The following is a 60,948-nucleotide window of genomic DNA, read 5'->3' on the forward strand; positions in this document are numbered from 1 at the left end:
TTCTCGACGACTAGGTTTTCTTCTCCGGCGAGGGTATCTGGCGGCTAGGATTAGAGTTTGGTGTGAATATAGTTATTTATATCCATCCTCATTTAATCTGAGCTGTCCATTGCATTTGATTTGGATCGTCCGATCACGATTAAATAGGGAGTGAATTTGGACCGTTCATCGCGATCTAATCTGGACCTTTGATCACGATCTAATCTGGACCGTCCGATCGTATTTGGGGAGAGAACGCATCCAAGCCGTCCATGCGCACTGGAACGAATCTAGGTCGTTCGATCGCGGGCATGTGGATCGCCCGCATGACCTCCCACATGCACCGCATCAGCGTTTGTTGCCACACAACGCGTTCTGATTCACCAGGACCACTGATCGGGTATCCTATGTGGCACAAGTTTTCTAAATTACATTTTGATCTCCGTTTTTCGATTTTTCTTTCAAAAATAACCTAAAATTTCATCCATTTTCTCCAAAATCGTTTTCAATTTCATATTTCATCAAATTTCCTTCATTTTTATACTAAATTAAAATTTAAAAAATTAAAAAATTGCATAAATTAATTTAATTTACATTAAATTGAAATTAGGCATTACAATCTCATGTGCTCTTCTTGCGGATCTACATACTTCAAAGATAGACCTATATCTCACAAAACTAAAAGGTTTTTTTTTTTTTTTTTTAAGTTTCTATTCTTCTTTGAGATATAACAATCCTCCACATAGCCGTAATAGCTTAAGAAAGGCCTAAGTGATGCTGATAAAATGGTGGGCGAACATTGTGGATGAAAATTGAGTATAAGGACACTCCATTCTCTTATCTTGCTCATAAACTCATCTCTAGTGTCAGCCCTCATGATTTTTAACTCCCTAACTCATTCCAGTTGAGGATGGCGTTAACTTCTTGAATATGAAGACAAAACAGATGTTGCTTTCATCATGGCACTCATTTGAAAGGAGATTGGGAAAGATTCTTAGTGAGGTGGGGCAGGAATTTTCAATCACAACTTTGTAATTTGAGTGGCACTTCAAAATAGTCATTTTTATGTTGACTAGGGATCGTAATGGATCGAATTCGAAGCGGATTTCATAAAACTTAAGCCCAATCCATTTACAAATGACAAAAATTTCGAACCCACCTTGGATCTATTGTGAGTTAATAGAAAAGACATTTTATTTGAACTACTCAGATTTCAGGTTAAGCATGCCCTACACTGCTCTGCCCTGCCTTTCTTTCCCCCACTATCTTTTTTTTCTCTAAAATAGAGACACATAAAAATATCAGCATATATATATATATATAACTTACCTTATACAAGTAATGTTAGACTATACATACATTATATACACACACAACACTTCAAATGATTATCAAACAATAAAAAAGAAAATAAAAACACTGTTGTTATACATCTCAAAATTAAGGAATATTTCAGTACTTGTTAGTTGAATTAGTGCCCTTATGTTAATAAGCAAAAATTGTTAACTAAGTGAAAATGGCAACTGGGTGGCAGATAAATTGTTCTCTAACGCCGAGCAAGAAAGACAAAATAGCAACATTAATTGATCCCTCCCAAAAACACAGGAGAAGTATGGGAAGGCAGCAGGGTGCAATTAAGTTCCTAGGTTTCAGCATGCATGCAAAGCCCATCAAATATTATATACATATACATATATATAATGCGCATGGAGCCAGTTGTTCATGGTCCCAACCTTCCCTTCAATCAACACAACCAAAAGCAAAAGCAACGAATTTGTTTCCAAGAAGAGCATTAATGCATGGCTGATTCAAACAGCTTATTATTAATTACATGTGTTTTTGTTTGCTTGCTTTTTCTTTTTCTTTTTTTTTCTTCTTTAAAAATAGAAGAAGAAACTACCTCTTCTTATTGTATTAATTATGTGAATGATAATCATTCGTCAATATGTATGTAATTGAAATTTCAATTTGCTAACTTTTAGTTAATTTCTTGGATATTCTAATAACCAATTCAGTACCTTCAGCTGGACATATAAATATGATTTGGTTTTTTAATCATGCAGTTTATATGTTAACAATCATGTCACAAAGATTCACTAGAAGAAAATAACATACACATTTTTATATATATATATATAGAGAGAGAGAGAGAGAGAGGGGGGGGGGGGGGAGAGTATAAAAAGCTAATCACACAAACCAACAATTCTGTGATATGGTTTTCCCTAAATTATCAAATCCAACCTAGAGATATCATGAGTTTGTCATTTTAGATTTAGACAAGTAACACCTTCTCACCCTTTGTCAAACCTACGTATCTTTTGAGAATTTCCTTCACTACCTGCATTTCAGATTCTTGACATCACTGTAGATCTTCCCTCTTCATTACTGCAGATACACATATACGTGTATTTATATTCACAAAAAGAAAAAAGCAAACATAAATTTTGTTTATTAGATTTAATTTTGGCTCTTTCAAAACCAAGGCTAGCTAGATGCCAATCTTTTCAATTACCATTTTACCCTGCTCGGTATGTACCATGCAAGAATCAACAGTGGAGGATAGCACCATTTTCGTAAATGGCGACATGCAAAGGACTCTCTTTTTTTTTTTTTTTCACTTGTCTGCATATAGTCAACAAAGTACTGGAGAACCAATTCACCAGTTGGCATTGATTGCTAGTAACTAAATTTTTTTAAAAGAAGAAAAATTTGAAATTTGTGGTTTAATTCATGTTTGTGAATATGAAACGACAGAGAGGTTTGTTTAGAAAGTACATGAACATCTACATACATCCATTGCAGAGGTAGGAAACTTTGTTTTCAATCTTAACCGGCGTTACAGAGTTGGCAGGGAAGAAATTGACAGGAGAATGGAGTAAGTGCAGGAATAATTCAAGATGGGAAATGATTAAAATTTAAAACTTCAACAGTGAAATATTTTTAACTTGTGTGGATTGATGGGTTAATTTGTTTTTGTATTTATTGAAGTGGGTTTTGTTGTAGTAAAGAAATTATTGATTTTTGAGAATGACTTACTGATGGGGTTAGTTGAGAGAGAGAGAGAGGAGGTGTAGGTAATAGGTAGAAAATTGTAAGGCTGTTCACGGGAGTGTCAGATGCAGAGGACCCTGAGGTATCTTTCTTTTTTAGGACACGTCCCTCCACAAAGTAATCGTCTTTTCACTCTTACCCTTCTTCTTTTCTTTTTTTTTTTCTCAGTTTCTTATTGGATGAGCCACTCTTTTCTTTCTTTTTCCCACTTTAAGTTACTTTTCTATTCAGAATCTGATTCTACCAAGCAATTATCATTTAGTAAAATAGCATGTTTTTGTCACGTAATGCAGTTTTTCAAGAATAAATTACCGTTTAAAAATTTGAAATGGTAAGTGGAATGAAGAGTTACTTCTCTCTCTTTCTTAATTATTATTATTATAATTTTGCTTTTCCTTTTCCATTTGAAGATTTCCTTACTTTTTAAACTCTGAATCTCCACTTTTCACAACAAGAGTATATGAGCTGTAATGTAAAAAGCCTTCTAATGCAAATGGGTATTTTTAGATTTCACTTTTAAGGCCCTTTTTCCCCCATTACTCTTCTCTCTCTCTTTTCATTCTCTGTAGTTCTTCCACTCTGCAAGTACAGTTAAAGAAGATGGGAAGAGCAACGAGGTGGCTAAAAAGCCTGTTTGGGATAAAGACCACCGACCGCCGAGACAAGAACCGCTCTACTATCGTTGGCCAGTCCGCCAGAGGAGGAGATATCGCCGGCTTGTGTCACAACCCTTCAACCATACCACCCAACTTGTCAGCCGCCGAGGCTGCTTGGCTAAGATCTTACTACAACGATACACACAAGGAACAGAATAAGCACGCCATTGCGGTAGCCGCCGCAACTGCAGCAGCGGCTGATGCGGCTGTTGCAGCGGCACAGGCCGCTGTCGCCGTTGTTCGACTCACCAGCCATGGCAGAGGTACTATGTTTGGCGGAGGAAGTGAGAAATGGGCTGCTGTCAAGATCCAAACTGTGTTCAGAGGTTACTTGGTAAGCGGATGAATCAGATTATTATCATTTTTTTTTTTGGTCTGGAAATTTGTGGGGTAATTTTGAATTTGATGAACAGGCAAGAAAAGCACTGAGAGCATTAAAAGCACTGGTGAAGTTACAGGCACTGGTCCGGGGCTATTTGGTGCGGAAACAAGCAGCTGCTACACTTCACAGTATGCAAGCACTGATACGAGCTCAAACCAGTGTTAGGTCTCACAGAGCTCGTCGCTTCATTAACAGTGAAGCTACCAACAGATTTGAAATTCGAGCACGAAAATCCACGGTAAAAACATCCTCTCTGCATTTATTATAAATTCTACGTCTCCAGTTTTCCGGATCTATGTTTTGTTGTCTGCCACTTTGTGAATTGTTGTAATAAATGGGGGGTTGCAGGAGAGATTTGATGAAACAAGAAGTGACCACACAGTCTCTATCCATAGCCGAAGACTATCTGCATCTCTTGACTCTGCATTCAACCCTAACGAAGAAACCCCCAAAATCGTGGAGGTCGACACAGGCAGGCCTAAATCAAGATCTCGCAGAACTAACACCTCTGTTTCAGATTTCAGTGACGACCCATATTATCAAACAATTTCTTCTCCTCTCCCATCTCGAATTCCAGCCCGTTTATCCATACCCGATACCCGATATTTTCAAGACTATTCCTACTCCGAATGGGGCCTAACCGGAGACGAATGCAGGTTCTCCACAGCACAGAGCACGCCCAGATTTATCAATTCTTGTGGGTGTAATCCCCCGCTCACACCCGCAAAGAGCGTCTGTGCTGATAATTTGGGGAATTATCCAAATTACATGGCTAACACACAGTCATTCAAAGCGAAATTGAGATCGCACAGTGCCCCTAAACAGAGGCCAGAACCAGGTCCCAAGAAGCGACTGTCGCTAAACGAAATGATGGAGTCGAGGAGTAGTCTTAGTGGGGTGAGGATGCAGAGATCGTGTTCGCAGGTTCAAGAAGCTATCAATTTCAAGAATGCAGTCTTGGGGAAGCTAGAAAGGTCCACAAATTTTAGTAGAGAACCAGAGAGGTACTCCATACAGAGGAAATTTTGATTTATCATCTGCTTCTTCTTTATTGCTACCATTACTTGTTTCATCCCTAACCCAGCAAAGCATAGAACAGATAGCACAGGATACAAGTAAACCCCCATCTGGTTCAACTCCTTGTTCTTTCTTTGATCTTAAATTTCTCAGAAAACCCTAATCAAACCCAATTGTGAAAGTAAATAGTTTGTTTGTCCTAGTTTTAGTTACTTGTATCAATCTCTCTCTCTCTCTCCCTGCCTGTCATGATGGTATATAATTAAGACGACTTTCACCAAATTTCTAATGATTTCCTTTCTATTTTTCTTTCTTTTTGAACTTTTTACGAGTCACTGAAGTAATTAGTTGAAGGTTAAGAGGTTAAACTTTCTTTACAACTCTCTAATCTTGACTATTACTCTCAATTAGATTAAAAAGTTCAATTAATTAAATCTCTCGAACTGATTAAACATCAACTCGTGCACAAACACCCAAGAAAAATATTATTTATGATAAAATTGTGATGACGCCATGATTAATTTGTGTGCATATTATATAATATCGTAAGTTAAAAAGATAAAACAAGTGATAATTTACCATTAACCAAACACCGATATTCGTGCACATGTTTTATATATATATATATATATATATATATATATATATAATGGGTTAATTTCAAATGGGAGAATAATTGAAAGATGGCCGTTGAATGGGCAGACTGATTATTTTCTCATGGCGTGTTCCCTCCAATTTTTTGATTTGAGAGTTGATGCGGGAGCACGGTAGTTTTAGTGGATAGAATCGCATCTGATAGTTTCAATTTAATCCGTGTGGGCCCCACTTGAAATTAATATTTGGAATTTTCTTTTATTTGTCCTTAAACTCATACCACACGTACGGACTCCTTAACAATTTGATTAGATCGCATGATAACAACATCTCTCACAAACAATCAGTTTATCAATTTAAATTTCTAAATTAACTCATAATAATTAAATTATTAAGAATTTGTGTTTTAAATGTCTAATTGTTGTATACACAATAAACATTTTTGAACCAATTAAATCGATGTATATAGTCTCAAAAAAATGACACGATACATCTTTAAACCTCGTCATATTTTTCAAGTAATGATTTATGCTTGTGTGCCTAGTAATTTTTCTTATTGTAAAAATAAAATTTTGCCCGTGGATCAATTTATAAGTACACACAGTTTATGATTCACCGACAAAGTATTGAATGAATTGGAAACTATAGGTGTAGTCATCATTGACATGCTTCCAAGCCCTTTGAGATAATTTTGGAAAAATTGTAGGCCACTATTTAATATGCAAGTGATAAGATGTATCTTACAATTTCATATCAAGTTTTGTATAGAATTATAATACTGTTTTTTTTATAATTTTATTATTTTTTTTCGTATAAACAAAGATAACTTTAAACTACAACTAAAATAATATATTTAAATTCAATAAAGCAAGATGTATTGTATATATATTGGGTGGCAACATTTTCAGGTTAATTAAATATGAATTTATATAATCAATTTGTAACAGCTAAAGAAGATTGTTTTGGGTTGGGGGGGCCAAAGGACAGATGTAGAATCATAGCTTTTGGCGAATGAAAAATGAAATGAACTTTCAGGAGATTCTTATATGATTACACATGTTAAATGTTTCACTTTCCCAAAGAGATTTCCAGCTACGCTAATTTCATATACTAATAATCATTACGATTTGACACATATAATACGAATCTAAATTATTATTATTATTATAAATTGCAGCAGCCAGTTTGAATTTGAAAGGGGAAGCAGAATAATAATTATTGTTTCTGAGTGGAATATTTCGTAGTCCGTGTTGATGCAAATTAGGCAGGCAGGTGTTTGTTTTGTAGAGCCCTAATTTCCTCTATCCCATTTTGCATGCTATATTATACAAACATATATTTTTATAAATATACTACTCTATACACACACACACACACATACTATTTGAATTTCAAATTCAATCCCCCCAATACGTTAATAATAACCATATATTTTTGACAAAACTATATATAGTAAATTAATTGTTCGGGGGGAGCTCGAATTATGTTAATGTTTATTATATGTATGTATATAAAGATAGAGCATATTAATGATTGTACAAAGCTTTGGGATCTCCTAATGCTATGCTTGGTACTTGATATCTCTCAATAAAAGTAGTTTGGACTTCACAAAGCCTACAATGTTTATTTAGTATCTTTTAAAATAAACCAAGAGGTTTCTGCCAACAAACAAATTGAAAGTCTTGTGTGTGTATATGATTAATAGATATATACATAAAATAAAATGTAGACGTCATTTGTGAAGGTAAGTGCGTGCAACACAATTGGGTTATGTATGTAAGAGTCTCCCTCCTGCAAACTGCAACGAGTCTCTCTTTCGCTTATTTTAATCTGACAAGTTGGGCTGAAAGCCATATTGGAGTCATGTCCCAATTCGGAAAATATACTTGCATTATATATATATATATATATATATATGTACACACACATGTATATAGGCAGCTGACGTGGGGTTTAGGATGGGGCCCATCATCATTCGACGGGCCTCTAGTCTTAGTTCCAATAAAAAATGGGCCCAAATGCACATGCAATTTGAATGGCCACCTTCTTTTGCAGCCATACGATGCGGCTCAAGGAATCTAATAATGAATGAATTCAAACCGGGTGTAAGAGTTGGCAAAAAGAAAAGGTTCAATCATTAAGTTAATTAATGCCATTTGCAATTAATCTTTTTGTTTCTTCCATACGAATAATCTGTTCAAATAAATCACTCTGTAATTATTATTTATGACGTGACTGCTCATATGGGTACGTAACTCAATATCGATATATGTATATGTGTTTATACATAATAAAAAGTACTGAAGAAAAAGAGAGATTAAAAAGAATTTGAGTGAAGAAATTCAAGGACAGCAAAAGAGAAAGAGAGGACCAAGAACAGTGGAGACATAAAACAAGTGAGGAAGAAATTAAGAGAGTTCACTGTTTGGCAAGGAGGAAAGTAAGAGAAAATGAGGACAAATTTTATTAAATAAATATGAGATATAATAACATTTAAATATTACTTATACATTGAAAAATGTCACATGACATTTTCTTAATTTTTTGAAACATAATTTCCTTATTAGTTATGATTATATACATTGTATAGAGATAAAATTTCAAATCTCATTTACTCATAATTTAAAATAAAAAATAAAAAATGATGTGATAATGTATCTAATAACTAATTATTTTAAAAAACTAAAATATAAAAATACAATTTGATTTTTAGTTCACTACGAAATGATATACTACATAAATTTTAAATATTAAAATTATTTTACTAATAAAAATAATAATTATATATTTAAAAAATTTAACTAAAAAATTAGAATTTAATGTTTAATTAGCTTTAATGTAGATGCCACCGCGTAAACTTGCACCTATGCTCATAAATATTTTGTTTATAAACAAAATATTGAATTATGTCGTTACATCAGTAGCCATGTGACATGAATACGTACAATGTTGAATACTTTTAAAGAAGAGAGTCCGATTTGGAGAGGTTTTGAAAGTACAAGACTGATTTTTTTAAAAAAGTTATAAATATTATTTAAATATTTTCAAAATAATACAAAGATGAATCATGTGTTTATATTTTTATTATTATTCAAAGTTTTAAAAAAATATTAAACGGATCATGATGAAAGCAACTAAATATTTATAAACATCAACAATTTATTCAACTGATAAATTAATTCATTGAAATCCGTCCAAATGTTGAAATAAGAGAGCTACGAAGATTTTTTATTAGATGATAAATTAAACCCTTTTATTAAGAAGAATCATATATGATCTCGAAATGTGATGAGTACCTAAACTTATATATGGAAGTACAAACTCATAGCAATTAGAACCTCATTTATTAGTGGAGTATCCTTTACTCAACTTAACCGAGGACGAATATACATTCATTTTGAAAGTTAATTTAGATATCGTTTTAATTTGCCCAATTATTTGAAAAATATGTATCTTCTAATTTTGATGAATATAATCGAAGATTTATTATAATAATTTAATTAAATGAAAAATTAATAGAACACATTGTTTATCTTATATTCTATTTAACTATGTTCAATTTTGTTTAATATAGACTTTTAGATATTGGGCTGTCCATAATGTTTAAAAATATAAACACAAAATAAGATTCGTGTATTCTCATTCCGATTATGTATTAAATATAATTATCCTATTGATATTACAATAGCAAAACTTAATTGTTATACACAAAAATATATATATATATATCTTACTAATACAGATTATTAATAGAAAATACTAGATTTTTATATAATCTATAAAAGGTATTTATTAGAATTTATAAATATCTATGCATAAAGTTAAATAAAAGACTAATTGAAATTATTAAATTTTAAATTTCTGCATGTTCATGTACTAGGATTACAAAATTGAATAACTTGAATGTGTACATTAATGGGCATCTAATTTCTTAAGTTATAAACTTTTTTTTTTAAAAAAAAAAAAAAAAAAGATGGCTTCTTCTCTAAGAAAAAAAAAAAAAGGATATGATCATATAAATATTCATGTACCAAAATAGTATGGGCAAAACTTTCTAATGATGACTTCTGCAACATGTGTTATGATCTATCTTATGGGCTGAAAATATACCACCATGACCTAACTATGTAATATCTATGATATTTTATATTATATATAATGATAGATATTTTGAAAACTAATTATATATAATTAAGAGGAAAAAAATAGATTGGCACATCTCATATTTTGTTTAAGAAAATATTATTTTTATTTGAACAATCTTTATATGTGTTTTTTTGGTCTCTTTACTTATTCAGGATGATTTAATTTTCGTTTGATTCATAAATTTATAAAAAAATATTTTAGTAACCGTGTGTGTATATATATATATATATGCGAATTTTTTTAAAAGAAAAAACAGTAGAGGTAGATCATTAAATTAAATTATTATTATTATAATTTGATCCATTCAGAGCCATCAATGAAGCTAAGAGAAATGAAAGGTTTAGCTTCTTCATCAGTGAGTTCTCTACACCAAGACACCCTCCCTGCAAAGCTTGCTCCTGGTCCTGTGCACTTATATTGCCCATAAAACACCGTCCTGCAAAACAACAATAACATCTATACAATTAATTATATATAATTAATAAACTCACCCACAAACTTTTACCATAAGTTTTGTTTGAGTTTAAAAAAAGGGAATCATGCAATGTAGGAGTAGGTGGGCTTTTGTGGTGCACTACACGTAGACTTCGCAGTTGGAGAAACAGCCATGACATATACGTACATATACACAAATGTATATAATATACATTAACTTTAGCGGCCTCCCCTGTTGCAAGGTTAGGTAAGCCTGGGTTTGGGAAGTCTGGACCTTGCCAGAAGCCTAATAGTTTTCTGATCATGTGACAAAAGTACCCTTTCTACCGCAAAAAAAAAAACCAAGATATCATTTATTGATTGAATTATTAGTACTTTTATTTTACTCTACAAAAATGTAAGTTTAAATCTTGTAATGTTATTGGGATAAACATTATGTAAGTAATGAAACATATGAATTTTGTTAAAAATGAAAAAAATGTAAAAGAAGAAAGTGGGTGGTAGATTCATTTTGGTGGAGATGAAAGAGGTGTTGTATATGATAGCATGCATAAGGAAAAAGGCTATGAGACAAGAACATAATGCCACTGTCATTTAGAGTAGCAGCAAGTGAAAGGTGACGGCACCGCCTCTCTCCACTATAGCCCAAATATGCACCACAAAAATTAAATCACCCCCACAACCCTTCTTTTCACTTTAACCATCCAATACTAACAACAAATTTGGTAACTAATAAGTTTCTAATCAGTTCTTTTAATAGAGATTTATATATTTCGTAATTACGTATTAATTATAATACAATTTTCTAACGAAAACATAAGATAACGTATAATTTGACTTAAAATTCAACCAAATAACGAAAGAATAAAGAAAAATAGTAAAAAGAACGTACATTTCACGGCTGGGGTCACCCCAGTTATACCAGCCCTTGGGCAGAATAATGTTGTCCATGTAAGTATAAGCAAAGACAACCCTTGAGAAGGGACCCCAAGCCCTGCCCAAGTACAGAGCTCCTGAACCTGTCACTTTACAATTCACAAAGGAGAACCCAGTGTCTTCTAGTATGCTGCTTCTTCCTTGTGCTGTTAGTGCCCCTGCATTCTGTGCTATTGCATGCACGTGACATCCCTGTACAGTTTTTCTTGTACCCTTAATTTTTCCTTATATATGCATATATGTAGTACATAAATGATGATGACGATGAGAATGATGTAATTATGTATCTAACCTCAAACAGAGAGAGGCCATTGCCAAAGACGAAATCAACAGAGCCTTCAATGTAACAATCCTTGTAATAGTGTCTACCCAGATGATCATACAGAGTGTCCTGTGCTCCTAAAAATTTACAACCCAATAATGTTGCTGTGTCGCCTGATATCCTAAACGCCACTGCTTGTTTCCCTACAGCTCCTGGAGCGGGAACTGGCGTTGTGTTCTGTTTCAACCATTGTTTTCTTTCTATTAATATATATATATATATATAAATATATGTAGACAATTTCATCATGTGAAAATATGTATGATAATTTACCTTGAATGTGATGTTTTTGGCTATAAAATAAAGGGAATTGACAGCAAAAGTAGCAGAATTGTAGGTGCCCATAGGTTGGCCTCTTGCTCCTGGAGTTTGAGCTGTGTCTCCCCATTGAATTATTGTTTTATCTGCTCCTGCTCCTTCTATGGTTATGAACGATTTTAATGGAGGTATATTCACCTTCTCCCTGCAAAAACCATCTCCATTTTTCAATACAGTAACTTTTTGCCACTCCTTGCTTCATCATCATAAACACATTCATTTTCTACACTTCAGAAAAAAACAAACCAAATAGGAATCAACTTCCTGTTTCACACTGAACAAGAAATAACGTGACAACTAATATCCATGTATACCTATGAATAATAAATAGAATTCATGGCTGCCAAACTAAATCCAAAACATACCAGGACAAAAAGACACAAATTTTAAAGAAACTCACGTGTAAACTCCTGGTTTGACCTTGATGACCACCCTCACAAGATTGATAAAAGGAAGAGAATCAATGGCGTCTTGAATTTTGGTAAAGTCTCCAGCAGATGGGTTCTTGGCAACAGTGATTGTATAAGAAGGGAAGAGCTTATTCTTTGCAGCCTTGAACAGAGAGTGTTTCAGACTGCCAACAAACTTGACCCACTTCATGAATTGCTGCTCTGAGAACTCTGTTCGACTCATGTTGGCCGTTCTCTGCCGCCTTAGAGAGTTTCTTGGTCTCAGTCCTTTAGTATGGCATTGTGTAGGCGTTGAACTTACAAGAATAACAAGAAGGATAACCCAGAAAATGAATTGAACTCTCAACATTTTGAGAAGACGAAGATGAAGGAATAATTGCTATTGTTTTGAGATGTACCTATGTATGGTTTATGTGTGTGCGGGTATATATATAGAGAGGAGTTGGTTAGTAGTTTTGCTTTAGGTGGAAAGTGATGTTGAATAAGAGAATCAATTGACAGAGAGTTAGAGGTCACGGGCGCTTCTACAGACAATAATCCATGTAGAGAGAGAGAGAGAGAGAGGCGAAGGCAGAGACAATCAATTTAGGCCACAAAGACAGACACCTTACACTTTTCGCTTATATAAAACAAGGGGTTTTTTTTTTTTCTTTTCTTTGCGCTTTTTCTTCTTGTTGTTTGGTACTGCCCGTGAGTGTCTCTCCTCATGTTCCTGTGTGAAGGTGAATATATTCGTGGTGATAACATGTTTTCCTAAATTCAATAATTTGATACCCAAACTTTTTGTTTCCAATGACCTAACTTCCAATCATAGCCGTCCAAAAAGCAGGATACTTAATTTGATTAAACTATTGGGTTCATCAAATTGTAGGGTTCGGATCATCTAGGCTGCAATATTAATATACACACAAATTAATGCCATATATGTGAGAAACACACATGAGGGATAAGCCATTTTGTCATTTGCCATTTGCCATTTACCATTTACCATACACTTTTGTGCATGAAGAATTTTTATGATCTGGGACAAGTTAAGGTTAAACTGAATCAATAGAGAAAGGAACAAGTCTTTGGTTTTGTTTTCTAAATTACTGCCATGAGGATGAGCTGCTTATTTTCGAGGTGAATCCGTTGTCTAGGTTAGAGACGAACCAAGTTATTATACAAAATTGATCATTCTACTACCAATGAACACTTAGTCTTCAAAGACTGTTTAGCTAGTTTGAATTTGTTTAAGTCTATTACAAGTTTCTATAGTGCTTGTAAGTTTAAATGGGGTTCATAAAGTGTATTCTTATTTTAATAATTTTAATGAATTTGAAATCAATAGAAACCAAGATAATATTTTTCAAACATCCTTAAGTTGTCAATGTAACTTGAACAATCAAAATAAACGATGATTTTTAGATTATTTTTAAGAATACTCTATTATTTAAAGTCAATAAAATTTTCTCAAAGGAAAAAGAAATTAATTAACAAGAGCTTCAGAAAATAAAGTACATAATATTAACTTAATCTTGATTTTTCTCTATTGAGTTATTTGTTAGAGTTTATCAAAAGAAAAACTATTATAATAATAGATACTACTTATATTATTAATAGTACTTGGAGTGTGAAATTATTTTGAATAATAAGATATAATAGAAAACTATGTGTAACATCAAATCCCTCTAAAGCTATTAGTGATCAGATTTATAAGTAAACATTTTTTTGAAAACTATACGTAACATTAAATCCCTACTCTCTTGTTTAGAAATGTCTTTAATGCATGATCTCCATTGGAGAAGCTTATACATTTTATCATCAACCTCATGAATTAATTTCAGATATACTAACTTATAAATCTTATTATACTAGAGTTCACCAAAAAATACTTAGCATTATGATCATCCTGATAACAATACCTAATGTAATAACCCGACCCGAGAGGAACAAACCCAATCCATCTGCTTCTTAGAAACAGAAAATGTCAAAACGACGACGTTTTGATATTAAGGAAGGAAAAATAGAAACAGGTGAAACGATGCCGTTTTGAGACCATAAAAAACAAACCCAATCCATCTGCTTCTTAGAAGCAGAAAAAGCCAAAACGACGACGTTTTGATATTAAGGAAGGAAAAATAGACACAGGTGAAACGATGTCGTTTTGAGAGCATCAAAATGACGTCGTTTTGGTGACAGAAAAAAGAAAAAAAAAATTGGGGCTACCAGAGGCATATACACCTCTGGCTGTCGAAGAAGACGCGGAGGAGGTGGAAACTTGCACACCGAAGAAGAGGCGTACAGGGCTCTCCATCCTTCCGTCTATTAAAGAAAAAAAATGAGAAATCAGAAAGGAGGGAGAGAGTGGATCACGGAAAGAGAAAAAACAACTTAAGAGATAGAGAGAGAGAGAAAGAGAGAAGGAGAGAGAGAAAGAGAAGGAGAAAAAAAAAGGAGAAGAAAGAGAGAGAGAGAGATAAGGTGTGTTTGGTGCATGCGATGACCGGATCCGTGTAGCCGACGGCTGCGTGAATCCAAAAGGACGAAGGAACCTAGTGTGCGACCAAGAAAGAAGGAGAGCCGCAACGTCTTGCAACCGGAGAAGAAGGAGATCTGCAATGGTTGGTCGCGCAATTCCGCATGTTCCTGGCTCTTTCCGGTGCGATTTCACCATGTACGTGCCAGATTTGCATGTGCAGCTCATTCTGTGATGGGTTCCAGCCGAAACATAGTGGCGCGTGGGTGGTTCTAGTGGAGCGTGCTGGTTCTAGCGACGATGCATGTAGTGGTTGTGCCACTCCGGCAGCGGCACATGGTGAACCAAGGACACGCGTATGGTGACGTGTGGTGGTTCCGGTGATTAGGATCACGCTACGGTAAAACTCGATCCTCTTTTTATATTCTAATTATTTTTACAAGTGTCTGTCATTAACCCACATGTTTTCTGTTTGTAAACAAGAAAATTATCTGAATAATACTGGATTTAAAGGAGAGCGTAGACCCGAATCGACAAGGATTTCGATACTTTTCAATTAGACTATAGGTAAGGGATTGGGTTAGTCTCATTCAGAAGCCCCCATATTTTTATGAAATCTAGTTTTCCGTTGAAATGATTTGTTTACAGAATTTACAAACTATTCATGTTTTCCACCACGAGTTCTGCGAACTCATCATATTCGCGTGTGTGCAATTGCATATGATTCGAAACCTATATGATGTTGTGCATGACATATAATTATGTATTCATATTGTTACTTGCATATATATGTAGATTTTATGCATGCTAGTTATCGAGTCATAGGTGTGTGTGACACATATATATGTATAATTGTAGGTTGTGCAACATGTGTATGTATGAGTGAACAACCTGTATGTGTCTGCTTATAGAATACATATATGCCTTGTGTAAATATACAAGTATATTCACATTGTATGTGTTGCATATTTATATATACTTAATTGAGTCGATAACTATGCATATAAAAGGTATATATTGTGCTTATTGTGTAGGCTTGTTGATGTAAAATATATATATAATATATAAGTAGGTGCATATCTGAGTAAGTCATCTAGTGGCGAACCTGATCAGTAAAAGAATAATATAAGAATCTTTAAAAGATGAAAAAATTCGTTCAACCGATATCACCGAGAGGTGGGTGTGTGTGTAATCTTTTGGCATATAACTGTGGTGAACCCTAACCGTGGATACGACTTTAGTCAGACATGGTGAACCGATAAGAACTGAGAACTGAATACTGTGTACTACAAACTGTAAACTGTAGACTAAATTGTAACGTATTTACGTGGTAGAGGGGATTCTTACTGCTCTCGTTGATACCGGCAGAAACTGCATCGCACGGTAAAACTATTTTTAATAAGATATAAACTGATAGAAATGAATATAACGGCGATGTTAAAATACTGAACTAATATTTACTAAATTGCTTACTGCTTAAATTGTGATACTGAATACTGAATTGTATTATTTATAAAATTGTTGATACCCTTAGTTATAATATTGAAATAAAAAATTCTAAATGTTTACTAAATAAACTGATTTAGAAGATTTGGTGATTGAATATGTGCATGTTTTTGTTGTGGACACTGCTCCTTTTTCTTACTGAGTCCGTGAAACTCACCCTAATTCACACCCCCAATGTTGATTAATCCAGATCAAAAGTAAGTTTAAGCTCGAAAGAAGATTTTGAATAACCTTTAATAACAGTAAGAGTTCGTCTTGTAAAATCCGTTTAATTATATTATAGTGACATAATGTGAATAATTTTATAAGGCTCATAACTTGTAATTCCATATAGGGGATGATTGAATCTTATGTTTTCATTCACTGTTGCGTAAATTTATCATATTATGTGTGTAGAGTAGCGTTCATTTCTCAACAGAAAAAGCAGGGCATTACATTTGAATTTTGTAAGGCTCATTTCTCAACGGAATGACTCCTTATGAAGCTCTGTATGGTCGACCCTGTAGGTCACCGGTGTGTTAGAGCAAAGTGGAGAAAGACAGTTTTTGGGGCCAGAAATGGTAGAGGAAACTACGGCTAAGGTGCGGGTGATACGGCAGAATTTACAAGCTGCTTAAAGTAGACAAAAGGGGTAGCAGACAATTGCATGAGAGATTTGAGCTTTGAAGTAGGGGATCATGTGTTCCTGAAAGTATCTCTCATGAAGAGTTTATTGAGATTTGGGAAGAAAGGGAAGTTAAGTCTCCGTTTCATAGGGCCGTTTGAGATTTTAGAGAAGGTGGGGGTGGTTGCGTACAGGGTAGCGCTCCCTCCTCGATATAGTGGGGTTTACAATGTGTTTCACATATCCCTACTATGGAAATATCACCCGGATCCGAATCACATTCTAATGTATGAATCATTACCATTGAAGAAGGACTTGTCTTATGAAGAGGAGCCAATCCTGGTTCTCGAGCGACAAGAAAGGAAGTTAAGAAGCAGAGTGATACCTATGGTGAAGATACAATGGAGACATCATGCGATGGAGGAGGCAACATGAGAACGGGAGGACGAGATGAGACGAAATTATCCGAGACTGTTTGGAGGTAAGATAATAAAATTTGAGGGACCAAATTTTTTTAGGGGGGAGTATATGTAATGACCGAAAAAAAAAGTGGAGGAAACGACGCTGTTTTGAAGAGGAAAAAACGACATCGTTTTGAGGAAGCTGGTGGGATATAAATAGGGGTCGGGAAAGGAAAGAAATAGGGAAGAGAAGAAAAAAAAAAGAAAAGAGAAAAACAGAGAATGAAGAGAGCGGGAATGAGAAATGAAGAGAGAAAAGAAGGTTCCAGAAAGAGAGAGAAGGGAGTCGGAGCGGAGAGGAGCGAGAATGGAGAGAGAAGAAGACCGTAGACGGTGACAGTGTGATCGACAGGAGGAAGAAAGATGGAAATGGGTGGTACGGTAAAAATTTTGGTTGTGTAGGTGCTGTGTGATTTTGAAATATCGGTTGTAGGTTGAGGAAGCCAGGTAGTTAGTATATAGTGTAGTGGAACTGAGAAGTGGAGGTAGGCGGTGGAGAGTATGGCTTGAATGGCGGAGACGTTCACGGAGAAGACCGTGGGAAGGGAGAGGATGGCGATGTTGGGGCGTACGAGAGATCTGTGGGAGAGAGTGGAGGTTGTGTGAGGTGAGTGTGATCACATAGGGAAGGTCACTGGGAGAAAGAGTGAGTGAGGAAGTTGGCGTGTGTGGGAGATCCGAGTTGACGAAGAGAGTTTGTTTGTGTGAGCGGGGGTGCAGAGGGAGTCGCGGGAGGAGAGAGAAGGAAGAATGTCTTCAGTTAGTGTCCCGTGAGAGGGAGAAGTGTTGGTGATGGTGACGGTGTGAGTCGGGATGTTCCGAACAGGCCTTGGGAGGCAGAAGAATAAGAGAAGCGGGGCGTGAGGGCTGTGAGGGAGAGGAGAGTTCCAGACCATGCGATAGAGTGGACTGTGAAATAGGAGATCGGTGTGTATGAAGAGATTCGGGTGAGGGAAGAGGCGTATTATGGCTATAGGGAGAGGTAGGTCTAGAGAGGGAGGAGAGTGTAGCTGCTAGAGATTGGGATGGCACATGAGGGGATTGTAAGGTGTGGTTTAAGGTGGGAGGGTAGGGGCGTGTTGGTAGTTGTGTAGTGTGAGTGTGTGGAGGGAATATAGGTTGGTATAGGTGTTGTAAATTTAAATGTTGGTGAGGGAACATCGCCGGCGTATGCGTGAAATATTGGTGTGTGTCGTACGGGGGAGGGGGAGGACGCCGATATTGGTGTCACTATTTAGAAAGAGTAGGTTGATCACCGATAGTGGTGATGGTCGAGAGACCCCGACGGGTAAGGGATTGAATCGCCGATGTTGGTGACGTGAGATAATGGTACATGTGTGTGTGTGTGTGGCCTAATAGTGTCGAGAGGTAGAGGAGTGAGTATGGGTCGCCGATGTTGGTGACGTGAGATAATGGTACATGTGTGTGTGTGTGTGGCCTAATAGTGTCGAGAGATAGAGGAGTGAGTATGGGTCGCCGATGTTGGTGACGTGAGATAATGATATTTGTGTGTGTGTGGCCTAATAGGGTCGAGAGGTAGAGGAGTGAGTATGGGTCGCCGATGTTGGTGACGTGAGATAATGGTACCTACGTGTGTGTTTGGCCTAATCGGGTCGAGAAATAGAGGAGTGAGTATGGATCGTCGATGTTGGTGACATGAGATAATGGTATTTGTGTGTGTGTGTGTGGCCTAATAGGGTCGAGAGGTAAAGGAGTGAGTATAGGTCGCCGATGTTGGTGACGTGAGATAATGGTATTTGTTTGTGTGTGTATGACCTATTAGGGTCGAGAGGTGGAGGAGTGAGTATGAGTCGCCGATGTTGGTGATGTAAGATAATGGTATTTGTGTATGTGTGTGGCTTATTAGGGTCGAGAGGTAGAGAATTGAGTATGGGTCACCGATGTTGGTGACATGAGATAATGGTACCTATGTGTGTGTGTGGCCTAATAGGGTTGAGAGATAGAGGAGTGAGTATGGATCGCCGATGTTGGTGACGTGAGATAATGGTATTTGTGTGTGTGTGTGGCCTAATAGGGTCGAGAGGTAAAGGAGTGAGTATAGATCGTCGATGTTGGTGATGTGAGATAATGGTATTTGTGTGTGTGTGTGTGTGACCTATTAGGGTCAAGAGGTAGAGAAGTGAGTATGAGTCATTGATGTTGGTGACGTGAGATAATGGTATTTGTGTGTGTGTATGGCTTATTAGGGTCGAGAGGTAGAGAACTGAGTATGGGTCGCCGATGTTGGTGACGTGAGATAATGGTACCTATGTGTGTGTGTGGCCTAATAGGGTCGAGAGATAGAAGAGTGAGTATGGGTTGCCGATGTTGGTGACGTGAGATAATGGTATTTGTGTGTGTGTGTGTGGCCTAATAAGGTCGAGAGGTAAAGGAGTGAGTATGGGTCGCCGATGTTGGTGACGTGAGATAATGGTATTTTTATGTGTGTGTGACCTATTAGGGTCGAGAGATGGAGGAGTGAGTATGAGTCGTCGATGTTGGTGACGTGAGATAATGGTATTTGTGTGTGTGTGTGGCTTATTAGGGTCGAGAGGTAGAGAATTGAGTATGGGTCGCCAATATTGGTGATGAATGTGAACAGGGGTGCTCAGGGTGTGACTTCGGCAGGGGGCCACGTTTGATATGCAATGTGAATAGTCTACTGAGAAAAGTGGGGCTGGTGTTGTACTAGGGTAGTGTTAAGACAGGATGTAGATGGTATAGATAGGGTACTTATGGGGGTACTGGATTTGCTATTGTTGTATGTGTTATTGATAACCATAACTGGTTTTCTGGGGTAGGTTAACAATGGCTAGTTGTAAGGTGGTTCTAAAGTATGACTTGGGTTGTGTAGGAGAAATGCATATAGACATACTGAATTTCTTGTCATTGCATATTATACCTGCAACTTGATTTTTATCGTATTGAGTTATGTGAACTCACTTCTTATCACTAACAGATGAACTAGGGATGGAGCTGGGATCTGAGTTGCTGGGTGCTGAGCCTAATCTTTAGCGCCATAGAGCAAGGGTTTCCTTTGTGGCGGGTTATAGTGTGTAAAAGTTTATATTAGTATGGATATTGTTTGCTGGAGATGTACGATATGGTTTTATGATTTGATGTATATGTAGAATTGTAAGTTTATATTGGGTTTGAACAATAAAATATGGACAAGTTTTCTTTATGCGTGATTAAATTGGTCATGGGCTTACGCCATTGAAAGAAAAAAAAAAAAAAAAAATAGGGCGTTACAGTAATAGATGATCAGGATAACATATCAATTCATGTCATAAAAGATCTGGGCCCTACATTTACTTAGTCATTGATTGAATTTCCAATATACTGCATGTTTGTTACAAATCAACAAGATTGCTTTTGTTTATATATGTACATACACAATATATTATGCACACACGCATATGCCTGTAGAGACCAAAATTTTTACACTTGTTGTTTGATTAGTCAAATAAAAAATATTTGACTAGTTAAAGATAAAAAAAAATAGAAGGCAAATATTTATTATTTGGTTGGGCGTAACACAAATTTAAACGAAATTGAATTAAATTAGAAGATAGACTCAATTGTTTTAGTAAATTTAATCTTATCTTGTATGGACTTGCAGATATATGTAGGCACCACATTTGTTATGGTCCATTCATCAAAATTTGAGAATGATTGCAAAATGTTTCCAAAGCGAGAGACGTCTCCAAAGAGCAAGAGTTTTTCTCCTCTCAGGAATATTCGCCTTAAAGCCTCAAAGAGCAAGTCTTCTCCTTTTTTTTAATAACCAAGATTTCTTACGAGGGATACAACACATTCAATAAGCAAGATTTCGTACTTACAGCTGGTGGCCATACGAGATAGGAAATCTTCAAGAGTAAAGACTTGTCTTTACCCTAATAAAATTAAACCAATAAGATCAAGCCCGACTGGAGTCCCACTATTATTCCTCAATTGAAAAAAGGAAAGGTTCAAAATGCTTGTTAATCACAGCAGTATCCTGTCTTCTTAAACGTATGTAACTCTTAACTACACTTTCTTCAGCGAAAGAAAAAAAAAAATCTCTAATCACGCTTGAGATTACATCAAATGATTAGGCAGGCACTGGACGTATTTAAAAGATATAATTGGTAAATATAACAGAATTGAATGGAGTAGATTATTTACAAAATAAAACATTACCACGACAGGTTGACACGTTCGGTGGACATTTCTTTTATAATTTCCAGCTGATACGGTCAACTTGGATAAAAGAATCTAAAGCTTACAGAAATAGTCCCAATCTAGAAACAACGAAAGAAACAATACAATGACGTAGAACGCATATCACCCAGAAAAATAAAACAAATAAAACTGCCTCCAATGAGCCATTTAAGTGATGCTTTCTTAATTCAATAATTATCCAATACTTCATATGACATACGGTAAGCACACATCATCTCCTACGAGGTGTCCCTAACTTACCCAGTTTCCCCTTCTTCGACGTTTAATGTTTCCAACGCCAGACCCACCCATCACTTCTGATCTCCCTAAAGAATTTTATGATGGCGACCCCTAAGCTCATGCGGCAGACCGGGTTCTACCCACACTCCATGGATATGCTAAGTCTGGTGCTGTAACTGGACCTGTGGTTTGTGTCAACTATGGCCGCAAGGAAGACTACATGACACTGAAAGAAGAGGTGGGTGCTAATGTGTCAGGTTATTTTGTATTAGCAAGGTACGGAGAGACTTTTAGAGGAGACATTGTGCAGAATGCGGTTGAGGCCGGTGCTGTTGGGGCGTTGGTGCATACAGATAGGAAAGACTGTGACGGCAGAGGAGGTGACAGGAGGTAGTTTCCAGATGACAGGGTGGATGCCGCCAAGCGGAGTCCAGGTGGTAACGGTTTACGATTGATCTGGTGATCGGACTACTCCTGGTTGGCCTAGTACTAGAGGATGTAAAAGGCTATCTGATGATTAGGTAGAGAAGGGTGGGGATATTCCATTGATACCTTCACTGCCAATATCAGCAGCAGATGGTGAAATCATTTTGAGATCAGTTGGTGGACAAGTTGCGAAAGAAGATTGGTAGGGAAGCAGCGATGCTCCTACTTACTTACATTGTGAGCACTTGAACACAGCTTGTAACTCAGACTGTGCCTAAAATGGCTTTCTGCATGAGAATTGCAGGGAAAGCAAGTCATATCAACAATTCAAAATGTCATTGGAGTTATAGAAGGAGAGGAGGAGCCTGACCAGTAAGTTTGGAGAACTTCCTGGAAGAACCACGAAATTATGATACCATATCTAGCTGAATTCAAATTTTGCATCTTAAAGCGTTTATCACTATTTCAGTAAGTAAACTAAAAGAAAAGAAAGCATAGCATCCATGACAAGGGAATAATAAGAAATTTCCAACTGTTACAAATCTCACCAACCAAATAATTGCATCATTTTCAGATTTCTCATTCTGGGTAATCAACGAGATGCATGGAAATTTGGAGCAGTTGATCCCAACAGTGAGACTGCTGCACTTATCGAGGTAATCATCCCTTCTCAAGTACCTTCCGAAGTGAAAATAAATATCATATGCAGTAACTAGGCCCCCATCTGAACTGTTTAAATTTGAACAGTTACATAAATTGCTCGAAGACTGTAGAAACAGCAGAAAATAGCACAGAGACCTAGAAGAACAATGTTATTGTGCAATTGGGATGCAAGGAGTATAGGCTGGTCTCTCTCCTACTCTCTCTATCCATCTCCTACATGTTTTTTCTATATTCATACAACCAAACTTCTATTTCCAGATCGGATCAACTGAATGGGTAGAAGAAAACAGGGAAATGCTTGCTTCAGGGGTTGTTGCCCACTTGAATGCTGATTGTGCGGTATCTGGAGAAGGATTCCATGCCTCTGCAACTCCACAGCTTGATGAACTGATCAAACAAGCTACTCAAAAGGTATCTAAAAGATAGTGATAAAACTACTAAAGGTATTAGTCAAAAGTAGATATCACCTAGCCAAGAACAAGTAACCGTTGAAAGATGGAGAATAAGATCTCATGTCATAGCTGCAAATTCAACCATACAACTAAAGAATAGTAATCAAAGCTTCTAAACTTCATTTGATTATTCTAAACTCCTTTTCTGCTCTCAAAGATGAATTTTCATTTAACTGGCTCTTGAAGGTTCAAGATCCCAATAATTCAATATACAATCTACGAATTGTGGATTGGATCAAGTAACTCTCATGTGATAAGCGCAAGGCAATAGCTTTCCTTCACCTGCTTCATATGATCTATCGTAGAACATTTCAAGAACAAGGTTAGCAGCAATATTCTAGGACTCAAACCACCAGCAATCAGCAATTTGAAATATTGCAGACCAAGTTGGGCATGAGAGTTATTCTCATAGATTAAGCCTTAAAGCTCATTTACATTATTTGAACTTCTAATTATAATTAATCTGTTTGTACATGGAACATGGGAGATTAGCAGGGGGAGGATCAGATTATGCACCTTTTATGCAAAATATCAGGGTTCCAGCAGCTGACATGTTTTTTGAAGGAGGTAACAAACACACTGCTATCTCGTGTTTTCATTTATCTGATTTTTTTTTTTTTAAATAAAAGTATGAAGCTGTATTAATGTAAGGTGCTAAGGGAGCACCGCTCGTATACAAAATTTACTGTTTTCATTTATCTGATAACCTGAATATAGATGGAAAACAGAAAAACAACAGGGATCTTGCACTCGTTGTCATTATCACTTTTGGTTCTGAAGTGAGAACCAATTGAAGACGTTCTCTCTTACCAAAAAGGAAAATAATAATAAAATAGACCAACATAAGGTCATGGTATAGCATAAGGATGCAGCAATATCTAACTGAAAAATTTAAATTGATCTAACAAAGGACTATAGGAGCAAAATTAAACATTTTTATTAAATTCTTCTCATGCAAACAACAACAATGATAAAGAATTAAAGACTAATCCTTCAGCGTTGGAAAAGAATTCTTCTTTCATTTAAACACAGTTACCATATTATTTACTTTATGCTTGTAAGATGATAGTGGTGAAGGAATGAATATATTGGCTTATGATTTACCATGACCATATATTTTCCATTACTATAAAAGTCATAAACATGCCTTTCACCACTGTTTTGAAAGGCATGTTTCTTACAATTGCACAAGCATCCTTCAAGTTATATAAAACATCCTCAATATTTTGTTAGTTTATTTCAATACTTACCATGCCTTAGCCATGGTATTTGTCAATCACAGGATATCCAGTATATCACTCAATGTATGATGACTCAACTTGGATGAAAAAGTTTGGCAATCCAATATTCCAGAGACATATTGCAGGTTTGAGAAAAACAATATCTAAACAATATAGTAATATATCCCTTTTGATTGTACAAATACTCTCTTTCTGTCTATAGCGGCAAGAGTTCGGGATTTAGTGGTTCTTCAGTTTGCCCGCTCAAGAGTTCTTACCATTTGACTCTCACCCTATGCATATGAGGTCCAGGTATGTTGTGTTCTGTGGCTGTACAACCATCAAATGCACTTGTATGTACTTCAGAACAATAACATCAATGCTTAGGGGCAAGGTTAAATCTAATGTACGAACTCAATGATAACAGAAAAATGCAAAGGATTTGGAAGAAGAGATCTTGGACAAGAACATAAATATTTCCCCCCATTTTAAAGTCCATTGAGACCTATTAGAAGCAGCCACCAAAATAAATAACCAGAAAAAAGGTATATTTGATTTTACGTAGATGAATATTGTCAAAAACAATTCATTTCAGTTGTCATAGGAAAGTATAATTCTCCAGGCAATAATAGAAGCGAAAGACTGGAAATCAATATGGAAACCTTATCATTTAAAAGATAGAGAGTTGAATGACAAACTAATGATGGCAGAGAGAGCATTCACAGACAGAGATAGACTCCATGGAAGACCATGTATAAGCATCTGGTATGTTTTTTATAAAATTTGACATCTGAAATTTCATTGACCTTTTGGTATTTTCTATTCTTCCTACTCATTCAAACAGCTTCTACATGAAAGCCCAAAAACAAGAAACTGAAATGGATAATGCAGCATAATGATTATGGTTCCAAATCCTTTCCTGGAATAGAAATGCAATCGAAAAGGTGAAGCATATGAATACTCCAGAATCATGGAATCCTGTTCAACATGAAGTGTGGAGAGTCTCCAGAGCTATTTGACATGTTGCGCTAGTGTCAATGGTCAACTAACATGATAGTGGCACTGGGTAATCACCCTTTAAGAGTTTAGATCACTTCAGGGTCCATTTACCAAATATTTCCTGTAAAGTATATCTATAGGGTGAAGGAAACATGCTCATTCGCTTGCAAATTATATCTATAGAGTGACATCACAAGATCATCAGCCACAGAGGATCTCCGGATCTCCTACATCACCAGTGAACGAAACTATAGGGGACATGAAATTCCAAAATTAAAAAAAAAAATGATAAACCTTATGCACATCTCCAAAGTAAAAAATATGTTAAACAAAAATTCTCTTATCATGTTCTAATTCTCAGATACAAGCTCAAATCTAAGTTTTGTTCCCTCGTGGGAGGCCTCCTATGCGTCTGATCATTTCAACTCCTTGCTCTTTTATAGACAGCTGATGACTTAATTAATCAAACGACTAGAAAAGCAAATTAATGCAAGAAGTAACCATAAGAAATGCATTCGATGTGCCCAGTAAGTAGGCTGTGGAGACAGTTTCAGAAAATTGACAATCAACCGGAAGCATAAATTTTATCCACTTTGAATAGTCAAAATATACTATATCATTTCTTAGTTTACTCCATTAATTTCTTCCTTGAAAGTTGCACTGCAAAGAATTGTTTCTTTGCTGAAGTATAAAGGGTAGTCTTCTATACATTCACGTGAATGAATCACTTGACATTCTCATAGAAGTTGGATTTAAAAATGGGCAAACAAAATAGGAACAGAGTATTTGTTTAGAGAAAGATAGCTTATACAAAGATCTACCAGTATTGCCCTCTAAAGAAGACTTTTATAAGATTAAAAATTCTAATATCAACTGCGATAAATCTTATATAATAATAAATTTCCTTTCTTTTTTCTTTAAAAATGGGCAAACAAAATAGGAACAGAGAATATTTGTTTAGAGAAAGATAGTTTATACAAAGATCTACCGGTATTGCCCTCCAAAGAGGACTTTTATAAGATAAAAAATTCTAGTATCAACTGTGATAAAGCTTGTATAATAATAAATTCCATTTCTTTTTTCTTTTGCATTTTTAAAAAGGAAACTCGAACATATATTCCAATTTATAACCTGAAAGAAATTTCCAAAAGAAAAAGTACGTGAAATGACAAATAAGTAGACCAATCAATTCCTGATGATCATGGCTCATATCCCACCAAGCATCTAGTAGGAGCTAGTAGATACCGTAGGCTCTTCCAATCCCTTAAAGATATCTGTAACCCATTGATTTGACACCATTCCTAGTCCATGTGGTACTAAACAATCAGGTCAACACCCTCTCAGAAGTTCTCAACATTTTACACACAACTAAATTCATCTCTTTGAATTTGGTCCAGGTGTGTGATCTTTCACATCTGATGAGAATATGAATAGACCAAATACATCTAACAATAAGATGATTTTGATATTTAGTTCCCTTTCTGGATTTAAGATTACAGAATTACAAATGTAATTAATCCCAATATGCTTCCCAAGGGACCTAGAAAAAGTACCTATAAAGTTGTACTAATTACAAGTTATCAATTTACCACCAACCTTGATTGCTCAAATCCATCAAGACATCTAATAAGATCTTGTAGACAGCGACCAAATTTAATTCATGGAAGATGTAAACAGCAATCCATGTTTAGGATCTTCGATGGGCAATAGTCCACTAGCCAATCGTTTTTCTCGTTTTTTCAAATATTCCTCAAGTCACAATGCCCCTATTTCCTAGTTTGGTTGTCACACGAACAGGAACATACCCTGAAACACACGAGTACATCTCTAACAAGATCTCTACCAACTTTCACTTTTTCAGAAGCCTTGGCAATCGGAACACCATTGACATGTTAACTTTGTTAAACTTGTTAGAGATCTTTCATTACTCATGTCAATCTGATAGCAGGATCTCAACCGTAGATTCCTTGGAATTGTACACATGTCAATCCTTCTTTGACCACGTTAATTAGAATCTTAATTACTACCATACTCCTTTTACTAATGTGTTCTAGAAAGCAAAAGTCCCTTCTAAGATTAAAGTATTTGCTCATACCACTATTCTTTTTTTTTAAATATGAAAAAGAATATATTCAAGAGCACCAATTGGGTGCAACTTATGTATAACAATTAGATATCAATCAAAAGATCAATAAGATCTCCAAAATCTTCATTAAAATAATGCGGATGAACCTTGATAAAAAAAGGTTAGACCCCTTATTTTAACAGGGTCATTACCAATGAATTTTTGCAAATTTCCAGGCCTAAACATACTCTTTCACCAGATTGTTATGTTATATTCCTCAGGAAGGGGGAGACCCAGAACCATTTATTCCTTCAGTATGACATGGCTTGGAAGCTGTGTACGGAGGACATCTGATTTGTTTAAATTGATGGGATTCGTTCCTTCTGTGGATTACTTCATGAGTTTGAATCTATATGGAGAGGGGATAAGAAAAGACGTAAAATACTAAAGAGGCATGCTTTGTTTGCAGGACTGTGGACACTACACATGGAATAGAACAACATAATTTTTGAAGATAGTACCTTCCCTACTCAAGTTCTCTGGGAACATGGGACATTCATGGCCTTCTTATAGGCTAAGGCCGATTGGCAATTTACTGATACATTACATTTCTGTGTTACATAGGAACTGGGGACGACAATAAACTGATATTTGTTGGGTTTCCTGTAACTTATTCTGGCATTCTTGTACTAAAAGACTCTAGGAAGATATATTATCCTCCGGTATTGTACTTTATCTTTTCTTGTCCTGACTGATATTTCTTTTCTTATCAAAAAAAAAATATGGAAGATGTCACTAAAACAGCAAGGTCATGTCAACAATTTTAACAACACAGTCATTGTTCACGTGCTACTAAACCACAAGGTTTAAGAACATCTCAATTCAGGTGTTTACATGAGCAACTAATCTTTAAGACAAATATTGACATAAAGGTATTCTACAAGTCACCAGTCTTTCAGAAGCAAAACATTTTTCTTTGATATTCAACAAAGAACTCTATGGTCCAGAAACTCAGAGATTATGAAGTATGAAAGGACCCAAAAAGAAAAAAATATAAGACTTTGGTTTGAACATAAAAAGAATTTGTTGACAAAAACCACACTTGAGTCATACAAAGATGTATGTTAATAAAACAAGAAGTTCGTGTCGATGAATTCTTTAACACAGCTATTGTTCATGAGTTACTGAATGGCAAGTCTTAAGAACATCTCCAGATCAGCGTATTTGTGTCAGCATACGAATCCTAAAAATATTTTACAGCCTTTCAAAAACAATGGCGGATAGTTGGGGTTGGAGGGGGTGCAGACTGTTGGGGCTGCCACAACGTGCTTACACAACATATTAATCTCATTAATATATTTAATCAATTAGATACATACATATAAATAAATACAAATCTATAATCACATACATGGGTACTACATATGTAATGGAACATGCATCACATATAATATAATATAACTTTAATAAACATACTAAAGCTTTGTTGGGTATTAGGTCCTTGATTTGAATAAAGCTTTGTTGGGGAAGTGGTTATGGAGGAGTCAGACGGAGAAAGGTTTGTTTTGATGTAGGGTCATTAATGAGAGGTGGGGGAAGGAACGGCAGGGGGTTTGTTAGGCCTCGCAGTTCGGTTCTGTAGAAGTGTGCATGGAGGGGGGGGGGGGGGGGGGAGAGAAGTTTTTGGAAGGGGTTCAGTGAAAGATTGGGAAGGGTAACGTCATTCAGTTTTGGGAGGATGAGTGGTTAGGGAGGGGTAGTCTCAAAAGGTAATTCCCAAGAGTCTATAGCTTAGCGACGAGGAAGAATGCAGAGGTAGGGAACGTGTTTAGGGGGAGGGATGGGAGCTATGGGTGGGATATTGACTTGGTTAGAAATTTGAATGATTGGATGATCGATGAGTTTACAAGGTTTCAACAAGATCTCGGAGATGTTCACATGGATTCGAACAACGATAAGGTTACTTGGAAATTCAAGAAAGATGACATTTTCATTGTGAAATCATTCTATGACTTTTTGACATCTAAAGAGGATAATGGTAAGCAATTCCCAATTCAACAGATATGAAAAGTAAATATGCCACCGAGGATCGCTTTTTTTACATAGGAAGCGTGCTGGGAATGCTGACAAGTTGATGAAAAAGGGTCACATTATGGCCAACGGGTGCTATCTTTGCATGAATGTTGTGGAATCTTGCAACCATCTTCTTCTTTGGTACCCGGTGACTTGTAGTTTATGGTCTATGGTTTATAGTCTATTGGGTATAAATTGGGTGATTGGGGGTTTGGTGAAAGATGAATTGTGGGCATGGAGTGGAATTAGAAGGAGTACTAAGTTTGTTAAAATGATTTCTTTCTTTACTTTTTGGGTTGTATGAAAAGAGATAAACAATAGAGGTTTCAATGGGTGTGTAAGAGATATTGGTAAAATTTGAGATAGATGACTTCATACTTTCGGGATTCTAATTCTGAGTCATGACATGTTTGGGTGGGATGATTTTGGGAGGGTTATTGATGCAGTAACTAATTTGTAAATTCTTTTATATAGGGGCGACACTCCATTAGTGTCATATACGTAATTTACATTTTTTATTTCAAGAAAATAAATAAACAATAAACATATTAAATAAGTTAGTTCAAGTTAATTTAAATAGTTATAATTTCAAAAAAATAAATAGTTAATTTGTTTGACATTTTATGATAAATATATCAAGTGGGACTAAACAAATTTGCTCCTTTATAAATAGGTCATGTATGAGTTTAGAGGTTATGACCCGTCTAGTCAACAAGTCGTATACAGGATGATAAAAGTCATCTATATTATGTATTGAGACAAATCCGAGACACTACCCTCCTGCTTTGTCACCCCTAGGGGCAATTAAGGTTCATTAAGAAATACAGTAAGTATAAAGCGGACCCCAAAAGAAAAAATAGACAGCTTTTTTTCCTAAGATAGGAATTCATTTCCCAGATTTTATATATGTTTTTGCATAAAAGCATGTACGATGTTGTGCATATATGTAGTCAATTATAAATGAAACCAGTTTTCTGAAATTCATTAAAAACTCTATTTACTCTTTTCATATTTATGCAACATTTAGAATTACCAATTCGTAAATATTGTTTGTATTTTCAACTATATCAAAAATGTTTTTATGTATGAACATTTACAAGTGAAACTGAAAACTAAAAAATGTTTTCATGTACCAAACAAGCCTAAGTGATGTAAAACAAAGAGAACTTGAAAACAAAGACTAATTTCATTAAGAACAAAAAACTTGAAGATCTTGAATCTCAATAATCAAAGTAATATCTCTATATATTTGAATAATTATCATAAATACTTTTCTTAATAATTAAGTGAAAGTACGTTATTTGTAGGCACCAAAATACATCAAAAATAGAAAAATTAGAAAAACAAGCAAATGAGATAATAAATCAAATAGAAATAATTAGAAAAATAGGAAATCTAAGCAATAGGAAAATAAATATTCCTATTCTCTTTCTTGTAAAACTTCTTAAAATTTGGAAAAAGAAATTAAATCTTCTTATTCCTATTAGTTAACTTCCCAAAACATTTATGTCCTTCAATTAGTTGTACCTCATATCTTCTATTACTGAAATATGTCTACTTTAGAAGTTTCCTATTTTGCACTGCTAAGTCTTCTCTTTCAAAAAAATAAAAAACCTAAGCCACTCAACTCCAATCGCACCAAGCTTCCTCAGGAGCTTAGCATCCTGGCTTAAACCCTTTAAGTAACGTGCTATTTGAATAAGTAAAAGATAAATATGTACTAGATAGGTATGTAATCCAGATGGTTCACAAATTCGAAAATTGAGAAAGACAATTGGATAAATGTTAAGAGAAAAACACCATTACATCGAACATTGCAGTCAAAATACTACATGAATTTTCTTCATGATAAAGTCTTTTAACATCACTAGTACCAGATAATTTTTAAACTGATAAATTGATTGCTAAAATAGAACAGCATAAAACTAGATAAATTCCTATGTATTTCTACAAGCTAACTTGCGGTATAAATCAAGCATCAGCACAGCCAGGATTATGATATATACCTAAACAAAAGGTTGACCTTCTAGTCTTAACATGCTATATACAATTTCAACAACCAATAGCACTAATATGTACCGTAGAGCAGTTGTATGCTTAACTCATTTACTTCCAAACCTTAATAGCCCCATCTCTACTGCTAGATATCAACAGCCTCTGGTTCAATTTGACAGAAGCCAATGAGAGGATGGAATCACGGTGGCAACCAGCAGAATCAGTTACAGCTGCTGCTAGAACAGCTTTTGCCGATAATTTAGTTGTCAGAGGTCGCCTCTTTGTCTCCTGTGCCCAGGAAAATTATTCAGTTATAGCATATTATGAAATGGAATCATTTTTATTTCAAAAAAGAAAAATTATGAAATGGAATCATAATAAAATTTCCACTTGCTTGGTTTAAATATCTGGATCCAGCAAAGAATTCTGAAAACCCCATACAGTTGCGAGTCGACTAAAGGTAGATTACAGAATGATACATACAACTTAAAAATGAAATGAGTAATCAAGTAGCTAAACCTACAAAAGACCACTGTATTCTACTTAATTGTCCCACGTACAAATTGTAAAAATACCTCATTATACTTCCCAAGAAGGAGGTGCCATTAATAGAGAACAAGAAGACTCAAAATTAGAAGCATTTTTTTTTTTTTTGAGATAACTCAAAATTAGAAGCAACTAGGGCCAATAAATATTTAGGTAACAATTATATAATTCTAATATCTTTTCCATTTAATTAGGACTATTCAGAATATTTAGAAAATTCAAGTGCAATTAGGATTTTATTTAGTTTCCAATTTGGATTTTATTTTATCTCATATGTAGGATTTGGTTACTCATCAGCTTTTATTTTGTTTCATATTTCATTGGATTTAGTTTCCTCTTTAAGATGTATACTTTGGTACTCATAACAGCATGTTTCTTTGAATATTTTTAGATATATTATGACAATTGAATAAAAAACTTTATTTGAGTTACATGACATCTCCTAGTCTCTCCCTCTTCTTGATAATTAATTCGTATTTTCTGCTCTTTTCTATTCCCAATTCTTCTTTGTGCTGTCCCTAATTTTTTTTGTTTCCTATGTCTTTTCTTCCCTTAAATCCTTGATGTCCTCTGTTCTCTCTCTTTAGATCAATTAGTATTAGCACCAAGGTGACCTATCTCAGCATTATGATCACTTAAAAATGAGGCTTAGATGTGAAACCTTCTAAATTATTTAAGATACCTGCACAACTTGCACCCCAAAATTAGATCTTGTTTCATAGAAATCGTCATTCCCAACTCCCTTTAAGTTCGGCCCACAGAGACAGTAACTTTTTTCAGGGCTGTAACATGAAAAAACAGTCAGTCACATGAGTCACAAACCCGGTAAACCTGTTATAAGATGAGCAAGCCGACAAAAGTTGAGATTAAATTAGAACCTGTAATGGTCCCATCGACGAATCTTCAAATCAGTACCCCCCGTCAGTAGATCACCCCCAGGTAAAGGAAGTAATGAACGGATGCCGGGCAGACGTGACGGAGGTTCATTCAGCTCATCAACTCTGTACCTTGAATTTATATTCCGCCTCAAATCTGCTTTAGAACTTGACTTACCAGATGGCCTTGCCAAGGACCATGGCAAATCAGAAATTTCAGCATCATTTTCATAGTTCGCTACCCGTAGTACCTGGAAATAGAAGTTAAAACTTGTTTCCATAAGCATAAATATACATGGTAAGAAATACTTGGTGAAGTCTAATCACGATCATAACAAGAGTACCATTGTTAGAATATAGAGAATCCACGCTCATCAGAACTCTATGCAACAATTAAAAAAAATGAATATTACTCCAGCTCTATGGAGCTATTGTACAATGTTTTTTATCTCTAAAGACAAGAAAAACTCATAGCTTTCTGAAACTTGATGGCATGCTATATGACTACAAAACACTTCATGTAGCTCTTAAATAGAGAAGACAAGACACCTAATTTTCATCTATATTTTCCCCTTCATATTTATTTCCAAAAAGAAAATATTTTGCCCTTCATATTAACATAAGCACCTCAAATTCATTACAAACTAAACCAAGATGGTTTCTAATCCACGTGAAAGGTTAGTAATTGGAAAACATCAACATTTTAAGTTTTATATTTATAACAAATCCAAGCTTCTCCTGCTATTCACTTTTTGAACAAAAGAATTTTATTTTGGTTATTGAAGGCTCATATATTTTGCATCAATTTGTATATGTTGACATCTAATCGACATTTTAGCTTCCTCCTAGTAAACAAGACATCTTTGTTATCCAAAAGAACTTTGATATTTTCCCTTCTTTTTTTCCTTATCTGGTTAGGTTCAAAATTTGATTACTGATTTTTTGGTAAAAAATTTGAGATACATCTAAACAAGATTGACAATGTCACCTGATGACAGCTCCCGTTCTCCGCATTCCAAAGTGAAACTTCATTGCAACCAGCAGCAACAAAAATAAGAGGCCTTGCCACCGTCGATATGGTGCCATTTAAAGAAGGAACAAAGAGGCACATCTTCTCTATAGGACAAACAATAGAATATTGCCAGGACTTTACAGGGACAAGGAACCTCATATCCCAAAGAGTAAGCACACCTCTAGATGATCCTGAGACAAACCAATTCCCACAAGGACCAATCACCAAGGAAGATACATAGCCTTCCTCAGGAACTGCTTGTAATTTCCATGCATCAGAATTTGACCTGATGTCCCAAAGATGGATTCCACAGTTTTGGGTACTATACATTACCATCTGACTGGAGCAATTCTCAGTAGGATAATTTAAGAGGGTAAGTATTGCACCCTCTCCGATATCCTTCTTTTTAATATCTGCAATACCTGAATACTTCTCAACAATGTTCCCTAGACCTTTGGAGATATAATCAACAGAAAATGTATGAATCATGCCATCACAAGCTCCAATAACCACTTGAGCAGAATTCCGAAGCATTGTAGCACATAGTGCTCGACTTCCCTCCAAGTGATAAGTTAGCCTTGATCTAAATGATATGTCCTTTTCCAACTTCCTTGAATCCCACACCTTCACTGTTGAATCATCAGAGGCACTCACAAAAAAGCTATGATCATTTGAAACTGCAATATCATTAACAGAAGAACGGTGCTCTTGGAGGTGTGCAACTAACACTCCACGAGGCCTCCAGCCTGAATCTGGCACCGACAATGTGCGTGCAAAAGATGGCACTCCTGTAAGTTCTATTGGAGCAGAAATATCTTCCCCAGTTACGGAATTTCCTCTTATTGTTCCAGATACTGCCATATCTTGAAATTTACCATTAATAGAGGCCATCTCACCTTCCCTTCCATCAGGTTCGTGAACCACTCTATGGAACTGTTTAGAACCAGTACCTACAGTGAATGAGCCAGAAATAAGCTTGGGAGCTGGAACTGAGCTAGCCAAACTAAATGATTTGTTTAGTGGATCCATCCATGGCATGGATAATGAACCAATTCCTAGGGAATTCATCAGCAATGAAGACTCAGAAGCTACAGGAGGAATTCCCACTGTCCTTTTGTCAAGGCTAAAAGAGTACAAAGGAATGCCTTCGGATGATTTATCACATAACAAACTATTTACACCGGTAACCTGTGGAGACATGAAGCATGAAAACTGTAATTTCTCCGAACACAGGGGATCATTAAGGTCAAGTGCAGTAGAAGCTTTGCATATAAGGCTTCCCATTGGTCTTAGCTTATTTGTATTCTCACCAGATTCAGTTAAATCTTGCTCTAATGCACTCCCAGGAGGTCCTCGATCCTCAAGGCTTGGTTGCTTATCAGACCAGCTTGTCGCTGAGCTTAGTTCCCCTGGCTCCTTCTTTAGTAAATCCATAGTTTCCCATTGTTTTGATTGTGCCGATGAATTATACCATATTTTTCTCTGTCTTTCTAACATGTCTGAACTCCTGACATTTTCCAAGACTTGGTAAAATACTTGTCTTGAAACTGGAGGTTTTAAACATGAAAAGAGAGTCTTTTCAGAGGCAAGAGATGCAGGTTGTCTGCGAAGGAAAGGGCGTATAACTGGGGCAAGAAAAACATATGAATCAACTGCACCTAAGCTCTCACTGCTAGCAGCAATGAAAGTGACAGCTGACCTTCTTACCCATTGACTTGGATAACATAACAAAGGAAAAGCACGTTCTATCATCTCAAGGAGTATTCGTTTCCGCAAGAAACCACTCGTGCACAGAATGGCCAAACAATCCAATGCATTAGCAATTACAGCCTCTGTTATATCACTTAAAGCCTGCTCAATATAAGGTAAAAGATATTCTTCCACACTTCTTTGGCCCACAAAAAAGCAAACATACACAATTTTCTCAAAGAATACAGCCCTTAGCTGTTCATCTCGATCATTCAAGAAAGCGGGAAGTATGGGTAAAAGAAAGTCATTACTCTGTCTCTGACCAAAGAAGCAGCACAGATTACCAATGTCCTGAAGGAGTGCTCTCCTGATATTTGGAGTTTGCTTTGGTCCCATCACAAGTTCTTGAACAACCTCAGCTATGGATTTTCGCAGCTGAGCAAGCTGCGCATCACCATTTAATCTCTGCAGTTGTCCATTTTTTCCATTAGATGAAGCCAAGGACTCCCGTGGCAAACTCAATTCATCAAGAACCCCTGCCTTACTCAAGTGTATCGAGTGAATCAAAAATCCATAAGCAGTTAAAGCAAGCTTAGCAATGTTGCTTGCATAACAAATTCTGACACTCTCCTCTGGATCATCAGGAAGCATAGAAAGCATTGGAAGAATATACTCTGGGAAAATTTTAGCATCACTGGGAGGAAAATCTCGGACCAAAGGCAGAATGTCACACAAAGTCTCCAAGGCAGCACAACGCACAATTGCTGCTGGGTCAGAAAGCATAGCAATAACATATGGAAGCACACGTTGCAAACGGTCTTCATCATCAATGTATAAGGAACAAGATTTTAATAGAAGTATAACCCCCCTCCTCAGATGAGGCAACTTGACATTGCGTACGCAGGAACACAGTAAAGATGCAATCAGAACCATCCCTTCACACCTCATATTAACTTCAGGTAATGGTAGGAAAGGCATGCCAAAGGTGTCTGATTGGCTGTCATACTCAGACATCAATTTACTAAGATTATTCATTGTAATCTTTTTCAGAAAAGGATGGTCATTCCTCCTAAATGCATCAGAAATACTTTGAAGAAGCTCACCAGGAGACTTTATATCACATCTGGTAACTGAAGATTTAGACACATCCCCCGGAATCGGCCTCGCATCAGTTAAATGATTGCTTTGTTTGACATCACCAAGCAATGTACTAATATCACCAAGAAGTTTGAATCGTTCCTGAGGTGAAACTTTCTCCATGTTTTCTCCTTTTCTTAACAAGTCATCAGTCAAGTTCAACTTGCAGTTTGCAACTGTTTCATGTGACTCTGTAATGCTTATGGTACCACCACCAGTCTGCTTACTTGACCTATCACCAATCATCTGCTTAAGTATCTCATGGAAAATGCCCTGGCAAACTGCAACCTACAGTACATATTAAGAGCATGAAGTTGTAAGTTGTAAGAAGTAATCAAATCTAAATACAATATTACAAAGATATTTACCCTCATATCAGAATGAAGAGGATTGCAACAGCAGTACAGATTGTGCAAAAATGGAGAGAAATATGTTGGAAAAACAACTTCCATGTAACTCTGCAGATAACTTTCAGCAGAAAGACGTGACTCTGGTTCCAACTGAATCATATGAAGTATCATCTTGCGTATTCCAGAATCTGGGATCTACATGCACGGAAAGCAATTGCCCAAAAGACCTCAGACACAAATAGGAGAGAACATGAGAACAATAAAGAAAGAGTTAAATAGAAACTTGCTGCAATTTAAGTCATAATCAAACACATACCTCAAGTTCCCTAGAAGTATAATAAAATAAGAGACTGAAGAAGATTAAGTCTACAAAGAAGCATGCAAGCATAGTTTTGCCTAGAGAACAGAGGAAGTGTGCATAGAGACATATAGCTCAATCTTGAAATTCTTATTTAAAAATTAAATTTTACATTTCCGCATGTAAATGAAAGGCTAAAGAATCAAAATGAAAAGAAACCATGAAGCATAAAATATAAAATAGAAAAGGGAGAGAAAGAGAAGTTTGCCTTTTCAAGATGTTGGCTAGGATCATATTGTCCTCGGCGATAAGCTAGAAGCTGAGAGAGTTCAAAAAGTGGCTGACCCTCAAGGAAAAGCTCCGCTATTACACACCTGGTGGATCAAAATGGCACTATTACATAACCTTCCAAAAAAAAGGTGACACAACTACATAGTCAGAAGATGATAATACAGCCTTGAACAAAGTAAAGGATAGAAATTTGAATGCTTTACCTCTAAGATATTTTTAAAAACTATAACATGATACAATACAGGTGGTAAAAGACATATATATCATGAACATCGAAATTTTAGAATACATAAAAAACGAAAAAGAATCAGATAACTCAAAACCAGCTTCAAATTAGCTCCGAGATTATTCAGAATCTGATAATTGAACATGCTCACCCAACTGCAAATATGTCCATTGATGGTTTCAAAGGAGCATCTTGTGCTACTTGCATCTCTCCTCCATGCTCATAAAATCTCTGTGGGTCGATAAACAAGTTATTTACAATCTAAAATTTTAAAAATTGCACAAGTAACAGAATAAATAGAAGGAAAACTAGGTATTTAATTAAGTCATTTTAGAGGGAAAAAAGACTGAAATAAACTATTATGTTTCGTCAAAAACAATCAAGCAATTTTAACAATTGACTCAGGGGGCAGGAGACAAAAGAAATCTTCTCAGCTAAAGCATTGGCATACGACAGCCAGCCACACAGGAATCTCATCACTAAGATGCCTGTAATTAACAAAATCAAAATGGAAATAACCTATATCAGTCATAATAAGGCATATTTTGCAGTCTCACAAACACATCAACAATGATTCAGAAGTACCCATCATCTAAACTCCAAAGTTTGTGATACCCTGTTGTCTCAATTACTCAATAGTATTTACTGTTCTAGAATTCATATTAGAAAATAAAGAACCTGAATGTGAAAAAAAATAAAAGAAAAAACTTGAATAAGGATATATAAAGTTTAAACCACACAACATCAGTAAATCGTTAATTATATAATTGTTAAGCCACAAGGATGAGCTCAGATTAAGGATTCCTCCAGTCAGTAAGCCAAAAAATAGAAGTAGAAAACTAAAGCTTTAAAGTAAAACAACATTAAAGAAGAAATAAAGTTAACCTCTGGAGCTAGATAACACAGTCTTCTTCCTCCTGTGTCAAAGAAGAATGAGAAATCTGAGGGATCATCATAGGGAATATATGTGGGTTTGAATGAGGCAAAATCAGCAAGGTATAGCCAATTCCACGAAGTGACCAGCACATTCTCACACTTAATATCACCTGTAAAGTTCCAAATTAGCATAAGGTGATAACATGAGAATGCTCCAGTAAACAAACACAACTCACCATGGCAGATATTTTGTTCATGGCACTGCTTCACAGCAAGAAGTAACTGCACAACGAACCAGAAGAGAAACATGAAACTTGACTCTTCGGGTTCACAATGAAAATGAGGAAGCGGGGGGAGTAATATCGGAGGAAGAAAGCTAAAGAGAGAGACCTGAAACGCGAGCCATTTTTTCTCCACAAGACTAAGGAAAGGCCGAGTACTCAATCGATCGTGTAAATTATTGAAAAAGTATTGTCTCAATAAATAAGCTGCTTTATCTGTTTCTTGCCAAAACTGCAAAACGCATGAGAAATTCCAACGGTAAAGCTCTGCTTAAGAGCCTGTTAAACACCCATAAAAAAGACAAGAAAATAAAACTTCCAACAAAATCAGCAGCAATGCCGCAACATAGAGCTACAAATCCACAATTAAATAAAAACAAAACAAAAGCTATGGGAATTTCAAAGTTAATTAAGCAGCTCTGTAATTCTCTCCTTCCTGGTAATCAAAACAGTTACTCGAAGGCTCCAGTATCTTCTCCATTAGCCAGTTCGGCACACGTCAGTCATCTAAGATCCCACTATTCAAAACCCCAGCGACGCAAAAGTTTCCATATCTTCCTCAGCCACAAACACCAATACACATTAAAAAGAATCCAATAACGAAGGGGAAAAGAAAGGTCGGAATTGAATTCGACCTGAAAGGGCCAGACATGTGGATTTTCAACGGCGAAGAAGGTATCCTTGATCTTGGCGAGACGACGCTCATACTCCCTGAGATCGATGAAGTCGCCGCGCTTGAAGTAGACCTTAACCAGCACCAACCCCTCGTCGTGCTTGCAGAGGATCGACTTGAAGAATCGGCTTCGACCGAGCACCTCCTTCAGCACCAGATTGTAGGAAGAAGGCAGGTCGTGCAGGTAGTACTCGGAGGCCGACACCTGTGTGGTTCTGGCGATTTTGTTCCCCATTATTTCCTCCTTTCTCCCTCTCAGGTGGTTTTCCGATAAATTATGTAATCTACTTCAATTGTGCCACATTTTTTGTTTGCCTCCTCTCCCTTTTTCTGAGTTTTCTTGTTAATTTTTTGGTAGTTTTAATTCCAGAGAAGCAAGCGAAGAGCGGGATGGAGGAGAAGGGAGTGATTGGGTTGATTTCGGTTTTCTTGACTTGGCTGGTTCAGCAGTTTGGAGTTGTACAGATGGCTTCCAGTAACGGGCTGCTCTCATGATATTGAGTCTCCTCCGTTGGCCGACGAATTCGCTTCAGGTTGATAATTCAGATCCTCAAGAATTCTTTAAAACAGCAGATAAGTAAATGATAAATTTAACGATAATATTTATTTTTTAAGTATAAATGATAAGACTTACTTTTTTAATAATATATTCTCCACTATTAACTTTTAAATTTTTTACTTAATTATAAAAAAAATATTTTTGTTTATCCCGCTATATTATTTTCAGTCCGTTATATAACTAAAAATTTTATAAAAATAAAAAGATTTTTAATGAAAATATAGAATAATTATTACACTTTAATTTTTGGTAAAATATTTACGTGATAAATAAGATGTTTTATAGTCAAATAAAATTTTTATATTTACAAAAATTAAATAGATAATTATTATGAATAATATCATTTTAATTTTTTTATCCATTACATGTATATATCAATTAAACTAAAATAATTACTGTATATATTTAGATTAGGATATATACATAGAGTTAATTTTTTTAATCAACTAAATTAAAATTTTATTTTAAAATATATATTAATATTAATTTTATTTTAAAGATATTTTAAAAGTTTAAAATTATATTATTTTAATATTTATCTATATAAATATTATATTATCTGGCTTCAAAAACTAATAATTCGTTAGAAAGCTTTATCCATTAATTTTTAAATTTTAGTTTAATTAAGATCTTTATCTTTTTCATTTCAATTTTAGTTTATCTCAAACTACATACTTTGAGATTTATTCTTTAATTTTGTGATTTAAATCGTGTTAATATTTCACATTTTTTATTTAAATATTTATATGCACTATAAATTATCATTTTTATATTTTATATACGTAGTTCACAAATTATTTCTCTTTCCTTAAAGTGCAGTTCTTCCTCCAACAAACACCTGCATTCTTTTTTTAAATTAAAAAAGAAGATTTGACTGAAATTAATCTTTAATACATACACTTAAGCATCATCGGCGAATTAATACAGCAGATCATAAGTACCACTGCGGATTCTTATTTAAATAAGGACCAGATGATGATCCATTACACGAGATATTTACAAATCTACTGTTAACATTACCGCAAATTATAAAACGAAAACCATCGCCATCTTCAATTAGCAGTCTCCTCGATCTCCTCTGGATCTTCAAAGTTAGGATCCTTAGCGTCCATAGCCTCTCTCTCTCGCCCGATCTCAGCTCGCGAGTACCCATCGCCGGACCACGTGAACTTACCGCCATGTCCGCCTTTCTTCGGCGATCCACTCATTCCCGTCGCAGATCTCCTGTCTTTCCTCGCATCAGACTTACCCGTACTGCTCTTTTGGCTTTTCCCACTGTTCTTCATCTTCCGATCTCAAATTCTCTCTGCTTAGTGTGACGCGTGGTGGAAGTAGGCGTGAGAGGGTGTATTTATATGAGCCGAGGAAAACAGTAGCAGCTTGATTCTATGGGTAGGCCAGTGTGTGGGCTTGGAATCCAGGGCCACGAAATGGATAAAAACGAACAAATCAAAAATAATTATTTACGAGATGAGGTGCCATGGACAGTCTGTTTAAGTATTAGATTATTTATTTGGTTTAGATAATAAGATTACTTGCCGCCGTACACATGGCACAATGATCACAAATAATAATTTGAAATTTTTTCTCTAATCAGAGTGTTTTTTTCTTTTTCTCTTTTTTTTTTTTTTTTTTTCTTCTTCTCTCTAATAAGCTTGAGGTGGTTTACTTGCATATATAAAATCGTGGTGTGCCCTCCAAGCATAAATATAGTATACACCAAAGTCAATAAATTGAATCCATAAAAACTTCAAAGATTCCAAGACTTGACCGTTGAAATATTGTTTGTATAAACTTAGAATTAAAAAATAAATGGATGTAATATGTATTGTTTATTTAGTTGGTAAATAAATAAATAAATTTATATGGTTTATATTTATAAACAAAAAATAACATATTTCATATCTATTGGGTATAATGAAGTCAAGTGGGTATCAACAATATTTAATGACAGTTTATTTTAAAAATCAATGGTTCTTAATTTCAATAAACTTTAATAGTAACCTTTGCAATTTCCAAAATACTTTTCACCTACATCAGTATGCTTTGTTTTACATTATAAAAATTTCAAGTATTCTTATGGTTAAAAAAAGTTAACAACTACTACATTAAAAAAAAAAAACAAAAGTTGATAACTACATATATTTTCAGCATTTATGGACAATTTCATTATTAAATTAAAATAAATTAAACCATGATAAATACTAATAATTTTTTATTTAAATATTTAATTAACTTTTTTATAATAATTTATTATTTTAACGTACAGTATCATTTAAATAATGAGTCTTAGTGAAATTATGTTCAAATATTTTCAATATTTTATTCTTATTTACCAAATTGATTATCTTTTAATCACTTATTTATCTCTATATATAATTTATGCAGTTATAACTAATAATATTTTAATATTGTATTTGTTTATTTATCTAAATACATAATAAAAATATACTTTTATTATTATTTTTTAAGTTAACTAATTCAAAATTTGGTGTTTATTTTATGATAATATGGTATTACGTGGTTTAATTTTTTTTGTTACTCTTTTATGAAATATTTTTAGAGAATATTTAAAAATACATATTTCGATTTTTAAATATAAATATTTAAAAATCTAAACTAAATAAATTACAATAAAAAATAATAACTTGAAGAAACTAATAATTTTAAATTAAATAATAAAGTCAGAAATAAATCACAAATACTAAACACAATAGACTATAATGTATTCAATAAATTACTAAATTAGTTTATGATGTTTGATATTTATTATAATTTAATTTTAAATTTTTAATTGATTATAAGTTTGTCCATAAAATTTTTTATTTGTTAAATGATTAGATGATGTTTTAATACTTTAAAAATTAACTATAATTAATTAATAATTTTGATTTATTTTGTTAAAAATAAAAATAAAAAGAGTAATTGAAATAGATTTAAAAAATATCAAAAATTATTTAATTATAATAAAAAAATATTAAAATTAAAATTATAAATTAATTTAATAATTTATTCTATTAATATATATAATTTAAATCACAAAAGACTTGGTTATATTTAATATATACATATATATAATGTTAGATTGTTAAGGAAAAAAACATTAAATTTTGGTTAGTGGTTCACGGCAACAATCGTCTCTTACTTGTCAACATTTCATTGGCGAACCAAAATAACTGTACTCTATCCAAAGCAGGGAAGCCCAGTAAAGAAATGGCTTTCTCCAAGCCCTAAAGTTGAATGCAAGCAGAGACAGAAACTATCAAAACCTTTGAGCGTGTAAGAGAAGGCAAGTGATGCTGTGAGGGTCTTTTTGCGCAGACAATTCTTTTAAAGGAAATTAAAAAACAAGGAAATTATAAAGGGGGCTAATACTTAACTGCTATGTTTACATCCTTTACCATTTTCCTCTCGCCTGTTTCTCCTTCTCATTTCCTATCCTTCAATCGTCTTCCTCCCTCTCTGCCTCCTTCTGGTGAGACCTCAAAATCATCTCTCTCTATATGTACACGCGTATGTATCCATTTGTCGTTTTCTGTTCCTCTCTATTCACTTGCTGCTTTACTTCGAGTCTTGTTTCTGACCTTACTTTATGCTGCTGTCTTCGTGGCCACTTTGAACTCGCATTACGTTTAAGCTCGTGTTATTAGCACAGTTTCTTTATATTTCCATGTGGTTAGACTTTTTATGTTTACGTTGAAGATTCAAGAATCAGTAGCCTTATGCGGCTGGCGAATCTAGTTTTTGCTATATCTATATGTTTTTGATATATATGTATGTGCGTGTATACCGTGGGAGAAAATTATTTCAGCGTTATTTGGTTGGTTGGCTTGATTTCTAAGCCAGGGATTGACAGATTGGGTACATGTTGTGATTCCATTTAGTTGCTCATTTGACTTGCCAATTTTATTAGGTTTTGCGGTAAAGTAAAATTAGTGAAAACAGTAACTCCAAATCTTAATTTCTCTTTAGCGACTTCAGTTCCTGAATTAAAATGTAATATTTATTTATAGGTATTTACCAACGGATTCTCTGATCTGATCATGTTCAGTCTCACATTTTATTTTCCCTTCTCTCTCTCTTTTTTTTTTTTTTGGTTCGAGACAGTAATTGCAATCAATTTATTGTTCTTTTATCTGTTCATTATCCTTCATTCATTCTAGCAAAATAGAACGGAGGCTGAATTTAAACTTTAAATCCTTACTATATTCAGAATGTCTTGTCACATTACATTAAGGAAGTTGTTAATTTGGAGAAGTTTCTATCATGTAATATACAGAAGATTTTTTTGCGTGCAGTTCTTTGTTACTTCTTGTTTATTTTTTAATTCTTTATTATGTTGAAGCAAATCCTTATAGTTATTTATGTGGTGACTATGAAACTAGACAGACCTTTTGAGGACAACATCAAGAAGACTTATTTCGGCAACTAAAACACAGTCAATATCAACCATGGCAACTGTAAGTTGATCGAATGCAAACCAAAAAAGTTGTTTAAGCGTTTCTATCCGTATATGTCATTGTTGAATAGTGGAAATCAATGTAGCTGTAATTACCCAGTTGAGATACTTTCACAAGTTAAACTATGGCAAAGATGTTTATCTTGGGTATTGATTTTGAATGTTGTGCACAGGATGAAGAGAATATTGGCAATTTAAAGCGACAATTGGCTAAACTCTTTGAAGAGTCCCTTAAATTAACAGTTCCTGATGAATCTAATGTTGAGCCGTTAGTTGCTGCATGCACTGCAAAATTTGGCGATTACCAATGGTATGACTTAAGTTGGTTCCATGAGTCATTTGTTGCATGCTAAATCAGATTTTTTTTTTCTTTAATGTGTTTCTCTACATGCAGTAATAATGCCATGGACCTCTGGTCCAAAATCAAAGGAAAGGGCAGTGGATTCAGGGGTCCTCCATCAGTCGGACAGGTATTAGCATTGACATTATAGATGTTTCCAGTCTTGTTTCAGACATTTACTTGTTAGCTTTGTATGATAATCGTCATTTTTATTTGCTTTTACATTTTTAACAGGCCATCATGAAAAATCTTCCACCATCCAAAATGATAGAATCATGCTCTGTAGCTGGACCTGGATTTGTAAATGTTGTATTATCCAAAAATTGGATGGCTGAGGTGTTCTCCTTGTTCTTATACTCGTTTGCTCATTTCATTAGTTTTTTGAGTTATGTTATCCATTTTTGAAGGTGCTTTTCTTATCATATTCCTTCCATTGACCTTAAAAGAATCACATGTACTTCATCTGCAGAACATTCAAAAGATGCTTATTGATGGAGTTGAAACATGGGCACCTAGTATTTCTGTCAAAAGAGCTGTGGTTGACTTTTCATCACCCAATATTGCCAAAGAAATGCATGTTGGTCACTTACGATCTACTATTATTGGTGACACGTTAGCTCGTTTGCTTGAGTTCTCAAAGGTTGACGTTCTACGACGAAACCATGTTGGTGATTGGGGGACACAGGTAGATGCTTCTATCTTTTCTAAGAGCTTGTCTTTTTTCTATTTTTATTTTGTTGTCTACTCTTTTCTTGAGAATAATGAAAATCAGTTTTTTGCTTTCAAATTTACTGCACCAACATTTGGCATTTAAAATCCAACAAATTTATTATGGTGTCAAATAGATTTATATGCTATTCTCTGCTGGTGCAAAGTCGACTATAATTTCTCTGCCAATTTTTGTTTTTGAAATAAACAAGTGAGGTATATATTAACATGGTACCAAAAATAGGAGGTACTACCCATGGACAATTTACATAAGTGTTAGGGAAACCATGACATTTCCAAAATTCTCATCACTAATAATGTCATATACTAACAAAATAACCTCTAAAAAATGAATCTACCTATCCCTTATTTTGTACATACTACTCTCAACACCCTCAAAAGTTTTAGAATTCCTTTCTTTTCAAATAGTTAAGAAATCAGTCAAAAAAATTAAGTTAGCAGTATTGCCTTTTACATATACACCATCCCAAACCCAAATGTCCATACTAACCGACACTGCCACCACCCACGCAATCCCTAAAAGCCCATTCACTATACACCATAGATTGTAAGTTATAGGACACCACAACAAAAGATGAATGCACGTCTCCTCCGTTTGAAGACAGCCATAGCACCTATTAACCAAATACATTCCCCTTCTGATTTTATCAATTGTTAAGATCTTCTCTAAAGATGCTTCCCAAGCCAAAAAAGCAATACGTGGAAGAGCCTTGGTTTTCCATATTTGCACAGTCGGGAAAACAGAACTGCTATTACTCTCCCAAGAACACAGAAATCTGTAATAAGTCGAAACAGAAAACTCTCCTCTCTTTTCCCATTTCCAAACAGCCTGATCACTGTCTACATTTAACTGTTTTGCCTCAAGAGTCTTCAGTAACTCTTGATCCTCACCAATCTCCCAATCATTCAAGTTTCTGGAGACCTCAACCACCCAAACAGTTACCCAATTGATAATACGGTAAGCTTCCTCAACTGTCATGTTTTTTCTTTGAGCAATAGAGTATATTCTGGGGTACCGTCCCATGAGGTTCCCATCACCTATCCAAACATCCAACCAAACTTTATTTTGTTACCTCTACCAAAATCCCACTTTAGGCATTGCTGGAAATTAGGCCACTGCATTAGTATATTCCTCGATAATCCTCTTCCGTGGGGATTGTTTGTCTATTATATCGTTTTGTTTGTGCATTATATCTCATTTCTTGCTGTTTATTACTGAATGAGAAGCTTCAAATGGGTTTTGAAATGCTTCCATTCATTATCAGCAGTGACTATTTTAAGTTTTTTTCCCCTCTTGTTTTGCCATTTTGAATGTGCTATTTTTAAGTTTTGGTTCATTACTTCAATCAGTTATAAATTTGTTCAAGTTTCTTCTTGCCTGATCTGACAAGCTAATTTTTGTATTTTCTATAATTTTTTTTGTTTTGCAGTTTGGAATGCTAATTGAATTCCTGTTTGAAAAATTCCCCAACTCTGAAGATGTCAATGAAACGGCAATTGGAGATCTACAGGTAAATGAAAACGTGCAATTATTTTGGCTCTTCATCCTTTGTCGTCGGCTTCTTTTCTTTTCAATTTTGTTTGAATATTACAGTGGTGATACCATTACTAGCTAGTTAGTTGAATCCCAAACCATGTTTTTAATACAGTATAGTGAATTTCATAAGCTATGAAACTGTTTATTCTTTTTAGTATAAAAACAAAAAAAAAAGGTCATCGTTTTAATTGAGAGTCTACCAGATGTTAAGCCATATTTGAGACCATGCACGAGTTTTCATATCTTGTTGCAAAGAATCCTTTTGCTTATGACATCATATTTTGTCAAAATCTAAGTAATCTCTTTATAATATCTTTTTGGTCCATGTATGTCCCTACAAAATGTGAATTCAAGTCTAGGTGTTAATAGTTTAACAGGAAATTCTCTCTGGGCAACTCTGATCCATTATTACCATACAGTTATTGCTATTCCAATTTGTATAGACCATTACCGGCACTAAAAGTGTTAGATTTCAATATAAAATATTTTCTTATGAAGTTAGTTAATCTAGTGATCGTGTCAAATTTCTAATTTGTGGGGTGCCTCTGGTAGGCATTTTATAAAGCATCAAAAAAGAGATTCGATGAAGATCCTGCTTTTAAGGAGAGGGCACAACAGGCTGTGGTTCGCCTTCAGGTAAACAGTTTTCCTTCTTATTTTGGGGATTTGTATAAATGATTCATCTTTTGCTCCTTTTTTTTTAATTATCCTAGTGATTTATGATTTAAGTTTCATCATGGATGAATTTAATATTGGTTATTTATTTAACCCAACTCATTTGCAGGGTGGGGAGTCCAAGTACCGCAAAGCATGGGCACAAATATGTGAAATCAGCCGCAATGAGTTTGATAAAGTTTATAAACGCCTTGGAGTTCAGCTAGAAGAGAAGGTAAATTATTAGTTTTCCATTCCATTAAATCATTATGTCACTAATTTTAGCTTTCTATAGGCACCTATAAGATCTTTTTGTCTCATGGTTGGTCTTCTTTTTAATGGAATGAGAGTGGGTTGATTTACTAATTTCAGTTAGTTTTGTTATAGCAACCAGGTGAGCTTTTACGGAGTGAATCTCATAGCTTGCTGGTTCTTTATTTTCTGTAGGCATCAATATTTATATTCTGAATTTTTACTCTCTATTTGGATCATGTTAAATGGTAGAATTTTAATGTATGGTATTTTACGGGCGTGAGAAAACCATGTTTGTTTCAACTTTCAAGGGTAACAAATGATATTTGACTGACAGATTTTGGAGTAAATTTTTAAACCACCAAATTGGTAGTATTTAGTGGGCATTCTATTTGTTTCCCATTATACCCCCATCTAATTTAATTAATTTCATATATGTTCTGAAAATTAAAAATTTATTAAATTAATGTGATAATATTAATAATTATTATTTATTTTATTAAATATAAAATTTTAATTTGATTATGTACAATAATTATTTATTTAAATACGAATATAATTATATTAATAAATAATTTTTTTTCCTTACACACTTTTTTTATACCATTTACTATTACATATAATATGTAAGGGTAAATTAATAATTTAGTTAAAAATACAATCATACCATTCAATCATTCAAACAAAAATATGGTATTAACATATATTAATAAATCATCATCCAAACGTAAAAAAATTTTACCATTACAATCCTGTGTTATTATCATTCAATTACTGTCTTTACTATACATTAATTAACCATCATTGAAATTTATCCAAACAAAGTTTTAGGGTCTCATTTCACCTAGGTGATTCAGGACTTTCTATAGATAGCTTTATTTAGGATGCTTTGCATGATGTTTTACTATTGTTTGGGGCTTCTCATTTTCAAGTGCTTGGAACTGGTGGGTAGTAAATCAAAATTAATGTTCTCATAGCCAAAGGATTGTTTGTAGTTGATCCCAATTCAGTGGCTTGTGAGTTCTCAATATTGTATTTGTTTTTCTTTTGTATGCAAAAGAAACAAATATGTTTCTTTTGTTTGTATTTTATGCAAATTTGAATTTTCTATATGCTTGCAGTCTATCTTACTTCCAATTTATCAATAGAATAAGCAGTTTTGATTATGGGATCCTTTTTAATATTTTGTAAAAGGGACATATGTAAGAATGTTTAGATAGAAGAACATTGAATAGTTTGCATCAAGTATATATGAAGTCAGAATTTTGTATAAAATTCATACTGTTATCATATTTAAGAAACACCATTTCTAATTATGCGTTTTCCTACTATTCCAAAAAAAAATTATGTGTTTTCCTTGCTAACAGGGGGAAAGCTTCTACAATCCTTATATTCCAAAAGTAATAGAAACATTAAGTAATCAAGGATTAGTAGAAGAAAGTGAAGGTGCTCGTGTTATCTTTATTGAAGGGATCAATATTCCTCTTATTGTTGTCAAAAGTGACGGCGGTTACAACTATGCTTCAACTGATCTAGCTGCTCTTTGGTTAGTGCATCTCGACACTTTGTTGAATAAAATTTGAGGTTGATATATAATGTCTCATCCCACATTTTTTTTGAGAGAAAATAATGTCTCATCCCACATGATAGTACCTTAGGGGAAAAAGTGATAAATGTTTGTGGCTAGTGATTGCTAGAGCATCATCAACTAGCACTTTTGGGTGGACTTGTGTGTCAAGAACTGGAAAATAAGGAATCATAATTTGTTCTCATGATTATTAATTAGTTGCAATTTATTAGCATTCCTATAGTCTAGTCTATATTAGTGGGGTGTGTAGACTATAAAAGGAAGGTTCTACTGTCATTATAAGCAAACAATGAGTGCAAAATATTGAAAATTCCAAAATCTCTTGAACTATAGTTCCATCCCCAATTCTTCCAAATCAATTATTTTTTCCTTTGAAGCACATGAGGATTCCGGGACCTAACAATAGTGTTAGATGATGCATCCTGAACTAACTTAACTAATATTGATGTTATTATCCTTAAGTAATTTGTTCATATTCTATATAGTCCTGTACTATCTTTCCAAGCATGTTAAGAGTTTCAAAAGTTCGTAGGCTATCCATATTATTATTTTTTTTGAAATAAAAAGTGTAACGAATATATATTAATAGAGTACCAAGAAAATAGGGGATACCACCCATTACAAAAGTGTTACAATGTAGTTAGTGTGTTAGTGACAACCAAAATTCTCATCACTAATTATGTCATGTCCTAATAAAATAAATACAGAATAATGCGTTTATCTATTTTTTAATCTATACAAATCACCCAATTTACCCTCAAAAGCCATAGAATTTCTCTCCTTCCATAAAACCCAAAAAATGGTTAATGGAATCATTTTTGACAGCATTCTATCAAAGTGCACAGCATCCTAAGCCCACAATTCCTCCCTTACAGATCCAGCCACTGTCCAATTTATACCAAGTAGATTTTAAATAAGACTCCACAACTCAAAAGCCACAGGACGCCACGACAACACATGATTACACGATTCTTCTGCTTTCATGCATAAATAACATCTATTTGGAATGCAAAACCCTCTAACTTTTAATTTGTCAATAGTCAGTGTACATTCCCTGGAAGCTTCCCAAGCAAAAAACTCGCATTCTTGGTGGGACTTTAGTTTTCCAAATCTGCCTCACAGGAAAATAATGTATCCGTTCAAGATTTTTACTGGTGATCTAAATATAATAGGACTTCACTGAAAAACTACTGCTTTTTTCCAATTTCCAAATAACTCTATCGTCCATAGGATTTATCTGTTGTGAAGCCAGCAGCTGCAGTAAACTTTCATACTCAGACTTCTCATTATTGCAGATTTCTTGAAACATTTATCCACCAAATCACACAGCCATTATTCATTCTGTAAGCATCCTGGACCAGCATGTTTTTTGTCTGCGCAATAGCATAAATTCTCAATATTTACTCCTCAAGCGCTTATTCTCAATCCAGGCATCATTCCAAAATTTTTTTTTGTTACCTCTACCAATTTTCCACAACAGATTGTCATGGAAACTAGGCTATTGCATCAGAATTTTTTTCCACAAGCTTCTGCCATACTGCTTCCCAGATCTCTCACCCCCTTTGTTATCCCAATTCAGGTCACCCCACCTGATTGCAATTATCTTCCTCCATAATCTTTCATCCTCCATACAGAATCTCCACAACCATTTCTCCTGTAGAGCCACATTTAAATCCACCAAGGACCTAATTCCCAACCCTCCATATCTGGAATACCTTTTAACCTCCTCCCATTTAACTAAATGGAATTTTCAGTTCTCCTCTTCATTACCCCACAAAAATCTATTTTGAATGGTTTCTAATTTTTTAGCAATATTAACCGGAATTGTAAGAGTAGATAAGTTGGCCATGGTGCTTTTTATAAGAGTGATCCTGCCTCTCTTGGACAAAAAATTCCTCTTCCAACCAGTAAGTTTCCTTCCAAATAATTCAAACACTGGTTTGCAAGTAGATTTATTTTTATACTTGACTCCCAAGGGCATCCCTAAATACTTAATTGGCAACGACACTTCCTTGCATTCCATCACATCTGTGAACAGACTACCATTCCCTTCTCTCCCGATTCTGACCAGCTCCGCCTTTTGCAGTCCATCGGATACCCATTGACTAGGTTAATACCTTCCACACTCGGGGCTAAAATTTCTTCCATTGTCAGGTCGACTAAGGATGTTATCGCCTGGGCCTGAACTTCATCTTCATGTAAAACTATTGCTAAACTGATGTCATCCCCATCACTGTCCTCCACCTCCGATTCCACAATAGAAGATTGTTTGGCCATTACTTCATTTTCCTCTTCCTCTCCCACCTTAAAGTCGTGCGTCTCGGCCATTAGATCTTCTCCTCTAGGGCTTCCACAACTTGGAACTCTCTGTGTTTCTTAATTGTCGGACGAAATGATTTCCAAACCCTTTAAACTGGATGATTCCCCCCGGATCGGTTGAAACTAACAGGTTGCACAGTGTGATTTAAACAATTTCCTCTATGGTATTCTTCAGTTGGGCTAGGCTTTGCTATCCATTTTTCTTTTTCAGCCCATGTATAACGTTTTCTGCCCAAAGTCTCGGCTCTATAGTTCTGTGCTTGGCCCACCAAAGCACTGGCACCCTCCCTTCTAAACATATGCTCTAATAAAACATTAGGCCTCCTAGATTCAGAGTTGGGTCGAACGCGGGTCACCCACCCCGCCAAGTGTGTTTGCCCTACCCGCTTCTCCTTTCCTTCCTTCGTTTTTAGAGCTGCCGCATACGACTTTGCACCTCCTGCTTTCCCTGAGAAGTGTATTGGTTCTGAGCAATGTGGGCATGCAAAAGCGGCTTTCCACTAGGACCCCATCGATGCTACACTCTTAGTAGGCTTTTGCAAATTTCTATTTGCTCTCGATTTGGAAACAGGAGCACGAATAGGTTTATTGGCAAGTTCAAATACAACAACCATCAACTTCCACCAAACCTTACCTTATTCTCCGACTGGGAAAAAAATTATTTTCGCATTGTTGTTCTACTGGATTGTCAACGTCAGATACTCCCCACGGAAGTTTTTACCATACGCAATCCAAAGCTCATATCTATTACATACCAAATGTTTTGCCCAAACACCCCTCTTGCACTTCCAGCAAAAATCATCTAGTGTGTCCAGAAGCCATTCAACCTCTATTTGATCTAGATAAGTTGACTTTTTGAACCCTCGTCCGTTCTCACTTATTCTCAAACCATCCAGTTTCCTCCCCACACATACCAGATCATACGATTTGTTTTCCACAGCCAGAAACCTCCTCCCGTATGACATCTTAAACCCCCAGCACAGACGGCCTCAGTGGCCGGCCGGAGGACGGAAGGGCAGGTCAGTGACTCGCTATGGAGAAATCCCCACTAGAGAGCATTGAACAAACTTGAACCCTTCTTGTGGTTGCTTCGAGATGGCAGAATCCGTACAGCCAATACTTTCATCTTATTTATCCATATTACACATTGTTCATTTTCTGTTGATTTTTGATGGATGCTAATTACTTCAGATTATGATTATGATGATTATTCCTTATGTTAAAGCTGTATTCATTTGAGTCCTTATGTTGCAGGACAAATTAGAGCTAATTAGCCTATTTAGGGACTAGTGAATCAAATCTATATATCACACATATTGTTTCTTAAAACATTACCCTAAAAATTCTTAAACTTCACAATTAAAGTTTGATTGCATCACACCACCAAAAAGATTGAGAAAATTCTCAAGAACTCTTAATTAAACAAGTGAACCTTCCCTCAAAAGTGAGATTAGGAACGTCTTTATAGTGTTTCCTCAAAAATTCTTAAGCATCAAAAAACCAGAAAATTTGAGAAAACTCTCAAGAAACCTTCCCTTAGGATTACAAAGATATTTATAATGTTCCCATGTAACCTTTCCAAAAAATATTTTTAAACTAAAAATTACTAATATTAATAAGAGTAGGAAAACTAATAACTTGAAGAAAATAAAATTCTAAAGTTACACAAACTATAATGGCAGGCTTCTAAACAGTGCTATAGTTTTATTTTTAAAAGAATTATAATTTTTAATCGTTTTAGGAAATTCAAAACTAATGCATTCTGCATCACTTAACACATGTTTTTTACTTTGATGGTAAGAATCAAACACAAGATCACTGGCTTCTTAAACATAAAACCGTTTCCATACTTGTTTTTTGAATTAGCTTGCTCTATTTATGTCAGTATGACTTTTATTATACTTGTTTTTAAACATTATTTCTTATGATTGTAATACTTGAAATATTTAGGTATCGCCTTAATGAAGAGACAGCTGATTGGATTATATATGTTACTGATGTCGGCCAGCAGCAGCATTTTGATATGGTATTCAAAGTAAGTATCCAGAGCCATGTTCTGTCTCTGTCATGCTGTGTTAGTTGAGTTTGACATTCTACTTCATTTAGTTTTCTAGTATTTGATATGGAAAAGAATTTAATATTGTCTGTTTCAGGCTGCCAAACGTGCTGGTTGGCTCCCTGATAATGGTAGCACGTATCCTAAAACTAGCCATGTTGGTTTTGGTCTTGTATTGGGAGAGGATGGCAAGCGCTTTCGAACAAGGAACACAGAAGTGGTTCGATTAGTTGATTTACTTGATGAAGCCAAGACTCGTAGTAAAGCGGCACTTATTGAGCGTGGTATTGCATTAGATGATCCGTCTTTTAGTTCATGAAAAGATTTAATTGTTATGTCTATCTTTTGCAATTATTGGTTGAATATTCATGGTTCCTGTCAATTTGAAGTCATCATGGTAAGAGGTGTAATTATGTAACATCTTGCTTTCTTATTCTGGTTAGGTAAGGACAAAGAGTGGACTGCGGAGGAGCTTGAACAAACTGCTGAGGCGGTTGGTTATGGTGCTGTTAAGTGAGTGGTTTATGTTGTTGCTTTCTGTTCTGATGCTTTAAATTATTGGTAGTTATAGTGCCAAGTAGGTGATTTGTGGTTTCCTTGCTGGTGTCTTAAATTTTCTTGTAAATAATATAGTATTTGCACCTTGGGAAATGGTGCCAAGAGTGCACTGGTAGAAGGTTAGTCAAGGTCTTGGTGTTGATATTTTGCTGCAATAATATAGACCAAAATGTTGGAATAACATATACTAAATGTTCGTCACCTTTTCCCTTGAACTACATGGTGGAGCTGCTGAAATGTGTTATGGTATGTTGTTTTTATGTTCACTGTCTCTTAGACAGGACAGTTAATGATAGCTGTTGCCCTAGGACCTTATATACTCTTTTCAGCATATGGTTTGGTTGTTGCTTATCATTGGCAAAATTCAAAATTATATTTTTATATAGGCTATGTTTTTGTGGAATTCATTTGCAAATCAATACTTCAATTAGCAGATGATATAAATTCTATTAGAAGATTAAAAAATGACCTCATGAAATTCTATTTTAGGTCAATTTTGTCATGTTAAGGAGTATTTTCACCATTTTCTAGTAATTTTTTTTACTGTTTATATTTCAAAGGAAAAAAATTCACCATTTTCTAGTTGAACTAAATGTGGAATTACATATGATTCCAAAATAATCTAGATATGTTCCAGACATAACCATAATTGTTTCAGGAAGCGATTATTCTGTTTGAGTTAATTGGAAAAGGTTTTATCAGTTTTTTGGAATCCTTTATTTGCAAGACCTTGAAAAAATGTGAACTGTGATTTATTATACCATGGAATAACTGATGTAATTCAGTTCTAAGTCAGTCTCAAGAATATTATGTTTTGTAACTTTTCCTGGTACAACTCAAAGCTGAGCATGTCCATTTACTAATTGGCTTTTGCCATTTGAGTTGGTTTTATGTTACTGAACACACCGTTTCCTTTTTGTTTCACATGTATTAATTTATTTTTTTCTGTAATTAAGCTCTACACACTTTAACTGATACATGCCTTCTTTTCTGCACGACAGGTATGCTGACCTGAAGAATAACAGATTAACTAATTACACTTTTAACTTTGATCAGATGCTTAATGATAAGGTGCTGACTCTTTGCTGGTTGTAGAATGCAGAAGATTTTGTAATTTATCAGGATCAACTCTTTACTTGATATGGTTTTAGAAAAGCTTTATTATTCATCATCACTATTTGTTATCACTGTTCGTAGTTACTATAGCATCTCTCTCTGTACTAAATTAATACACTGCAGTGATTACCACGGCCATTTATTCATTTCTTCTTTACTTGATATAACAGGGCAACACTGCTGTCTATCTGCTTTACGCTCATGCTCGGATCTGTTCAATCATTAGAAAATCTGGTAAAGACATAGAGGAGCTGAAGAAGGTAATTTCTCTTGCTACTTGAAGTTCCAGCTTTCATAGACATGCAATTAACCTTTTCCTTTATGTGATTAGATTTGCATTCTAAAGCTAAATTGCTTTAAATAAACTTTTAAAGCTTTTTGTGTTTTATTTGGTTATTCGTGATTGAATAAGTTAATGGGTGCTGAACAATCTAGTTGGGCTCAGGTCACCGATTATTTTTTGAAACTCAGTGTAAGGTACCTCTGAGATGATGTCTAGACAGCTTATTCATATATGTATATAAACGTGCACATATAAAGATCATGGATATTTAAATCTGTGTATGACAGACCTACATACATCAGTTTCGGGTTCTGGTATAGACATGCACAAAAACATCTGTATTTATCTTTGCACACTCACATATATACATATATACATATATATACACATTCTTTATTCGAAAAGAAATACATGTGTACACATTTAAATCAGTAGTTATACACACCTCAAATTTTGAAAGTGACCCAAATCACATAAACTCTTTTGTATTTTGTTTATGCTTCAAGTTCCAAAGGTCTCTAATAATATTATTTTTATAACCATGTGCTGCCCCATATGTGGAAATTTCAGTCATGTGATTGGGATCCATGTGTGTACATGATTCTGTATTTTTTCTTAAAAAAGCCTGTAGTAGAATTTTTTTTTTTGGTTATATAATCTGTTGCTGCTCAGTAATATCAAAAATCAGATTCTGTGTTTCAATTTCTTATAATTGCACCAATTTTTTTTTTTTTTTTAATATAGACGGGGACGCTCATATTAGATCATGTGGATGAGCGTGCTCTGGGGCTTCACTTGCTGCAATTTGCAGAGGTAGGACATCAATCCAACAGAACTAAATTGTCTCTTTTGCGATGTGACCTCTGCTTGAATAACTGTGATAACTATTAAAAATGTGCTCTGTGATCAGATTGTTGAGGAGGCCTGCACCAATCTGTTGCCAAACAAGTTGTGTGAATACCTCTATAATTTATCTGAATACTTCACCAAATTCTATTCTAATTGCCAGGTTTGGTTTAAGATTAGTTATGCTTTTTGATACTGGAATTTCTAATTATTTTGGTATTGTAAGTTTTAATGAATTACTTGTTTCTTCATTAAAAATTATGCAGGTAGTTGGGTCTCCAGAGGAAACAAGTCGATTATTGCTATGTGAGGCAACTGCTACTGTTATGAGGAAATGCTTTCACCTACTTGGAATTGTACCCGTTTACAAGATATGATATTTCACAATGCAAATTCATAACCCATCATGAGAGGGTTAAGTATTGATTTTGTTTCGACCCCGGAAAATTTGTATACAGTATGATTTGTTGATGGTGGAAAAATTTTGCTATTTGCAAAAATGATAAGTAGCCAAATATTTTTCCAGATAATATTATTTCATTCATGTAGTATATGGGCAGTTAAATTTCCTAATGGAATGGTCTTATTTTCATCTCTTAGTTGATTCAATCCCGCTTTATTTAGGCATGGTACTTGGTACAAAGTTGTTCTGCGAGCAATGGGATGGATGGTGAATAAACACTGCACGGTAAGGCAACCGGTTGTACTGAGTTGGCTGGTTCTGCTTCGTCAAATGGCAACATAAATATCTGATTGTATTTGGTTCATAAATGTTTGTTGGTTAACCAAAATCTCTCCTTAAAAAATTTAATGTTTTGGTTGGTATTTATTAATTTAGTCGGTAAATAAATAAGTGATTTTGGTTTGTACAAAGGACAGGGATTGAACTTTGTCTGCCCGATCTAAATATGAGTAGCTCAAGTTTAATTCTAGAATATGCTTTTCAACAAATTTTGAAGTATTGGTGGGTTTTAATTAATTAGATATGGTAGGGTAAGTGTGCAAAGTAGTGAGACTGAATTTGGTTCATCCAATTTAGTTATGATTTAAAGGTAGATGGTTGGTGTTAAGAGGTAGGTCGGGATTTCCCCTAATAATATTATGCTTGTTCTAATATTAAATCATTACCTAGATATAATATTATTAAATTAAAAAATTAATAATTAATTCCGAGAAGTAAATTTCTTTCAATTTTCCACCTCTTTAAGTCTCAAAGGCACCTTAAAGGAATTCAGCAAATTAAAGCGTTCGATTGTTGAATGAACTCCAAACTTAATTGGGAATTAAATTTACTTATGTGACTTTGGGAATAGAACAAGAACTTAATTCTTTCATGTGATTCTGAAGCAGGAAAAAAAATATATATATATATATATATATTACATTAAGAAGTAACCCAAGTGTCATCTACTTTTATCCCTCTTAAGTTTGAATCTTAATCGGATGTTCGATCTTGCACATACTCATTTCTACGGAAACAGATAAGTATATATATATCTATATCTCACTGGCCATGGACATCCAAGCAAGTATGTTACTGCTATCTACTCTTGAAACCTTGAACATGTCATCAAGCTGTGTCATAAACTACTTCCTAACTATGAAGGTATTATTAATAATTAACACCACTATTAAAAAGAATCAATCCTAAATTAAAAGAAAAAGAAAAGGTTCCTTCACTTTTGGATGAAATTTCCTGAAAATGCTACGATCAATAAACTAGAAACAACAAAATAAAAAAGAGAAAAAGGCCTCAAGTTTTAGGTTAGGTTACGGGGTGCTTTGTTATGCTATATCAAAAAGAAAAAACTCGCTTGGAATATAGAACAACATGCACGTTGTATATATGTCGAAGAGGTGCTGTGCATGAATTAAGCAGTGGTCTTCTTGGCAAGGGAAGATAGAAAAGGTCCCCTTGAAGAAGTCTTCTTTGAAATGGTGGCTTTAGGACTGTATGGCCTGTGACCATCTAATCCTCCTCCATAGCTCTTGCACGACTTCATTCTCATCCTGTAACCGTACCCTTTCTTCGCAAGATCCTCCACGCTCTTTACACTTGCTAGAGATGTAAATGATTGAGACTTCCCTTGATAATACTTCGATAAACCTCTCCTGCTCATACCATAAACAATAATAATAATTAACCCACCATCAATATTAGAGATTTACTTTGAATACCATTCATAAATAAAGGTTCCAGAATGACACACTAACTTTATAGGGAGTTGGACCATGAGGTCAGATAATTGATAGAGAGGTCCCATTGGAGATGGCAGTGGTGAAGAACCAATATTGTACGATGATGCATCCTCTGTTAAATCTAACAACGAAGAGGATGAAGAAACAGAAATTGTTGAATCTTCAAAGGAGGATTCAACAGACGCTGAATCGCTCATAACTGGGTTATTGTAATCACCTTCCATCATCACCCAGTTACAACTTTCATCTCCATTATTGCTTGTCTCTATTGGCTTCAATTCCAGATGCTCAAATATTTTCTTTGCTGCTTCATCCATTTTGATCGATTCCCGACGCAACAAAAACGGGCTTCTAAGTGCTGCGTGATCTTAGAATAGGCTGCATACGCAAACATACATACTTCCTGCTGGATTCCAGTATCTATCTATTTATATATAAATACTTTAAAGGGAATAAATAATGGCTGTGTACGTAATGTCAGCGTTGGATAATGTCGAAAACACACGTTAATTTTATATATATATATATATATATGAATATTTGCTTAGAGAGGTAGGTATTTATATTTAATTTGTAATTATCAATATTTATATAATTTATGGTTAAAAATGAAGATAGAAAGTGGATAAGTTCAAAAGGGGGAAGACATGCATATCCTCCTCACCTCCTTACCCTCTTCTTTTGTAAGTTTGCCTCACAAAGTCGTGACACATGTGCCCTATTTTCATGCTTAACGCCATTCCCCATACCAAAACTGCGTATACATTTACCACCAAATAAATGCGATAAGCTTGGAGTGTGACGTACGTGTGAATTACTGTTCTCTGACCAATCATCTTCCACCACCTCTCACTACGTATAAACTTACAACTCTGACAAAATCAATTTTCCCACCCTGTTTTTTTTTTCCACTCGTCATTTTACCTATGCACCATAGATTTCCATGTGAAACAAGTTTATTTTATTTTGCCCTTTCTCTAATTTTTTTGAGATTAAATGGAACATAATGTGTACGTAGTAGATTAGAATGTTATGTAATGATGGTCTAATACCCTATTTATACATTAAAAAAATATGTTTATTACTTTCAAAATAATATTGTCTAATAATACATCATTAATAATTTTAATTTAAACTTTAAATTTAATGGGTTGGATTTAAAATATTTTGAGAATTAAAATATATTAATTATATTCATATCTTACTTTTAATTCACTTTGTATTTCTGAAATATTTATGATTTTTTTGTAAAATTGGTAATTTTTTTGATTAATTTCCATTACAGTGTAATATTTGGTTAATTGTAAATATGTACTTAATTAATAAACCATTAAGTAATTGGTGATAGAGATTTCAAAGCGATACCAAAAGGGTAATTGATGTTTTTTCTGTGACTTACTTTTTATGTTGGGCGTCTTGAGGCTGATAGAGAAATGATTGTGAAAAGGCATGACTTTTAAAGAAAAAATAATTTATTTTTGTTGAAAGCATGGCCCATGACTGGTTAAGATAAGGAGGTTGACTTTGGGGAAGCCTCAAATCTTCCACCACATGCTTTTGCTGGTACGCTCATCACTTTAGTCTTATC

At 34.8% G+C, this 60,948-nt stretch overlaps 5 protein-coding genes and 1 pseudogene across 8 annotated transcripts; 3 read left to right on the top strand and 3 right to left on the bottom strand.

Annotated features, from left to right (window-relative positions):
• The first annotated feature begins 3,426 nt into the window (after window positions 1-3,426).
• LOC110816065 (protein IQ-domain 26-like) lies at window positions 3,427-5,367 on the top strand. Its single transcript, XM_022044093.2, has 3 exons — window positions 3,427-4,020; window positions 4,100-4,306; window positions 4,417-5,367. The coding sequence occupies exons 1-3, from the start codon at window positions 3,631-3,633 to the stop codon at window positions 5,095-5,097; spliced, it is 1,278 nt and encodes a 425-aa protein (XP_021899785.1). The 5' UTR covers window positions 3,427-3,630; the 3' UTR covers window positions 5,098-5,367.
• Window positions 5,368-10,087: 4,720 nt separating this feature from the next.
• Window positions 10,088-12,782, bottom strand: LOC110816074 (Pectin lyase-like superfamily protein). Its single transcript, XM_022044105.2, has 5 exons — window positions 12,237-12,782; window positions 11,792-11,981; window positions 11,489-11,695; window positions 11,153-11,388; window positions 10,088-10,261 (listed from the first exon to the last, which is right to left on the bottom strand). The coding sequence occupies exons 1-5, from the start codon at window positions 12,593-12,595 to the stop codon at window positions 10,114-10,116; spliced, it is 1,140 nt and encodes a 379-aa protein (XP_021899797.2). The 5' UTR covers window positions 12,596-12,782; the 3' UTR covers window positions 10,088-10,113.
• Window positions 12,783-17,785: 5,003 nt separating this feature from the next.
• LOC110824836 (putative glutamate carboxypeptidase LAMP1) lies at window positions 17,786-25,528 on the top strand (annotated as a pseudogene).
• A 5,902-nt stretch (window positions 25,529-31,430) lies between these two features.
• Window positions 31,431-40,442, bottom strand: VPS15 (protein kinase family protein / WD-40 repeat family protein). Its single transcript, XM_088208703.1, has 11 exons — window positions 39,828-40,442; window positions 39,302-39,424; window positions 39,148-39,193; window positions 38,921-39,081; window positions 38,187-38,266; window positions 37,787-37,892; window positions 37,239-37,415; window positions 34,021-37,158; window positions 33,036-33,283; window positions 32,840-32,939; window positions 31,431-31,899 (listed from the first exon to the last, which is right to left on the bottom strand). Exons 1-11 carry the CDS (start codon window positions 40,098-40,100, stop codon window positions 31,723-31,725), a joined length of 4,629 nt encoding a protein of 1,542 aa, XP_088064829.1. The 5' UTR covers window positions 40,101-40,442; the 3' UTR covers window positions 31,431-31,722.
• A 3,222-nt stretch (window positions 40,443-43,664) lies between these two features.
• Window positions 43,665-57,753, top strand: LOC110812417 (arginine--tRNA ligase, chloroplastic/mitochondrial-like). 4 transcript variants are annotated; one of them, XM_088207374.1, is made up of 18 exons: window positions 43,665-43,937; window positions 44,810-44,884; window positions 45,057-45,193; window positions 45,278-45,353; window positions 45,458-45,559; window positions 45,693-45,908; window positions 47,383-47,463; window positions 48,042-48,125; window positions 48,274-48,378; window positions 49,763-49,941; window positions 54,253-54,337; window positions 54,456-54,642; window positions 54,802-54,871; window positions 55,918-55,987; window positions 56,203-56,292; window positions 57,060-57,128; window positions 57,226-57,324; window positions 57,428-57,753. In XM_088207374.1, the coding sequence occupies exons 1-18, from the start codon at window positions 43,809-43,811 to the stop codon at window positions 57,536-57,538; spliced, it is 1,965 nt and encodes a 654-aa protein (XP_088063500.1). In that variant the 5' UTR covers window positions 43,665-43,808; the 3' UTR covers window positions 57,539-57,753. The 4 variants fall into 4 exon arrangements, with proteins under 4 accessions (XP_088063500.1, XP_088063501.1, XP_088063502.1 ...); XM_088207375.1 differs by having other exon boundaries at window positions 43,665-43,899; window positions 44,814-44,884; XM_088207376.1 differs by having other exon boundaries at window positions 43,681-43,937; window positions 44,814-44,884.
• A 996-nt stretch (window positions 57,754-58,749) lies between these two features.
• Window positions 58,750-59,794, bottom strand: OXS3 (oxidative stress 3). Its single transcript, XM_022039223.2, has 2 exons — window positions 59,376-59,794; window positions 58,750-59,273 (listed from the first exon to the last, which is right to left on the bottom strand). Exons 1-2 carry the CDS (start codon window positions 59,675-59,677, stop codon window positions 59,033-59,035), a joined length of 543 nt encoding a protein of 180 aa, XP_021894915.1. The 5' UTR covers window positions 59,678-59,794; the 3' UTR covers window positions 58,750-59,032.
• Between the last annotated feature and the right edge of the window lie 1,154 nt (window positions 59,795-60,948).

Source organism: Carica papaya, chromosome 7 (assembly GCF_054855325.1).
Source record: "Carica papaya isolate Zhongbai chromosome 7, ASM5485532v1, whole genome shotgun sequence".
NCBI lineage: Eukaryota > Viridiplantae > Streptophyta > Magnoliopsida > Brassicales > Caricaceae > Carica > Carica papaya.

What these genes read in the sequence shown, in the direction of transcription:
- LOC110816065 (XM_022044093.2), top strand. Translation starts at nt 3,631, where the DNA reads ATGGGAAGAGCAACGAGGTGGCTAAAAAGCCTGTTTGGGATAAAGACC. An exon ending in CTGTGTTCAGAGGTTACTTG is followed by an intron (nt 4,021 to 4,099) that starts GTAAGCGGATGA and finishes TTTGATGAACAG; the next exon opens with GCAAGAAAAGCACTGAGAGC. An exon ending in TTCGAGCACGAAAATCCACG is followed by an intron (nt 4,307 to 4,416) that starts GTAAAAACATCC and finishes GGGGGGTTGCAG; the next exon opens with GAGAGATTTGATGAAACAAG.
- LOC110816074 (XM_022044105.2), bottom strand. Translation starts at nt 12,595, where the DNA reads ATGTTGAGAGTTCAATTCATTTTCTGGGTTATCCTTCTTGTTATTCTT. An exon ending in GTCAAACCAGGAGTTTACAC is followed by an intron (nt 11,982 to 12,236) that starts GTGAGTTTCTTT and finishes TGGTTTTTGCAG; the next exon opens with GGAGAAGGTGAATATACCTC. An exon ending in ATGGCCTCTCTCTGTTTGAG is followed by an intron (nt 11,389 to 11,488) that starts GTTAGATACATA and finishes AAAACTGTACAG; the next exon opens with GGATGTCACGTGCATGCAAT.
- VPS15 (XM_088208703.1), bottom strand. Translation starts at nt 40,100, where the DNA reads ATGGGGAACAAAATCGCCAGAACCACACAGGTGTCGGCCTCCGAGTAC. An exon ending in AAAAATGGCTCGCGTTTCAG is followed by an intron (nt 39,194 to 39,301) that starts GTCTCTCTCTTT and finishes TTCGTTGTGCAG; the next exon opens with TTACTTCTTGCTGTGAAGCA. An exon ending in ATGGACATATTTGCAGTTGG is followed by an intron (nt 37,893 to 38,186) that starts GTGAGCATGTTC and finishes TTGATCCACCAG; the next exon opens with GTGTGTAATAGCGGAGCTTT.
- LOC110812417 (XM_088207374.1), top strand. Translation starts at nt 43,809, where the DNA reads ATGTTTACATCCTTTACCATTTTCCTCTCGCCTGTTTCTCCTTCTCAT. An exon ending in CTCTCTCTATATGTACACGC is followed by an intron (nt 43,938 to 44,809) that starts GTATGTATCCAT and finishes CTATGAAACTAG; the next exon opens with ACAGACCTTTTGAGGACAAC. An exon ending in AAATTTGGCGATTACCAATG is followed by an intron (nt 45,194 to 45,277) that starts GTATGACTTAAG and finishes CTCTACATGCAG; the next exon opens with TAATAATGCCATGGACCTCT.
- OXS3 (XM_022039223.2), bottom strand. Translation starts at nt 59,677, where the DNA reads ATGGATGAAGCAGCAAAGAAAATATTTGAGCATCTGGAATTGAAGCCA. An exon ending in ATGGTCCAACTCCCTATAAA is followed by an intron (nt 59,274 to 59,375) that starts GTTAGTGTGTCA and finishes TGGTATGAGCAG; the next exon opens with GAGAGGTTTATCGAAGTATT.